Source organism: Diadema antillarum, unplaced genomic scaffold (assembly GCF_040938485.1).
Source record: "Diadema antillarum isolate AM-2024a unplaced genomic scaffold, OU_Dant_1.0 seq00000491_RagTag, whole genome shotgun sequence".
Lineage (NCBI taxonomy): Eukaryota > Metazoa > Echinodermata > Echinoidea > Diadematoida > Diadematidae > Diadema > Diadema antillarum.
Genome location: NW_027271452.1, coordinates 120,722 through 192,810, shown reverse-complemented (window position 1 = coordinate 192,810; position 72,089 = coordinate 120,722). Strand labels below are relative to the sequence as shown.

Genomic DNA, 72,089 nt, shown 5'->3' with positions numbered 1-72,089 from the left:
TCATCAATGAAATACAGAACTATATGAGGACATTAAACCAGCAAATTCATCGAAGAAATTGTTTATATATATGAATGAGGACATTACATTGCTTCCTATGCTAATTTCTCTTCTTTTCTCTTCTTTTTCTTCCTCTCTACTGCATTTTTGGTGCAGTGTGCTGGCAATGGTATAGACATCCCCCTACCCCTGATGCACTACAGAACACACAACTTGTTTGCAAAAATGTGTGAGAATATTACACTGCAAATACAACAATGAACTTGTTTCAATAAATGTATGAGGACATAACACTGCAAATTTGACACAGAAATTGTTATCATATTCAAACGAGGACATCATAGCTGAGCTATCAGCATATTTATTGAGGATCCCTATAGAAACCCTTTGCAGGTATTACTTACCACAGATTCTTCCATATCTTCATGAGCATCTTTTCCGCTGTTTCCTCCATTTACTGGGGTTTCCTTAGCCAGAGTGGACTGCAATTCATAAGAAAAAGACATAAAACATTTCATCATTGAAATATAGAACTATATGAGGACATCACAACAGCAAATTCATCCAAGAAATTGTTTATATATAAGAATGAGGACATTACATTGCTTCCTGTGCTATTTCTCTTCTTTTCTCTTCTTTTTCTTTCTCTCTACTGCATTTTGGTGCAGTGTGCTGGAAAATATGTAGACATACCCCCCTACCCCTCACATATACAATAAAGGACACAGCGCTTGTTTGCATAAATGTGTGAAGATATTACACTGCAAATGCAACATTGACCTTGTTTCAATAAATGTATGAGGACATTACACTGCAAATTTACCACAGAAATTGTTTACATATATGAACGAGGACACAACATTGCTCCCTATGCTAATTTCTCTTCTTTTCTCTTCTTATTCTTTCTCTCTATTGCATTTTTGGTGCAGTGTGCTGGCAAGGGTGTAGACATACACCTCCCCCTCCCCCTCCCCCATCCTTATAGACTAAAGAACAAAGTAGTTTCGGAGAGAAATAAATGAGTGAGAATATTACACTGCAAATGCAACATTGAACTTGTTTCAATAAATGTATGAGGACATTACACTGCAAATTTGACACAGAAATTGTTTACATGAATGAGGACATTACATTGCTTCCTATGCTAATTTCTCTTCTTTGTCTTTCTCTCTATTGCATTTTTGGTCCAGTGTGCTGGCAATGGTGTAGACATGCCCCTCCCCCTGATACATTAAAGAACACACAACTTGTTTGCAAAAATGTGTGAGAATATTACACTGCAAATACAACAATGAACTTGTTTCAATAAATGTATGAGGACATAACACTGCAAATTTGACACAGAAATTGTTATCATATTCAAACGAGGACATACCATAGCTGAGCTATCAGCATATTTATTGAGGATCCCTAAAGAAACCCTTTGCAGGTATTACTTACCACAGATTCTTCCATATCTTCATGAGCATCTTTTCCACTGTTTCCTCCATTTACTGGGGTTTCCTTAGCCAGAGTGGACTGCAATTCATAAGAAAAAGACATAAAACATTTCATCATTGAAATATAGAACTATATGAGGACATCACAACAGCAAATTCATCCAAGAAATTGTTTATATATAAGAATGAGGACATTACATTGCTTCCTGTGCTATTTCTCTTCTTTTTCTCTTCTTTTGCTTTCTCTCTACTGCATTATTGGTGCAGTGTGCTGGCAAGGGTGTAGACATACACCTCCCCCCTCCCTTATACACTAAAGAACAAAGTAGTTTAGGAGAGAAATAAATGTGTGAGAATATTACACTGCAAATGCAACATTGAACTTGTTTCAATAAATGTATGAGGACATTACACTGCACAGAAATTGTTTATATATATGAATGAGGACATTACATTGCTTCCTATGCTAATTTCTCTTCTTTTTCTTTCTCTCTATTGCACTTTTAGTGCAGTGTGCTGGCAATGGTGTAGACATGCCCCTCCCCCTGATACATTAAAGAACACACAACTTGTTTGCAAAAATGTGTGAGAATATTACACTGCAAATACAACAATGAACTTGTTTCAATAAATGTATGAGGACATAACACTGCAAATTTGACACAGAAATTGTTATCATATTCAAACGAGGACATACCATAGCTGAGCTATCAGCATATTTATTGAGGATCCCTATAGAAACCCTTTACAGGTATTACTTACCACAGATTCTTCCATATCTTCATGAGCATCTTTTCCGCTGTTTCCTCCATTTACTGGGGTTTCCTTAGCCAGAGTGGACTGCAATTCATAAGAAAAAGACATAAAACATTTCATCATTGAAATATAGAACTATATGAGGACATTACAACAGCAAATTCATCGAAGAAATTGTTTATATATAAGAATGAGGACATTACATTGCTTCCTGTGCTATTTCTCTTCTTTTTCTCTTCTTTTTCTTTCTCTCTACTGCATTTTTGGTGCAGTGTGCTGGCAAGGGTGTAGACATACCCCTCCCCCCCTCCTATACACTAAAGAACAAAGTAGTTTATGAAAGAAATAAATGTGTGAGAATATTACACTGCAAATACAACAATGAACTTGTTTCAATAAATGTATGAGGACATTACACTGCACAGAAATTGTTTATATGAATGAGGACACAACATTGCTTCCTAGGCTAATTTCTCTTCTTTTCTCTCCTTTTTCTTTCTCTCTACTGCATTTTTGGTGCAGTGTGCTGGAAAATATGTAGACATACCCCCCTACCCCTCACATATACAATAAAGGACACAGCGCTTGTTTGCATAAATGTGTGAAGATATTACACTGCAAATGCAACATTGACCTTGTTTCAATAAATGTATGAGGACATTACACTGCAAATTTACCACAGAAATTGTTTACATATATGAACGAGGACACAACATTGCTCCCTATGCTAATTTCTCTTCTTTTCTCTTCTTATTCTTTCTCTCTATTGCATTTTTGGTGCAGTGTGCTGGCAAGGGTGTAGACATACACCTCCCCCTCCCCCTCCCCCATCCTTATAGACTAAAGAACAAAGTAGTTTCGGAGAGAAATAAATGAGTGAGAATATTACACTGCAAATGCAACATTGAACTTGTTTCAATAAATGTATGAGGACATTACACTGCAAATTTGACACAGAAATTGTTTACATGAATGAGGACATTACATTGCTTCCTATGCTAATTTCTCTTCTTTGTCTTTTTCTCTATTTCATTTTTGGTCCAGTGTGCTGGCAATGGTGTAGACATGCCCCTCCCCCTGATACACTAAAGAACACACAACTTGTTTGCAAAAATGTGTGAGAATATTACACTGCAAATACAACAATGAACTTGTTTCAATAAATGTATGAGGACATGACACTGCAAATTTTACACAGAAATTGTTATCATATTCAAACGAGGACATACCATAGCTGAGCTATCAGCATATTTATTGAGGATCCCTATAGAAACCCTTTACAGGTATTACTTACCACAGATTCTTCCATATCTTCATGAGCATCTTTTCCGCTGTTTCCTCCATTTACTGGGGTTTCCTTAGCCAGAGTGGACTGCAATTCATAAGAAAAAGACATAAAACATTTCATCATTGAAATATAGAACTATATGAGGACATCACAACAGCAAATTCATCCAAGAAATTGTTTATATATAAGAATGAGGACATTACATTGCTTCCTGTGCTATTTCTCTTCTTTTTCTCTTCTTTTTCTTTCTCTCTACTGCATTTTTGGTGCAGTGTGCTGGCAAGGGTGTAGACATACACCTCCCCCCTCCCTTATACACTAAAGAACAAAGTAGTTTAGGAGAGAAATAAATGTGTGAGAATATTACACTGCAAATACAACAATGAACTTGTTTCAATAAATGTATGAGGACATTACACTGCACAGAAATTGTTTATATATATGAATGAGGACACAACATTGCTTCCTAGGCTAATTTCTCTTCTTTTTCTTTCTCTCTACTGCATTTTTGGTGCAGTGTGCTGGAAAATATGTAGACATACCCCCCTACCCCTCACATATACAATAAAGGACACAGCGCTTGTTTGCATAAATGTGTGAAGATATTACACTGCAAATGCAACATTGACCTTGTTTCAATAAATGTATGAGGACATTACACTGCAAATTTACCACAGAAATTGTTTACATATATGAACGAGGACACAACATTGCTCCCTATGCTAATTTCTCTTCTTTTTAATTCTCTTATTCTTTCTCTCTATTGCATTTTTGGTGCAGTGTGCTGGCAAGGGTGTAGACATACACCTCCCCCTCCCCCTCCCCCATCCTTATAGACTAAAGAACAAAGTAGTTTCGGAGAGAAATAAATGAGTGAGAATATTACACTGCAAATGCAACATTGAACTTGTTTCAATAAATGTATGAGGACATTACACTGCAAATTTGACACAGAAATTGTTTACATGAATGAGGACATTACATTGCTTCCTATGCTAATTTCTCTTCTTTGTCTTTCTCTCTATTTCATTTTTGGTCCAGTGTGCTGGCAATGGTGTAGACATGCCCCTCCCCCTGATACATTAAAGAACACACAACTTGTTTGCAAAAATGTGTGAGAATATTACACTGCAAATACAACAATGAACTTGTTTCAATAAATGTATGAGGACATACAATAAATGTATGAGGACATGACACTGCAAATTTTACACAGAAATTGTTATCATATTCAAACGAGGACATACCATAGCTGAGCTATCAGCATATTTATTGAGGATCCCTATAGAAACCCTTTACAGGTATTACTTACCACAGATTCTTCCATATCTTCATGAGCATCTTTTCCGCTGTTTCCTCCATTTACTGGGGTTTCCTTAGCCAGAGTGGACTGCAATTCATAAGAAAAAGACATAAAACATTTCATCATTGAAATATAGAACTATATGAGGACATTACAACAGCAAATTCATCCAAGAAATTGTTTATATATAAGAATGAGGACATTACATTGCTTCCTGTGCTATTTCTCTTCTTTTTCTCTTCTTTTTCTTTCTCTCTACTGCATTTTTGGTGCAGTGTGCTGGCAAGGGTGTAGACATACCCCTCCCCCCTCCTATACACTAAAGAACAAAGTAGTTTATGAGAGAAATAAATGTGTGAGAATATTACACTGCAAATACAACAATGAACTTGTTTCAATAAATGTATGAGGACATTACACTGCACAGAAATTGTTTATATATATGAATGAGGACACAACATTGCTTCCTAGGCTAATTTCTCTTCTTTTCTCTCCTTTTTCTTTCTCTCTACTGCATTTTTGGTGCAGTGTGCTGGAAAATATGTAGACATACCCCCCTACCCCTCACATATACAATAAAGGACACAGCGCTTGTTTGCATAAATGTGTGAAGATATTACACTGCAAATGCAACATTGACCTTGTTTCAATAAATGTATGAGGACATTACACTGCAAATTTACCACAGAAATTGTTTACATATATGAACGAGGACACAACATTGCTCCCTATGCTAATTTCTCTTCTTTTCTCTTCTTATTCTTTCTCTCTATTGCATTTTTGGTGCAGTGTGCTGGCAAGGGTGTAGACATACACCTCCCCCTCCCCCTCCCCCATCCTTATAGACTAAAGAACAAAGTAGTTTCGGAGAGAAATAAATGAGTGAGAATATTACACTGCAAATGCAACATTGAACTTGTTTCAATAAATGTATGAGGACATTACACTGCAAATTTGACACAGAAATTGTTTACATGAATGAGGACATTACATTGCTTCCTATGCTAATTTCTCTTCTTTGTCTTTTTCTCTATTTCATTTTTGGTCCAGTGTGCTGGCAATGGTGTAGACATGCCCCTCCCCCTGATACACTAAAGAACACACAACTTGTTTGCAAAAATGTGTGAGAATATTACACTGCAAATACAACAATGAACTTGTTTCAATAAATGTACGAGGACATGACACTGCAAATTTTACACAGAAATTGTTATCATATTCAAACGAGGACATACCATAGCTGAGCTATCAGCATATTTATTGAGGATCCCTATAGAAACCCTTTGCAGGTATTACTTACCACAGATTCTTCCATATCTTCATGAGCATCTTTTCCACTGTTTCCTCCATTTACTGGGGTTTCCTTAGCCAGAGTGGACTGCAATTCATAAGAAAAAGACATAAAACATTTCATCATTGAAATATAGAACTATATGAGGACATCACAACAGCAAATTCATCCAAGAAATTGTTTATATATAAGAATGAGGACATTACATTGCTTCCTGTGCTATTTCTCTTCTTTTTCTCTTCTTTTGCTTTCTCTCTACTGCATTATTGGTGCAGTGTGCTGGCAAGGGTGTAGACATACACCTCCCCCCTCCCTTATACACTAAAGAACAAAGTAGTTTAGGAGAGAAATAAATGTGTGAGAATATTACACTGCAAATGCAACATTGAACTTGTTTCAATAAATGTATGAGGACATTACACTGCACAGAAATTGTTTATATATATGAATGAGGACATTACATTGCTTCCTATGCTAATTTCTCTTCTTTTCTCTTCTTTTTCTTTCTCTCTACTGCATTTTTGGTGCAGTGTGCTGGAAAATGTGTAGACATACCCCCCTACCCCTCACATATACAATAAAGGACACAGCGCTTGTTTGCATAAATGTGTGAAGATATTACACTGCAAATGCAATATTGACCTTGTTTCAATAAATGTATGAGGACATTACACTGCAAATTCAACACAGAAATTGTTTACATATATGAACGAGGACACAACATTGCTCCCTATGCTAATTTCTCTTCTTTTCTCTTCTTATTCTTTCTCTCTATTGCATTTTTGGTGCAGTGTGCTGGCAAGGGTGTAGACATACACCTCCCCCTCCCCCTCCCCCATCCCTATACACTAAAGAACAAAGTAGTTTCGGAGAGAAATAAATGAGTGAGAATATTACACTGCAAATGCAACATTGAACTTGTTTCAATAAATGTATGAGGACATTACACTGCAAATTTGACACAGAAATTGTTTACATGAATGAGGACATTACATTGCTTCCTATGCTAATTTCTCTTCTTTGTCTTTCTCTCTATTGCACTTTTGGTGCAGTGTGCTGACAATGGTGTAGACATGCCCCTCCCCCTGATACATTAAAGAACACACAACTTGTTTGCAAAAATGTGTGAGAATATTACACTGCAAATACAACAATGAACTTGTTTCAATAAATGTATAAGGACATAACACTGCAAATTTGACACAGAAATTGTTATCATATTCAAACGAGGACATACCATAGCTGAGCTATCAGCATATTTATTGAGGATCCCTATAGAAACCCTTTACAGGTATTACTTACCACAGATTCTTCCATATCTTCATGAGCATCTTTTCCGCTGTTTCCTCCATTTACTGGGGTTTCCTTAGCCAGAGTGGACTGCAATTCATAAGAAAAAGACATAAAACATTTCATCATTGAAATATAGAACTATATGAGGACATCACAACAGCAAATTCATCCAAGAAATTGTTTATATATAAGAATGAGGACATTACATTGCTTCCTGTGCTATTTCTCTTCTTTTTCTCTTCTTTTTCTTTCTCTCTACTGCATTTTTGGTGCAGTGTGCTGGCAAGGGTGGAGACATACCCCTCCCCCCCCCCTCCTATACACTAAAGAACAAAGTAGTTTATGAGAGAAATAAATGTGTGAGAATATTACACTGCAAATGCAACATTGAACTTGTTTCAATAAATGTATGAGGACATTACACTGCGCAGAAATTGTATATATGAATGAGGACATTACATTGCTTCTTATGCTAATTTCTCTTCTTTTCTCTTCTTTTTCTTTCTCTCTACTGCATTTTTGGTGCAGTGTGCTGGAAAATGTGTAGACATACCCCCCTACCCGTCACATATACAATAAAGGACACAGCGCTTGTTTGCATAAATGTGTGAAGATATTACACTGCAAATGCAACATTGACCTTGTTTCAATAAATGTATGAGGACATTACACTGCAAATTTAACACAGATATTGTTTACATATATGAACGAGGACACAACATTGCTCCCTATGCTAATTTCTCTTCTTTTCTCTTCTTATTCTTTCTCTCTATTGCATTTTTGGTGCAGTGTGCTGGCAAGGGTGTAGACATACACCTCCCCCTCCCCCTCCCCCATCCCTATACACTAAAGAACAAAGTAGTTTAGGAGAGAAATAAATGAGTGAGAATATTACACTGCAAATGCAGCATTGAACTTGTTTCAATAAATGTATGATGACATAAAACTGCAAATTTGACACAGAAATTGTTTACATATATGAATGAGGACATTATATTGCTTCCTATGCTAATATCTCTTCTTTTTCTTTCTCTCTATTGCATTTTTGGTGCAGTGTGCTGGCAATGGTGTAGACAAGCCCCTCCCCCTCCCCCCCCCCCCCCCCCACCGCGATACACTTCAGAACACAGCACTTGTTTGCTATACACTAAAGAACACAGCACTTGTTTGCATAAATGAGTGAGAATATTACACTGCAAATGCAACATTGAACTTATTTCAATAAATGTATGAGGACATTACACAGGTCTGCAAATTTGACACAGAAATTGTTTACATATATGAACGAGGACACAACATTGCTCCCTATGCTAATTTCTCTTCTTTTCTCTTCTTTTTCTTTCTCTCTACTGCATTATTGGTGCAGTGTGCTGGCAAGGGTGTAGACATACCCCTTCTCCCTCCCCCTCCCCCCTCCCCCTCCCCCCTCCCTTTACACTAAAGAACAATGTAGTTTCGGAGAGAAATAAATGAGTGAGAATATTACACTGCAAATGCAACATTGAACTTGTTTCAATAAATGTATGAGGACATTACACTGCAAATTTTACACAGAAATTGTTTACATTTATGAATGAGGACATTACGTTGCTCCCTATGCTAATTTCTCTTCTTTTTCTTTCTCTCCATTGCACTTTTGGTGCAGTGTGCTGGCAATGGTATAGACATGCCCCTTCCCCTGATACACTAAAGAACACACAACTTGTTTGCAAAAATGTGTGAGAATATTACACTGCAAATACAACAATGAACTTGTTCCAATAAATGTAAGAGGACATAACACTGCAAATTTGACACAGAAATAGATATCATATTCAAACGAGGACATACCATAGCTGAGCTATCAGCATATTTATTGAGGATCCCTATAGAAACCCTTTGCAGGTATTACTTACCACAGATTCTTCCATATCTTCATGATCATCTTTTTTGCTGTTTCCTCCATTTACTGGGGTGTCCTTGGCCAGAGTGGACTGCAATTCATAAGAAAAAGACATAAAACATTTCATCAATGAAATACAGAACTATATGAGGACATTACAACAGCAAATTCATCGAAGAAATTGTTTATATATAAGAATGAGGACACTACATTGCTTCCTATGCTAATTTCTCTTCTTTTCTCTTCTTTTTCTTTCTCTCTACTGCATTTTTGGTGCAGTGTGCTGGCAATGGTATAGACATCCCCCTCCCCCTGATACACTACAGAACACACAACTTGTTTGCAAAAATGTGTGAGAATATTACACTGCAAATACAACAATGAACTTGTTTCAATAAATGTATGAGGACATAACACTGCAAATTTGACACAGAAATTATTATCATATTCAAACGAGGATATATCATAGCTGAGCTATCAGCATATTTATTGAGGATCCCTAAAGAAACCCTTTGCAGGTATTACTTACCACAGATTCTTCATGAGCATCTTTTCTGCTGTTTCCTCTATTTACTGGGGTGTCCTTGGCCAGAGTGGACTGCAATTCATGGGAAAAGGCATAAAACATTTCATTATTGTCTTGATAGTTTCATAGTTGCACAAATAAGACGGTCATATTCTTAAATATCAACTGGTCAAATTTATTATTTCTCTCCTAAAATACTTGTACGATTGAGGGCATTATATTGCTGAGTTGCTTATTTCTCTTCCTCTCGCTTTTTTAATTCTCCACTGTTTTATTTATGCAGAAAATTGTCGCCATTTTGTGTTTTTTTTTTTTTTTTGGGGGGGGGGGGACAATTGGGGAGGAAGACTTGAGAATCAAGTTTGGCAAACAATTTTTTTTTCATTAAGCACTCTGGAATTTTTTGAAACAATTGATAAATTACCACTTAACAGAATATTCCTAAAGGACGTTTTCTGAGGGTTTATTCTGAAATGTGGACCTGTCTATCAAAGTGAGATCCTTTTTTTATAGCTAAGTTTAGTCATTTACACACTGTAAGGACCACCTGTATTACGTAAGTTCAGCAGGGTTTTTTTTTTTTTACAATGGAATTACCTTGAATGTCAAAGGTCTACTAATGTTAGGTTACTTTATAAGCAAGTTTTTCACATTTAAGGTCCACCTTTTAACAAGTGCATACACTAGAATAAGCAACAAAAACATATATATTCACTTACCTGTCGCCACGGTAAATTCTCTACTCCATAGTCGTATGTCAGTTCAACACCTTCTTTAAGGTCCACCAAAGCAAACAGGCACAGATGGGGGAAGCTATCATCAAATGTGACCTTTTTCATGATGCTATTTGGACGGATGTGTTCATCGTTGACCCACCTTGCCAGGCAAGAATTGCTATCTGATGCATCAATCCTGGAGAGAGTGAACATACCCAGAACAGGAACTTTATATACAGTACTGGAAGTTTTCAACTCCCCTATCTGTCCCAAATGGTAAATCACTGCACTAAAATGAAAAATTAACTAGAAAAGCTGTGCTGTGTCCATAGGACACGGATGCCCAAGTTAATGTGATTAGTAAGCATTTCTTAGTTCTTTGGTGTGAAAAAGTTCATCAAAAATGTTGATCAATTTGCATATATAGGACTGTGACCTCTGGCCTCAGACCTCTGACCTGCAAACTCTGAATTTAGAAATTGACCTGTTTTAGTGTGCTCTACCTATACTCCAAATTACTTAAATCTGCCCAATATTTTTCAAGTTATTGCATGGAAACAAATTTGCATATATTATGACCTGTGACCTTTGACCTGCCAACTTTGAATTCGAACTTGACCTGTATTTCAGTGTGATATTTTACAAACCAAAAATTACTTAAATCTGTCCAAGATTTGTCAATTTATTGTGTGGAAACCAATGCGCATAAAGAATGAGTTGCGACCTGCCGACTCCAAATTCAAACGACCTGTATTTTAGTGTGATGTACCTACACAACAAAAATTATTCAAATCTGTCCAATATTTTTCAAGTTATCGGGTGGAAACCAATTTGGGGGATGGACGGACTAACAGGTGCAAAAGTTAATTCACTCTCCAGACTTCGTGGGGGGGGGGGGGTCATTATAAAACAACAAGTGATATACATGTACCAAAAAATACTAATATCCATCAATCATTTAATCAGTTTTGTGGATGGAAAACCACATTTGACCAATTTGTAAATATAATGAAGTGTGACCTTTGTATGTTAGTTTCGTCTCCCCCAAACCAACAATTATTGAAATCAGACCGATATCCCATGGAAACCCAATTTGGAGACGGAAGGACAGATGGACAGAAGGATAAAAAGGTGCAATGTTTTAATGCTCCCTCAAGACTTCATCTACAGAGGCCTAAAAAACAACAACATTTAAACAAACAGGACATTCGTTAGCTTTGTACCATATGACAGACAATACACATCAAAATAAAGGGAATAAAGAATAATTCTTCATATCCATATTTCGAGTAATCATAGCACTTTAGGAAACACAGTCTGTATGTCTGAATCAGGAACCTTATCAAAAGTCTCGTCTTGCGTCTTTAATCGTCTTCTTCTTTTACTTACATCGGCTTTCCCGATCCCCTATTGTCTGTCCATAGAGCTTTGGGAGCTTGAGCAAGACGCTGTGCAGGAGAGACACTAACAAAACATGTTCCAAATGGGCTCTGACTTTTGATAAGGTGCTTAACATTTATCCATGAACTAGTGAAAATCTGTTTACAGTGCAATTAAATTAGTAAAATAAATTAGTAAACTATTTCATGGCATCAAATCTTCCCTTTCAGATTGGTGATGGGGGGGGGGGGGATTTTGCTCTTCTTGTTTTGGGTAGGTAGCTAACGGATTGCATTTATTTGCTCTGTTGAGAATTGACCTATCCAAAACACTAAAATAATAAATTTTACAGCATGCAAATATCAACCAGCATACACTGAACATATAAGAGTCAATATACTATTTCAAATTACTGACCGATACTCCGTATTTCTGTGAGAAAAATGGAAAATGTAATCCACATTCTCTTCATCTTCGTCATTAGCAATGGACAGAGCTCCACGATATTCAAGCAGGAAATCTCCCTTAAGAAATGGTCTTGTGGTCACAAGTCCATGTCCTAGAAATGGAGAAGGAAAACTACATTTAAAACACATTTATATTTTTATAAAACTTATGGCAAACAAAGTTTTCAACAATACTGTTTCAAGCAATCATGGCCATACACAGAAATGAGGTGGGGGGTGGGTGTTGCCCCCAGAAATTTTGAAAACTGACATTTGTTTCTACTGAAAATTTTCAGACAATCCATCAAAAGTGTGCACCAAATTTCACTGTTAAAAATGCAAAAGCACCCTTGTGACCAGCTCAGTCACTTCGCTCCCTCGTTTTCAGGTTTTCAAAGTTTGTATGTGTTTTGCTCCCCCCCCCCCCCCCAAAAAAAAAAAAAAAAAATCTGTGTATGGCCTTGCATGTATTAAATCGTTATGTGGTCATTATCATTTGCCTCGCTTGTACAGCCCGCTGCCCTTGGCAAGGAGAAATTTCTGCCTCCCTGGACAGTCCTTAGTGATTCATCCTTTACAAATTTATTTATACCATTCCGGTTTCTAACAAGTAGCATATAAAGTGTTTCACATAATATGGTACTGGTTGCCAGGGAAACAGTAAAATTTGAAACCTCTCTTGAGACCATTCATACTGTGATAACATAAGAACTTTACCATATCTAAAGACTTAGCCAACTCCAGTGGATAATGTTGTCATTGACTCCACTGAGATTTCTAAATAAATACAGGGACTTACATGTATGATGCTTTCTTGCAAGATAAGCCTTTTGATACACGTAAATATATACTATCTTATCTGTCAATTTCTAGCTCTTTTTGTAACCTTTTTATTAGGGGAAGACAAGAGGCCTTATACAATACCATCCTAAAGTAAAAGTGCTTTTTTAGTACAGTAATCTTTTTTGTTGTTGTTAATTCATCCCAGAGGAGTTAGGAATGCAAAGTCCCACAAACCCAATGTACATCCCCCCCCCCCCCCCCCCCCCCCCCGAACAATGTCGGTGAATGAGTGCAATTGCACTTTGTTTAGATAGCAAAAAGTACGTCACCTGGACAGTCTAATACATGCACCTCAGGCATAAACGTGCAGATTGCTTGACATTCAACATCCCCCCCCCCCCCCACAAAGGATGATCCCCTGTGGGTCTACACAGAGAAAGATTACCCTCCTTAAGTAGCCCTTGACACAAGTAGCACATAAAGTGTTTCATATATGGTACAGGTTGGCAGGGAAACAGTAAAATTTGAAACCTCTTCATTGACCAGTTCAATACTACCACTCCTTAAACTACAAAGAGATAATCTACGTGTACCTATGTCGTCGTTGAGAAAAACCTTCCTGAAACCTTCTTGATCTTTTCCCAGCTTACACCAATGCTCCGCCATAAGACTGGGTGAGATGCGGACACGCCGCTTTTTTCGTCCTGGAATACTCTGTCAATAGGGGATTATGAAATGCTGTACATGAACATCCAGCTGCATACTTATATGTAAAGTAATATATCATTTCATTTCTTTTCTTTTCTTTTCTTTTCACTTTTTCTCTAGAATCTAAAACATAAACATATCTTTGATAAATATCTAGGCGTGCCTATTCATATCTAATCCAGGGGAAAAAAACCCTCTTTTTTCTGTACGAGGGGCTATTTTTTCCTACCTCTGTTCATTCCAAATTAAATTCTCTATTGAATCTAATAGCAATTTATGGGGGCTCTTTTGCAACTTACAAGGGCTATTTTTCACATTTTGGGGCAAATCGCCTTTACCCTCCTGTATTTTTCCCCTGATCTAGCCTATGGTCTTTATATCATAAGTGTAAAAACAGACTGTACTGTAGGCCTAGTCTAACTCCAGTCTACAGAGCTGTGCCACAAGCACTGTAGCACACTAACACTCATGCCAGGTTATCATCAGATAACCTAGCACTCAGGTCTAGCATAGTGCAAATTGCTCACAATAGAAAAGTAGCGTTCTCTAGATCTAGACGTTCTATATGAATTCCAATATAGAGGAACAAGAGCAGTGATCAGAAAAATATTGTTAAAAATTCACTTGATCATGGTAATTTAGATCCAATTGAAGGTATGGACTGAAAATAGGATATAGGATATTTTATCATTACAGGTGTACATGCCAAAAAATTATATATATGTTCCAAGAATTTGCTGATTATCTTGGTGATTTCTATCTCCAAATATAGAGGGCCGCATGTCACTTAAATTTGCACAGCTCAGCATACCAATGCCAATGACTCCCTGAGTTACCCGTAAATTACGTGATTATCATCACCCCTTTTCCATTGACTAATACCCACAATTTTAAATTAATTATTTTCGAAGCAGTGGATCGAGTCTCCTTTGTGAACTGCTGGTAACGTCGTTCGTCGTCCATTACATTTTAGACTAGCAGCAGGCGTTCACAGCTTCAGCCTCAGCCTCAGGCTTCATTCATGTTGTACACAGGTGCGTGAGTGCAAAGGAACAAGTGGACACCAACATTATCGTGGTTTCTGTCACCATGACTATGATCTTAAACTTGACATTAAAACATAAAAGAATGAATAGATCTGCGGACGGTACCGCTAGTTTTCTTACCATTGACATCGTTGACATAAGCTTGTAGCGGTCCTCGAAGGCGAGCTCAATAACCTCTTTTCACACATTACGATCCGGATCCATACGGTGCATGCTGCTCATACTTCACCTACAGTATACCGTACTACCGCGCGCTACACGCTAGCGCTATCGCTGATCGCTAGCGAAGCGCGCGCTAGCGCCCTAGCGCTAGCTAGCTGCAGCACTGCTTAATCGCGTGCGCGATCGCCAGGATCTGTGTGTTCACAGGGGGCGCTCTTAACTTTTTCTTTCACACACGTTGCTGCATCGACGGGAGTGTTATGTGTGTCAACTTCATACTTTTCGAACGTCCGAGGACAAGCCGAATATCGGGTCAGATGCGTCCTCGGACGTAGAATATCATTTTGCACGTCTATTCCTTCCGAGGACAGCATGTTACGTCCTCGGACGTAGATTTTGTCCTCGGACAAAAGGTGTGTTTTCATACCATTGGTCTCGGACGATCAGTGATGTATACGCACACACACACACACACACACACACGCAAACACACATGCATCCTCATACTCATAACAGCAAATACAATGTACACACATAATGTGAACCCTAACCATTTTCACAGCATAACAGCGCAGGTGTTTTGTGACTTTTTGATAACTTTTTCTTTGGTCATTAATGTGATTACAAATTATGATTGGATGAATGATGCAAAAGGTTAATAACATGAGGTGTAGCCATAAAAGGGTCCACCTGTGTTCAAAACCCCAATGACATTCTCTAAAAGGTTTCTAGTCTGGGCACACATCTCAGCCCACTAAGGTGAAAGTTCAGACAAGCCCAATGGGGATCAAATTTGTTGGGGCAGAAGAGGGGGTAGAGAGTAAAAGTACAGTCCGACCTCTATTATCCGGCCATCTCTAATACAAGTAAGGACTTCTCTATCATATGGATGTGCTCATGCAGTGAAGACGAAAGAAAAAAGTGATTTCAAACTCGATTAAAATTCCTACAAAATTTCTGCAATTTACCTACAATATTCCCAACAGAAACATGTTATAAATTTTCAATAAAATATCGTGAATTCCATAAAAAACAGACTATACTTTTAAGTAGGCTAGCATAGATTACACCACTGTGACAGTGTACGCTACCTACAATGTCCATGTACTTTATGCTACCACTGGGTCGGCAACCACATGTACATGTACAGTACATTAATGAACATTGTTTCTCCCACATCCGGCCAAGTCTCTTATCCGGACGGGCATTGGTCTCAACATGGCCAGATACCAAGAGGTCGGTCTGTGTACTGTACCTCGTTCTCAGGCGTGACGAGCTCTTCCTTGCATGACGCCAGCCGCGAGATGAGAGCCTTGAAGATGCAACCCACGATGGTCCCCTCCACGCCCCGGATACCGGTCCCCGCCACGCCGCTCCCAAAGTTGGTGGCGAACCCTCCTCTAGTCATCCCCTCTGGATTACTGGAAGAAGAGCCTCCTGCTCCACAAAATACATAACGTTTCAGCTTCAGTTTCAGCATGTTCCATTTTTTCACTTGCAAAAATCAAAGCGTTTTGACCAATACCCCCTGGAAATCAAATTTATATACATCTAGAATACACAAAAAATGGCCTTAATTCTCCTGTGACAGCCCACAAAAGTATACACATTTTGATTAATCAGATCATATCTGTATAACAATTTGGTACTTGTGCTTCGTGCATTTAAGTTCTGCTCTGTAAGCACCGGCACAGATGTGTGCACGTTCTGGCTATATGCGTAAGTTTTTACGCGATATAATGAGAGTCCATGTCGATCGTTCAAGACATATTTGGGGAAAAATACCGATAGCATGATTGTTCCATTGAAAGAATCGGGTGATCGACTAGTTTATTTCAAGTCACTTTTGTTTTAGTATACTCTTTAAAATTTGTACATGTAAACCCCAATAAATAACAGTTCGAGTAACACAAATTTCTAATATTTTGCAGAGGGCATGTCTCTCGTACTGTATATCATCCTACAAATATAGCAAACATAATACTCATGGTATTGGTACTCTTTAAATCACTGTATGACAAATCAACAACATCCTATAAAGGATTAGAACCAGCACTGGCTGTCAGGCAAAAGCTCTGTTGTCTAGTGCCCTGCTTCTCAAGCAGGTGGGCCGCGATGTCGGCCAAAAAATAGGATAAATCAGATTCATATTTGATCTATATATAGGCCAAATAAATCAATGAAAGCAGCATTATTCCATTGCCTGAGAGTCCTGATCACTTCTACTAGCAGCATGAAGATTCCTTCATTGGTAAAAACTGTAACCCCAGAACATATGTATAAAAAAAATATGGACTCATTCACAATCACAATGTAATATTTTACAAGGACAATTAAAGGGTGTGTACAGTTCTGGTCGAGGTGAAGATTTAGCTTTTAACGTTTTGCGAGATATTCAGAAACCACTCGATGAGATGTCAAAGAGCATGCAGTTCTAAGGGGTATCAACAGTTTATTTGATGAAAATCGGTTTTCAAATGGCTGAGATATCCAAAAACAAGGTGAAACAAAGCAGAGACTCCAACTCTCCCGTTTTCGACGGGAGATCTCCCGCCGAAAACCCATTTTTGCAAAATCTCCCGTTCTCCCGCTTATGAATTAATTTCTCCCGCCCTGGCTCTGTCTCTCCCGTTGGAAAGGATTTCTTACTTATTGCTATCGTATGTTGAAAAAATAAGCCTTAGATAGCACCAGAGAGCATCTAGAACCTTGGGAATTTCGCCCTTTGCACACATCAACTTGGAATCTCCCGTTTGCTGGGGGTTTCAGGTGGGAGAATCTCCAGATCAGAAGGTGCTTTGGGTTGGAGTCTCTGACAAAGAGATACTAATAAAGTTGGGGCACGTCGCCTTTTATTATTAGCACTTTTTGGGATATCTCAGCCATTTGAAAACCAATTTTCATCAAATTAATGTAGAATCCTTCTTAAAATTACATGCTCTTTCATATTTCATAAGAGGCTTTTCATTATCTCACTTAGGAATGTCCAAAACATGAATCCCTACCTCAACCAGTACTGTACAGGCCCTTTAAGGCTGCATTAACTGCCACCACGATGTACATATAAGTTGGTATACATTTTGCAGTCAACCACATTGAATTGCGTGCTTAGGAATCGGTACACACACACATAAGTTATCTATTTCCGCTGTCCGACCACTGACGCACACACAAAGTTGATCAATCAGGACTACCAATGGCAAACACATGATTGTTCCATCAATTGTCATTCAAAAAGACAGTACTTGCGTAAACACAGACAATGCATCATAGCTTGCCATACCATGTGATATTTACACAAGAAATTAAAGCTCCCTCCATTATCGTTAAGCTGCTACAATTGTAGGCCTATGTCTGAGCTCAAACAAGATGAGAGCAAACATTGCCACTGTGTCCAAATATGAGGTGTAGATTTTGAGACAGCCTGGACTACTTGTAATATTTGATGGGGATTACCAAGGAGGTTTAAGAGAATGAAGTCACAAATCATTTTATTTCATTTGCTAGATGTTCAATGCCGCCACTCGAAAATATTTGAAGTATGTACCAAACTGGGTCTGCCGCGCAGACAGGAAGACCAACTTTCCCTCCCTATGATGTGCTATGACGTCATTCTTTGCTTCATCTTAAAGGGATCGTATGGTTTTGGTTGAGACCTAATTTCAGGTTTCTAATATTTTTTGGTGAGATTATGAGAAACCTCATATGAAATATGAAAGAGCATGTAATTCCACGAGGAATTCAACGCTTGTTTGATGAAAATTGGTTTTGAAATGACTGAGATATCCAAAACAGGGCGATTCTAGTAAAGTGTGGGACCAACACTTTATTACGATCGCTTTGTCTTACTTTGTTTTTGGATGTTTCAGTCATTCCAAACCTGATTTTCATCGAATAAACTTTGAATTCCTCTTAAAATGATATGATCTGTACTATTTCGTAAGTGCTTTTTTGGTATCTCACAAAAAAGTTAAAAGCCCAATTCTCATCTCCACCAATACTGTACCCTCCCTTTAAGATATGTCTACTCAATCTGACTGTTATGTGAACCATGTTTCCATCTCTGCACACATGCTACACCCTCTCTATACATGGATAGACACACATGCTTTACACGCTATACATTGGATTGATTCAGACTATACCAGGATTTCCATGTTGGCTCGATTCTTGGAAAGGTCTCAAGGGAATGACATTAGATGTATAGATGGCCCGAATTCATGAAGGTGGTACAAATGAAACCACGGTTTAAACCATGGACAAAAACCATGGAGCGCCAAGTGTCGCACGGAATATTTCGTTACCAAATTGGTCATTTCATCGACAAAATGACCGCTTCGTTAACGAAATTATCATTTCGTGGACGAAATGTTCATGTAGTTACAAAATGTTGTCATTTCGTTACAAAATAATCATTTCATCGATGAAATGACTGATTTCGTAACGAAACATTCCATGCGACACTTGGCGCTCCATGGTTTTTGTCCATGGTTTAAACCATGGTTTCATTTGTACCACCTTCGTGAATTCGGGCCTAGATGTACAGTGCATTTGTACATGTTCTCCTGCTCCAAAAGTATGCTCTTTAGCTGCATTGGAGTAGGCCTAGAGGAAGGGATTTGGACGATATTCGGAATGCCAAATCCAAGATACGACAGAGTTTGATGCATGGTGACATACCGACAGCTGGAACTTTGGACATCAACAAGTCACTTCAAGTTGATTCATGTGACACATGCACTACAAAGAAATGCATCTGAATAAACTTAAAGGAGAACTCCTCGTGATTTTCAGACTTTTACATTCGAACGACTATAAACTAGTTATACTTGGTACATGTTTTCAGAATTTATAGTGGTTGAGATGAGGAATAAGAATGTTTTCAAAATTTAAAGCAAATCATCATAAACAAGGATAATGACATGGCAGCTTCACCATAAGAATGGGCTCAAGGAAGCAGAACAAAAGAAGAAAGCATGCATGAAATTCCACACAGGTAAACTTGTCAAGCAAGCTGTATTGTAATGGAATTACACTGCTACATTTCTGAAATATGTGACCTTCCTTTGTCATCATCCCTGTTCAGTGTAACTTATTTGTTTTGGGTTTTTCAGAGTATTGGTTTCTCTGCTCAATGACCACAATAAATTCTGCAAATCTATACATGGAGCTGTGAATGTATGTACTACTACTAGTACATGATGTGAAATTATGAAAATCATCTGGACTTCCCCTTTAAACAAATACAATTTAAATACGACACACGTGCTTGGGGGAAAAATAAGGAAAAAGGAAAGGGCCAAGAAATATTTGGAGGAGGAGAGAAGAGGATGGATGCGAAATCGGGGAAAATTGACTCACGCTCCCCAAGTCTGATGCTCGTTGGCCGCGAGGGGTCCTCGCAGAACCCGAGAAGGGCGTGCAGAAAGTCCAGAATGCCCTCTAGTGGGTGGGCGGAGATGACGTACCGCAGGTAGCGGCGGAACTGGGACGAGTCGATCTTGTACATGCGGTTGAGGCAGTGCTGGCCCAAGTTGCGGAGTCGGTCCCCTGGAGTCAGGGCAACAAGATCCATACATTTGGGTGAAAAAAAGTAGGAAAGTCTAATTGAAATACTGTCAGGAAATAGAGCCTAAATTCATGAAATTCACTAAATTCATCTTATATATCAGATAAAATAAGAGCTGTAAGGGTACACTACCTGCACACTAAGAATATGAGGTGATAGAAAAGAACCTGGTGGTCGTGTTAAAGTGTATCTGTATACATAAATTTAGTTTTCTGACATTGTAGGTTATTGTACTGGTAATATCCCTATGACATATAAGAGTGCAACGTTACTCACATACAGAGATATAGCAATATATAAAGAGACATAGAGCAATCTCTAAAATGCCAAAAATTACATGCGCCTTGATCTAAGAGTAGCCGTCTGGCATTATCAACTGCATTCGGTGGCATAGTTCGATAATTTTCTGTACGATCAGTGTACTACGATATACATGTACTCTCAGAACATGCTAATGCACGCAAATGTCCACATACGCGACGCATCTAGGTTGGTGCTGCCACGCCGCGCCGGGCCACTGACCAGGCAGCCGCGGCAGCATCTACTCGTGCAGATGCATAATATGGCTCGATGAGGCGATACCGATAGACAGTATTCGATATAGCTGTGTGCAGACGGAGGCAAACGAAGGACACGTGCACACACCAGTGGTCTACGCGCAGCTACTATTTTCAGATCCGGCTACTATTGCAGCGCGCACTAGTGCGCGCTGATTTATCAAAATTTATATTTCACAGTTTGGGGGATTTTTTGTGATGGGATAGAATTTTCTCTAGAGTTCTTTAGACATGCTCTCACACCTCTCAAATTTAAATTTTAGGGGAGAGATTCCCTTTAAGGGTTTTGTTTTTTCATCATAAAAGAAGCAGGTTATACACAGTGCACACATATACTGATAAAACAGAAATAAATGTCTTCATATGTATATATATGAATCATTATATCCCTCATTAATGATAGCCTGTACAGTGCTTGGTCTACACAGCATCACAGGACAAAACATAATATTGTTATGATATCGATGTTGAAAACCAAATGCCCATATAGAAAAATGCTGTATTCCATGACATACAAATACCTTTTATGAGGATATAAATGAATATGGTCCACAATGTGATACCAGTATTGCAATTGGCTGGTTCACAAATTACAATGACAATAAACTGCGGGCAATTGACATGATTAGTTGAGAGCTACATGTACAAACGCAGTCAACATTTCCCCAAAGAAAACATTTTTTATTCCTATAATTAGTCAGAAGAAAAAAACAAACAAGCAAAAACATTACCAGGGGAAAAAAGGACTTTGGGTCTGCAGATCAAATAACTGGCATCTTCACCAATGCTGTTGTAAGCTACACAATGCTCCGGCTACTCTAGTGTTGTAATCAACCTAATAATGAGTTCATATCTACTCCTGATACACTGTATGCCCTCTGATCCCACAGCAAGGGGTGTCATATAAAATTAGATGACCAAAGCCAGTTTGCACCTGTCACTGGTATGACTTAACTCCCAACATGCCAGACAAACTTCTGGGGAATGCATTGTAGTGCTGCGACAACTACATAATGTGCACCTTTGATGAGCAAAGGCTTAATACCCACGCACTGATGTGTGCAGGGATGGAAATGCGTTCATATCTACCACTGATGAGTGTCTGTACAAACATTTGGTACATGTACAAAGTGGGTGGCTGCTCAGTAGTAAGCATGTTCACACTGCTCTAGAGACATACCAGGGTAACTCACCCTTGGTACACAGGAGCCTTTGTACATTTCAGGGGAAGGTACATGTATATGTATGTCTGAGTATGCTTCATCATTCTGGTGGCAACAATCTATCAAAATTGTACACTTTTTACCTATGGTTTTATCTTTATATACAAAATAGCATAATAGTCAATGTCACCTTCAATTTCAGTCCTTATTGGCCATCTTGAAATTCCTTTTGTTTCAAGTCTTACACATAAACACATAAAACAGTATGAACAAAAATAAAATAACATATTACACAATATTTATCATACATACAATTTTGATGTAACAAACAACATACTTGTAAGAATCCAGCATCTGACCAATAATCTGACACTTCATTGAAATATCGATTTGAATATTGTACTTTAATAACAAAATATCATAGCAGAATATTATTTCCTTTGACAAGTCAACTTTTGAACTTTCTCAGTACAAATATGATTCCACGGGATTCGTTGGTTCCTTTGTCTTAGTAAGACAGCATCATGGAAGTTTGTTTTAGGGGTTTGTTTCACTTTAATACACTGAACTATAATATGCACACTAATGATGAACACAATAGAAACAAATCCTCTCTCACACACAGACGGACATTGTGTCTACGTGGTAAAATATCACTTGGCATCCTACAAATGTACATGTGTAACTGCAAAAAAAAATATGCTATATGTGTCACATATGATGACTTATGACCGTTTCCGATTCCCTTGCCATACATGTGTATTTCGCAGGAGATTCATTCTCCAAAATTTCTTAAATCAGTATACATGTATCAACTCTGATCCTAGTATGAATGCTACATGCACATGTACATGTAATGGTAAGCAGTACACAGGACATGAGCAAGGTGCATGATAATACAGTGTAGTAGGCCAAAATTTCTGTGCACCTACTGTGTAAATGGATGCATGCACTTTCCCCGTCTATGTCTACAGACATGGGCAAGCATTCTTGTGTTACCTATTTTTCATGGACATGCATTCATTCTCATTAAATGACAGTTACATTTTCAAAATTGGTCCCTACAAATTTGTATGTTCATTGCTGTACAGCGCAATAAGAAATTCAACCACTCTTAAAATCTTCGGGAAGTCACGATTTGCAAAGAAAAATAAGACTTGCTGAATGCATCACGTAGATCAGACCCTATACAGTACTTTTACCATTTATCAAGAGCACAGGGCTTTCCTTCACTGTAGCGACATGTGCTCGACACGCAATGGTCATTATCAACATCACCATTAAGGCTGCTAGCTGTGCATACCATTGTCTTGAGTGGTGTGATCGGTCAAACCAATGAGAGACCACATCTCCGTCCACAGTAGACTCACTCCAGGACATGCCTAAAATCTGGCTCGTTAATGACCCAGCAGGGACGCATACATTGCTGACTTCATGAGCCTCGTCTGGACACACAATGAACAACTGCCTCTACCGCAGGAAAAACAGTCCGACACCAGAGAAGTAGTATTATCGGGGGTGGGGGATACAAAGAATTCAGTTTTATTCAATGTCTTCAGAATCCACTTCTAATTGTTATAAAAACTGACAGAAAAAATTCCTTTGTCCCTTACTTCAAATTCAATATGAGATAGATACAGGACTACATTTGGGGGGTTTTTATATCCAAAATGTATTTACATTCATCAATCTATTTTTTACACAAAAATCAAATAAAATTGAAATTTATCAAAATGATTGACATACATTAAAGCTCTGCCAAAGTGATGTAGAGCTAGGAAAGGCAATCAAAAAAGGGGCTACTGACACTGAAAAAAAGTCTTTTTATATGTAATTAGAACTATCATTGCACTTTAGCATGCTTATGTATCATTCCTTATGCCAGTAGACACAATACATCTGTGACGAATTTGGAAAAGGTCTTAGTTGAAATTATGCACATCTGAACTTGGTTATCTCCGTCTGATTTCATTTGAATCCGTTTGGACAACCAGGACGAGATAATCTCTTTAGCACATCACAATGAGGTCTCTTTCGAGCGGTACGTGACTCGGCACCCTAGAGCCGAGTCAAATACAGAATTTTCCATAATGCATAACACGCGGACGCACAAAAAATTACTTAAAAGAGACGATTTCTTGCAAGCAACTCTGGTTTCTTTCGCGTTATGGTGTGGTGATAGGTAACATCAGAGCGCCTCCTGTTAATACCATATTCCGCCCTTGCACTCCTGTGAGCGGAGGCGTGTTGATTTAGAAATGGAAGCTGTGGGCAAACACGAGTTTAGGTATGTTTGCACATATGCGCTTATACCCACCACCCAGGTGATAAGATTTTATGCCTTTCTAACTTAATAGCCATACAAGGAGACTGCTACTTGTGTCAATTTCTTCTTCCTCTTCTTTTTTTATTGGGGGGGGGGGGATGGTTAATTCTTTTTAAACTTGAAATCAATGAGGAATGTGCTGAAATATTATTTGCTTGTCAATCCAAAGAGTTATAATTAGCTATAATTAACTAAAGCAGACAGTTCTTTGCTGTAAAACATGAAAACAACTCATCATAAAAAAACACAGATAATGGTAATCATACATATGTACAAATAAATACCTTTATCATGTACTCTATTTTGATTCAAACTGCAGCCTTACTCAAGAATATCCATCAGCAATAAAATCCTGGAATTGACACCAGTCATATAAAACTAATCACTGACACAGTTGCATTCTATGTTGCTTGCCAATTCTAAATGCACTACCGCAGCTAGAAATTTCCAATGTGCTTTTCACCATTTGCTTCACTGGGAGTGTGTACGGATACATTTATCAAATATTAATCTGCATGTTTCTGAAAACATACATTATGACATGCAGTCTACTGTTTAGTGCACAGAGCGTGCGATTTCACTATGGTTACACTGTCAGGGTTTATGGGGGCATAAAAGCTACAGGGATGCCATCTAAACACAGAGCTCCTAGTGACAGTCTCCCTAGCAGTGGCAGGATGTACGATATGTAAGCCATGCCCTGGGAGTTCCCTCGAGTGCCCAGACTATCGTTTTATTGACTTGGTGTGGAAGTCCTCCCCCACCCCCCCCCCCCCCCCCACAGTCCAAGCTGGCCCAAGTTTTTATCTTCTGTTGACACTCATCACAATCAGTCAAACTGTTGTTACAATCAACAAATATCTCAGGTCCTCCCTCCCTACCCCTCCCCCACTGCCACAAGAGATTCAGACATAAAACAAATAACCCTTCCACCCCACTCTCACCTCAAGCAATACTCACATTGAGCATCCTTTTACACATTAAAGGTCCTGTTTACCTTTGGGAGCAGTGATTTAAAAATGTTCAAGATATCACATTTGATGCATATGTGTAGATCTGTTGTATCACAAAACATCCTTCCATATAAAATTTTTGCAATAAAACCTAAAATATTTAAGGAGATATCTGTATTTTTCTCAATGAACCATAACTGTAGACGGTTTAGTCTGAAAACATTCTTATTATAACTATTGTACACATTTTGTGTATTTAACAATACTTAACACTGATTATACAGATTCAAATTTTTACAGTACTGTAAAAGTGGAAATTTTCGCGGTGTTCAAATTTTCGCACATTTCGCGCAACCAGGAACTAGCGCGAAAATAAAAGCACGCAAATATTTTTGCTTGCCATATGTGCCTGTGCGTGATGTCTTGATTCCGCGGAATTAAAAACACGCGAAACTCTTCCGACCCGGCCAAGCGCGAAAAATTAGTCACGCGAAAATATCCACTTTTACAGTAGTTGTTTCTATCCCTAACTCACACTTTAGAACTATTTAAAAGCACTAATGCTGGGTTTTTTGTTTCATCTGCAAATGGTAAATTATGCCTTCAATGTTCCTTGGGATAACCAGTGGCCATGGAGCCTTGGTTAGTAAATGTAATTTGTTATATAGTGCGATAACTCTTCTCTGATGCCATATCAAAATTAAAACCGCGCTCTGTTTTCATTGTCTCTGAGAAGATGAACAGCATTAGGATCATTATAAATATTTGGATTGGTTAGCAAGATAAACTTATCTCTGATGTCCTCAGTGCAGAAGCGATGTAATGTATACACTAGAGATTATGTAAGCAAACATGCACATCATCGGTATGCAAACTTTGTCAATGTGCCAGACTGCTCACTCTATTGATCTACTTCAATATTTGCAAAGGTCAAAAGAATAATACGTTGACTATCGATGTGATTTCATTTTTGAGGTTGATGAAAATGTGTCTGCTGCATTGGCTTAGTTAATCCTAATCTAAAGGAATTCTACTGCAGAAACTTAAGTTAATCTTCCATTTCAGACATTAGGTTTCACATAAAATTCATGAACAGCCCTCTGTGTTTAAAAAGGATTTTCTTCTTTTTTTTGTCAGAGATGGTTTCAAAATGCACTCAATTACAAGTGCTTGTGAAATTCAGGGCTAAAATTCCGAGGGTGAACTCAAATTTCCACAGACTTGCCAAAGTTCACATTAAGTCTTATATGGCAGTTTTTTTTTTCTGTTTGTTTTTCATTTCTTTTTTAGTTAACCCGAGTTGTTAAAAAAAAACCAATGTATTGTCATTCAGCATCGTTATCACATAAGAACACTTTAATAATATTACATCTATAATACTGGCAAGTTGGCTATTGGGGAAAGAACACCACAAGATGGCAAATACCATTACCGGGTATGTGTTTGCTACAAATACATGTACGCATACTACACAGAGCCATCTATGGCACATTCAACACACAGCCATCTACAGTGTGCATTTCTGAATGGCAATGACACGCTCTGTATGTGAAGTGCAAAGGAGTTGTACTGTACACGTGCCAGGCCCCCTAATCAGTAGGGGATTTCAATAAATGAGAAAAAATAATCAAGCTATTATCTAATGCGCATCATCATTAACCTCCCGGCGGCCATTTCGCCACCGGCAGACTCAAGGTCGCCACCTTACATTTGGAGCTGATCAACGATGTTCTCCCGGGATAGACGCCAGCCCGAATGCGCCGCACTACCAATTAAGGCTTGAGGCATTTAGGCAGAGACTCCAACTCTCCCGTTTTCGACGGGAGATCTCCCGCCGAAAACCCATTTTTGCAAAATCTCCCGTTCTCCCGCTTGAGATTTGATTTCTCCCGCCCTGGCTCTGTGTCTCCCGTTGGAAAGGATTTCTTACTTATTGCTATCGTATGTTGAAAAAATAAGCCTTAGATAGCACCAGCGAACATCTAGAACCCTAGGTACTTCGCACTTTGCACACATCATCTTGGAGTCTCCCGTTTGCTAGGGGTTTCGGGCGGGAGAATTTCCAGATCAGAAGGTGCTTGGGGTTGGAGTCTCTGTTTAGGGCGTCTGTTCTTTGCCGTCAGTATCACTATTCACACCTTTTTGTGCATTTTCACTGAAAAAACCCCCCAAGTTTTAATGCACATATGACTACATCAACCAGATTTAGCAGTTACACCATAATGTTCCCTTGTCTTATCTATTTGAACAAAAACAGCAACAACAACAACAAACAAACCCAAATCAAGCTGCTATCCAACGCATCTGAAAGGAGCTTACAAATCTGTAAATATCTGTAAAATGTATAGTTCTTAGAATTTGGAAAAGTGGCTCAATTAGCAATCAGGGCTCATTGTCTTTGACTCTTTGTCTGCTCTTGGGCAAGTACAATTGTACATTTGTTAAACATGCCCAAGTTGCCAATTTGTACCAGTGAGCTGTGATATTTCACTGGTATATACATCAATAACATCTGGAGCTGACAAAGTAAAACACACACACACACACACACACACACACCAAAAAAACAACTATTTATAATGAATGCAATCTTCCACCTGATCCAAACTTGACGTAACTGACCTGTGAATTTCACATGTTCCAAAGATTTATTGATATTTGTAAACAATTTGATTTAATTGCAGACATTCGTGAAAGGCACAAAAACTGCCAAGAACAAAATGATATTGACAATGTTCTCTACAATGTGTCAAATGATATTATGCAGAGTAATGGCCGAAGTTACATGTATAATAAATCTACAAATTTTACTTTGAGAAAAGTAATGATGTTCACTATTATGAAAGATTACTTATTGTAGATAGTATTGCTTCACTAAAATTGGAAGTAAATTCATGAATAACAGAGCAATTTGTGAATACTGTAATTGCTCCTATCCTATCCTATCCAATCCTATCATAACAGGAAGATGAGATAGTCTGAATCCACTTTCCTGGTCATTAGACAGTTTTTGATTCTTAGACTACAGGTACTGAGGTACATATTTTCATAGGAATACACACACACACACACACACACACACACACACACACACACACACACACACACACATGCACACAAGGAAATGATTAACCCACCCACACAGAAGCATGCTGAGACGTCACTCGCACACATGCACACACATGCACAAACCCACAGACAAACACACATACACAAACATGCATAAAAATCATACATTTTCATGTTGGACCAACATACAAACACACACTGCATATAAGAATTATTATACATGTTACACCAATAGACACTATAAACATGTACTGCATTTGCATTCGCACTCCCAGTCACTTTCTATTCTACTCATGTTTTCTCTACTATTGTTACATGGAACAGTGCGTCTGGATATGGAATAAATCTTGTTCAATGTCATGCACATTAGAAGTAATTACATGTACACAGTGTACTACTTTCTGCACTGCACGCATCGAAAGGCATGTACACATGCTAATGGATATCTTTCTCCACTTAACAATTGATCCAAAAAATAGCACAGACGCCTTGGTGTAACAAATCCACGTCACAAAGTAAACACATCTCCATTACTGAGTAAAAATACTTTGCTTTGCTCTCATTTACTTCTGTCTTTTCTATCTAATTGCATAAATGTCATGCTGAATGTGATGTATCTTATTAAAAGAGTAGTCTATACAATGCAGTATGTCTCTCAGCAAAGCAGCCCAGTTTCATGATTGTCAAGTTACTGTCTTCATAGATGATCATTATATGTGACCGTGCACCACAAAACGAACAAAAAGTCGCACACACTGATTTTGTGTTAGGACTGAAAATAGGTGAAATGGGTCAACCTAACCGATCTTGACTTTTTCATATATTCTGAAAGAGGAAATCTTCTTCTACATTATGCTAAAATTTGGGATCATAAAACGGGCAGGAAAGTGTGTTTTTTAGCAGTTTATCTTGAACATTTTTTGGTAGAATAGTGTCAGTAGGTGTGTTTTTAGAGTCCCTTTTTCATTTCTTAAAAACCTTGTACACACTCTTCACTTTCAACTCTAATAACTTTTGAAAGGATGATGCTACTGCTTTGAAAGTTGGCATCAATTATGAACAACATGTGTTAATTAGGCACACTCAATTTCAGGTTAATCTGATAATCCCTTCATTGTTGTTACTCTGGTGTTTTTTGTTCCATTCGTTGCACAGCGCGGCTTGGTAAAGATTTAGCGCTTGAATAGACACTGCACTTCAGAGTCTCTTTTCTCAGTTCACACTTTTCCTGAGTGTGTGTTTTCTTTCCAATATTTAGATAGGTTAGGAGAGTCCATTTGATTTGAGTTATACATCATTTTAAAGCTTAAAGTCTACTCTTGTAGATTATTCTCTTAACTAAAATTTCATGTCTGGCGACTTTCTGTGCGTTTTGTGATGCAGGGTCGCATATATGCAGTATACTTTTGAAGCATTTTTCACATTTGAGCATCTTCAAAAACGGCCCCACAACTGTCATCATTTCTGGTCTTGGTTTGATAAATGTGACCTCACATGAAATTCACCAATACAGCAAGGTATTTATAAAGTCAGAGTACAAATATACTGCATATATCTATGCGTAAATCGAATCACGAATAATCAAGTGCAGTATTCAGTCTCTCTCTCAACCACTGGCTTGCAGTGGACTATTATCACAGGTATTGAAAAGAAGTACATCAGTTAAAGATGTAGAGCTCTGTGTAAAAGCTGATTTCAAACTTTATGTAGCGTTCTCACATATCCAGAGAAAATAGAATTCTTTTCATCCCAAAACAAAATGTAAACTACAAATAAAGCAATTCTCTGAAAGACAAAATAAAAAAAAAGTCTGTTCCAAAAAATGAATCATTTTAGAAATCAAGTTTTCATTTAAAAAAAGAAATGCTTTCTAAAAAGACTTGTGTCAAACTTCAAATACCAGAGAGTATAATCCAGTTCAAAATGTAAATACGTTGCAGTAAATGTTACACTTGAATATAGATGGTCATCTAAATACTATCTAAACTGCAGTATAGATGAAAATGAAATACAGCAATAACAGATTCACTTGTGTAATGCAGCTGTGCAGTTAATAATGCACCTGCCCATATTCCGGTGGACATCTTTTGTGGACGGGACCTGCTACTGCAATAGTATACCCTTCATCTTCGCCCCCTTTTTTTATCCCTCTTATTTTTTTTCCTGTCAAAAACCATCTTGGCTCTCTCTGCCGATGAATATGAATCGTCTTCACAATACACCCTGCCTCACCACATCCTGTTGCCATGGAAACATACTCGGGATATTCTCCTGTCTTTACCGGGCAAACCTATAGCTGTGACACAAGCCGCAGATGCAATGCCGCGGGCTTGCCATGAAGGAGGCGATAGATTAATTGCTATGTTACTTGCATCATTGAGAAGGGGAAATATGAAGATGGGTGGGGGGGAGGGGAGGGGGTAGGAACACAGTCTACACTGAAAGGCAGAGCCATTTTATGTTATTGAGTCTGGTTTAACCTGAGCTGTGTTTGTATGGCTTGTAATGTAGATACTGCACGGCGACAGTTGTCGGCGCTGACAAGCGTTGATGAAACCCCCCCCCCCCCCCCCCTGAACACAGCTCTTCTCTTGAAATTATTGATCCACAACTGAAATATTGAAAACCTGGATAGGGCTTCATGAAAACTGTGTTATAAATATTCCTTTATAAACCAGGTGCAGATTGGAATGCTCGGGTGAATGTGCATTCTTTTCAGCAACATCAACAATAGCCATTCGTGCAGCACTGACATGTAACCTACCACCTTCTGCATGGCTGTTTTCAATTGTTCTTCTTGAATAATTGAAGACTGTTCCACGTTTGCTCATTTGCTTGCTTGCATCTTTTGATAAAATGGGTGGGTGTAATGAGCCCAAGAAAACAACCCACACAAAACCACAAGGAATTGAATAATAATGACCACAATGGCTAGCCCTTATTAGTCATATGACTTTTGATATTTCATAAATGTCAACAGCAATTCCCTTTTCCTGCATGATTTTCATTGTGATCCTCACAGGCCAGAATTCTCTAAGGCAGTCTACATCTAGTTCATGGTTTTACAAATTTTACTGCGTAAATGTATGACAACTACGTAATGGCCATCCAATATTATGCATCGATGTTGACACATGCACGTGCAATGCATACATTGTACACTCGTGTACCTGTTTCGCACTTGTCTAGAATAGTCCATGGACAAAATCTAAACCATGGATTTGATTCAGATTTCCTATGTGAATTTGGGACACAGCAAGAAATAACCACACAGAGACATCCTCTGTCTTGTACCCCATAATTTTCCATACCATGCCAGATTAAAAAGCTTCCAATTTTTATATCTTGGAAACGTTCCAAGATTTTGAAATTCAGCCAGTAGGTGTTTGATACATTCAACTTTTGACTTTTTTTAGAACAGATACAAAATATGGGGCTTTTTTCCAACCTAAGCACCTAATTTTGCTCTTTTTTTTTGGAGGGGGGGAACATTTACTTAATTTGTTGCTGAGGTGACAAGACTTTGTATGTCAAATTTCAGTGAAATTGATTTTTTGGATAAATTGTCAGAAAATCAGTTCAGTGACATCCTGTCCAAATCCTAGCTGTGTTACCCCAAAGATGAAGCCACCACAGCATGTCAAACGAAAGGCTATCCCATTTGTTATAATGCTTTGGCTGGCATGTTTATTTGCTCTCCTGAACACTTGACATATCTGAGATATGAGGTTTTGTCATCCCAACAGCAATATGTATTAAAGGTACTGTTTACCATTGGGGCAGAGATTTAGAAAATGTTCCAAGTTATCACGTTTGATGCATATGCTTAGGCTAGTTGTATCACAAAACATCCTACCATATGAAAATTTTTGCAATAATGCCTAAGAAATAAGGAAATATCACTATTTTTCTCAATAAACCACAACTGTAGACAGTTTATTCTAGAAACAATTTTATTACAACTATTGTTAACATTGTTAACACATAACCCTGTATTTTTATCGTCCCTTTACACGGCCACACCTGAGCTGCGATTTGATTTTGATCCCAATGATCGGTTAGCTTACAACATCACCACTAATTATTATTCCGTGAATGAAATGATTGAACAAATGCAAAAGACTCCTGTGAGTGAACTTCTTCTTTTGCATTATAATATCAGAAGTCTTAATAAAAAGATTGATCAGCTGGAAACATTTTTAAATCAAGTGAGATCTGATTGTTCTGTTATTGGTGTATCAGAGACTTGGATAAACAATTTGCCGTCTTCATTTTATTCTATTCCAGGGTATACTTTTCATTCGAATAGTAGGCTTGATAGGAGAGGGGGTGGTGTAGGTTTTTTCGTTACAAACAATTTGGAAGTTAAAATATTGAAGGATTTAAATATAATGTGTGATAGTTTGGAATGTATTTTTATTGAAATTGAAATATCAAAACAAAAGAATATTGTAGTTGGTGAAGTTTATAAGCCACCTTCTTCCAATTTCCGGGACTTTTTTGAAACGTTTTCTGATTTGTTGCTAACGCCTTCCCTACACCAAAAGAATATTTTTATCATGGGGGACTTTAATTTGAATTTGCTTCATTACAATGAAAATGTCCACTGCCAAGAATTTTTAGACCTGATGTTATCCAAATATCTTATACCGTTAATTAGAAAACCTACCCGTGTGACTGATACATCATCCACCTTGATAGACAATATTTTTTCTAACGATATTTCGTTTGTATCATCTGGTGTTATAGTATCTGATATATCTGATCATTTCCCGATATACGCCAAGGTTCCTCTTGTGAAAAGCTGCTGTCTTAAGACTCAAAGATTTACTTTTCGTGATTTTTCTGAGAGCAACATCGATAGACTCAGGGAGAGATTGTTGACTGCTAACTGGGAAGAAGTTTTTGGTATTGATAATGATGCAGAAACTGCATTTCACATTTTTTTGGATAAATTTTCTAGGCTTTATGATGAAATTATTCCTTTACGACAGTCCACCCGTTCTACCTATAAAAAAACACCAAGAATGCCTTGGATCACCAAATCCCTCCTTAAGTCTATCAATCATAAGAATAATTTATTTTGTAAATACAAGAGGAATTCGAATGAAAATACGAAAGGTAAATATGCACGTTATCGTAATATTCTTACAACAACTTTGAGATTTGCTAAGAGGAGGTATTTCACGAGGCAGTTTGACCTTTACAAAAATGACACCAAGAGTACGTGGAAGGTGATTAATGAAGTTCTCAGAGTTAAAGATAAATCGGAACAAGTGAAGGAAATATCTCAGCACGGTATCTTGATTCAAAATCCGGTGCATGTTGCTAATGCGTTCAATGATTTTTTTGTTGATTTAGGCCCCAGTCTTGCTAGTAATATCCCAGTAACAGATAAAGCATTTCATTATTTTCTAACTGATCCAAATCCTCAATCTGTGTTTTTTACTCCCATCCAAGAATACGAGGTCAGGGATGTAGTTCTCAAGTTGAAAGCAAAAAAGAGTGCTGGACATGATGGTATTACAAATTTTTTACTGAAAAATATTATATCGGCAATATTGTCTCCTTTAACACATATATTCAATCTGTCCCTTGTTACTGGCATAGTGCCTAGTCAAATGAAAATTGCTAAAGTTGTTCCGATTTACAAAAAAGGTAAAAAGCAAGATGTAAGTAATTATCGTCCAATTTCTCTTTTGACGGCGATGTCTAAGATTCTTGAACAGTTGATATATTCTCGTGTAATTAAGTTCCTAAACGAATGCAATATTTTTTGTGAGTCTCAATTTGGATTTAGGAAAAAACACTCTACTACTCATGCTGTGCTTGCTTTTATCGATAAAGTAGCCCACGCTATTGACGACTCGTCACATACTGTTGGTATATTCCTGGACCTGTCCAAGGCCTTTGACACTATCGATCACGGTATTTTGTTATACAAACTCTCGCACTATGGGATACGTGGAAAGGCCTTGGACTGGTTCAGGAGCTACCTAACTAGCAGGAAACAGTTTGTAAATATCAACGGCTTCAGTTCCAACTTAAAAACACTATCTTGTGGGGTCCCTCAAGGATCCCTTTTAGGCCCACTTTTGTTTATTCTTTATATAAATGATTTCAAAAATTCATCTAATGTTTTATCTTTTCTTCTTTTTGCCGATGATTCTAATATCTTTTTTTCCCATCGAAACCCAACAACCCTTTTAGATGTAGTGAACAGAGAATTAAAGTCGGTTCAAATGTGGATCCAAGCAAACAAGTTGTCTCTTAATATAAACAAAACTGTTTATATGTTATTTAGTAATTCTGTGATCCATTTGCCTGGCGATATAAAAATGAATAATGATTGTTTGATTCAAGTTGAATCGTTTAAATTTTTAGGTCTTCATATTGACCATGAATTAACATGGAAATATCATATAAATTATTTATCTAAAATGCTTTCGAGAAATACTGGGATTTTAGATAAGCTAAAACATTTTTTTCCAAAGTATATTTTGAAAAATTTATATTCAACGCTCATTTTACCCTACCTCTGTTACGGAATACTTGCCTGGGGAAACTGTGCCAAATTATACATTGATAAAATTTTCAAACTACAAAAACGGGCTATTCGTTCAGTAAATCTAGCCGATTATTATTGTCACACGAATGATTTCTTCTTTGAAAACAGACTCCTTAAGGTTGCTGACTTGTTTTTATACAACTTAGGCACATTTATGTTTCAGTTATCAGCCAACGGCTTGCCTGACGTATTTACTCATATGTTTCAGAAAAACTATGCCGTCCATGCTTACCCCACAAGACAAAGAGAATCATTTCACCTTCCACGTACCCGCACACTCCTTGCTCAAAAAACAATTGTTTTTACCGGACCTAAATTCTGGAATGATCTTCCCGCCGATTTAATCAATTGTTCTAGTATGTTTACATTTAAACAAAAATTGAAATTAATGTTAATAAATGAATATAATCAGTCTGATTAGAATATTTCAATATGTTATATGCGCAGTATCCTCGTTCAATGTATATTTCTGGTTTATGCTCCCGTTATATAATCACTGCATCCGTATTTGTATCAACATTTAGAACTCACTATGAAGTTGATTATAGATAATGTGCACGTATATACTTGTGTACCTATATGCCATATTTTCACTCAGTTCTTATTCTTTGGGTTCTTGTTTTTTTGTTTTTTTTTTGTTTTTCACCTTTTCTCTTTATTCTCTTATTTCTTTTTCCCTTTGTACTTTAATATTTTAGCTTTCATATCGTTTCGTCATTATTACTTTGTGTCCTATCTCCATTGATTGCATAGCAAATTTACACCGGTATTTTTTCATGGAACCTGCGCTTACAAGCTTTGCTTTTGCGGTTCCATCATATTTCACAAGTTATAGAAAATTAGTCTTATGTACATTATGAATGCTGACGCACTTTCTGTTCATGTCCCGACGTATGACATGTTTTGTATCTTGCTTGGTTTGTATTCTTTTTTGGATGTATTTTGATGTCAAGTGAAATATGAAAATAAACGTGCTGGAACTGTTCACTGTGTCTCGAGTGCAAGACCAGTGCAGTTTCAGTTATTCAATTCAATTCAATTCAATTCAATTCAATTCATTTTGTATATTTAACAATACTTAATATTGATTATACTGATTGACATTTTTACATTGGTTGTTTCTATCCTTAACTCACATTTTAGAACTATTTTGAAGCACTAAAGCTGGGTTTTTGTTTTATCTACAAATGGTAAAAAATGCCTTTAACTTTGCCAGAGCAAAATGGTTACAGGTTACTTTTGTTATGTATCTCACAAACCACTGGTAAAAAATCAGCCTATATGATTTGCAGGGCAGTCAAAGCATGTGGATATGCCATGTCATAGAATTTGTGGCAAAATTAACAGAGACAAATATGGGGCATTGTACTCACTGTATAATTGGCTAAATGCTCCCTAGAATTGGGATTTTTTTAATTTCATTTTTATTTTTTCAACTGAAGCAGGATGGGGGAAAATTGCAGTAGATAAGGAAGCAATTAACGAGAAATTAGAGATTACTTAGTAATCCTCATGAGCACATGTGATAATGCAAATAGGACCCTTCTGCAATATCATTCTATATTAGAACACGTTATTGAAGGGACAATTAGTACTTTATCTTCTACCAGTATTTGATTTTGTTACCTATTTACAACACATAATGAACAGTAAACTAAGTTACATGAATTACTCTTTTTTGTTGTTATTTGAAGCATTTTTTTTTAAACTGCCCAAGACACACAGCCTTTGCAAACTCACTGTTGGCAGACTGATATGGTTTAACCCTTTGCGTACTTCAAGTGTCAATTTACACAGAAAACCCCATCATAGCATTGTACACACTGTCAAAAGTCCCTGGCACAGAGAGGGTTAAGGTCGGACACCGTACCAAGGCGGAGCAAACAAATGAAAACAAAAATGTTAGGAATTTAATACCAACAGGAGAGGAGAGAGAGAAGCTAGGGAGAAGGGTAAACATATTCAACTTTCAAATGACCTCTATTACATCACTCAAACTTGAGCGCTGTAAATCTGAACACTGGTGCATAAAGCCAATTGGAAAACAGCTCTTTGTGACACACTGCCAGCAAACAAACCCCTTACCCCACCCCCACCCCCACCCCACCCCCAATATTCTGCTTCTTGAGCAACGCTTGGCTTCTTTGCAGTCTGCTGATTTTCTTCCTGCCTTCTAACAGCCCCGCAACCAATTTGTATGTTAATTTATCCAGAGAATGCCAGTGCAATATGGGATGCCCCACGCTGCTATTTGCTGAAGCCAGGCAATATGCAATACCGGTATCTCCCCCATCCATCCATCCATCCATCCATCCATTTGCAATGCTTTGGTTCTCTTTCTTTCCTTCCCTGGCCCTGCCCTTCCCCCCCCCCCCCCCCAATATCTCAGAAGAAAGCCAGACAGCGAAGATTCAGCACTCTGTGAGCACACACACACACACACACACACACACACACACATACACACACACTAGGCGTGTAGTCTGTCTGCAAGGAATGACAGTTTCACACATGCACAGACACACACAAGTACAGACACACACACACACTCGCACACAGGATCACTAGGCATGCAGTCTCTGTGTGTACGGAGGGACTGGTGTTTCACACATGTACAGACACACACACACACATACATATCCACATATATTAACACACACACACACACACACACACACACACATACACACACACACACTTTCTTCCTCATCTCCATTTTTCCTGTCTCCACTCCATGCCCCGGCCTCCAGACTCGAGGTTTTGCCTGAATTTACATGTCATGAGATGCGGAGGATGTGTTCTTAAAGTCAGCTGCCATGAGATGAAACTCCCATAAAATGGTGCCCGTATAACCCTCTTGCCTCTAGAGCCCGTTTCAGGCATTTACGATCCGAATAAATCTATCGGTGCCTCATTATTATGCCCGTACATCTTTGGGAATGAAAATTGTTGACTTACATGATGTTTTCACAGTAAGCCATTCCTACGATCCACATGCTGAAAACTTGGAATGTGTGAATGTTTAATTCCGACTGCAGATTACAAGTGTATGCCTGGAATGTTTGATGGTTTGATTTGTTTTGTTTTGTTTTGTTTTGCTTTTTTGTCTACCATCGAGATGACAGCATACCTACTTTTTATCAAGGGTGAAGTTGACAGTTCAGTTTTAATTAATAACCATTAAATTTTCCTTCAACAGCTTGGACGTAGGTCAATGAAAGATAAAGTTGTTACCACAATGGAATTTTAATAAGTGTGATTTGACATTCCTATAGATGAAGTGCATATCAAGTGAAAACACTCCAACCACTTTGTTCAAAATTGCTCCTACCCCTCACCCCACAGGCAGAGTACATTAATCATACACATGTTTAAACGTTGACCACTTAAATCTAATGGAATAGATTGAAAGATATCATCATGAACAGTCAAGGTTCATGTCATGATACAATTAAGGGTTACAGTTCTATTTATGAAAATATCACAATTAGAAATGATATGGAGGAAATCTTAACAGCATACAATAGATACACTGTGTGCTTAAAAACTATTAAACACTCATCATCAACATATTCATTCGATGGTACTGATATAATGAACAAGTTGCATCTCTACTAAATTGCTCTACATAATTGCAGAAACACAGAAGGATATGTCAGGCATTTTAGTACAGGTCATTATTACACACGAACATGAGGGATGTCTTGGATTAGAAAAGGAACCACTACAGTAATTGAAAATTAGCCTCATACTTATAGTATGTGTTGCGCATGAGACAACTAGATAGATATTTTGAACATTAAATTTGTTAAAAAATGAGATTGCAAGAATTTTCCTCTGATGTAAAGACAAGTCAGTTTCCATACTCTGTTACATCTAAAGGAGATATGAAATGACATGACAAAATTAAGTACTTTGCACAGGCCATTATCAAATGTGAGCATGAGGAGACCTCTTTGATGGTTGTAAAGTGGGAAAGAAAATTACTGAAATATCACTTCATAAACCTCGTGTCTACACTGGTGTGTGCTGTACAATGAAACTAGATTAACATTCTGGGTGTGAAGAATGGGTATGAATTGTACACAAACTCAAACTTTTCCCCCAGTGTGCTGATGATTCCACTTCTGTAATTCTATGCTGACTCCAAAGAAGCTATGAAGTGACTTGAGATAAAATTGAGCAAGAATTTGCCATGTCGGAGTTCAAGAACTTCCATAGATTACTGCTTTATGATAACATTGCCTTTAAATCAGTGCACATTTGGGCATAGCAGATAATATTCCAAATAAATTTGTGAAATATCTAACGACAATCTGCTCTGCTGTGATGCCCAACATTAAATCCAGACCTACAAGTAGATCTACTAAAAACCATCCTAAAGGGTAATGCGTGCCTGATGGGAAAACCGCAGAATTTGCAAGCCGCGTATTCTGCTCGACTAACTCGACGGTCAACATGTGTGGATCCAAATCATCACCGGCTGAAACCAGTAATTGAGGCTGAAGGAAATCTGTGAGCGTGTGAGTCTCTGTGAGTGTGTATGTGTGTGCATATGATGTCATCCATGCATGCAATAAATAATGACTCGCTGTGCACTGTGCCGCCTAATGGACACAGCATCGTGTGTAACGCCGTGTGCGGAGACAACAATGGGATCTGATTTTGTCGCCCTGCCAGACCGGAAACTCATCGGCGCAAATCGCAAAACTGATTAGGGGTGTTTAAGTAATCCCCCTTTTATCATCATCATAGGGTTTATGGCACAAAATTTGTTTTTTACTCGCAGATAGATGTTTTCTCCTGTTCTGCTATTCAGTTGCTCCCCCCCCTTGTTTGCGTGTGAAGGGTAACATATTCACTAATCTTTCACTGAAATATATGTTGCTTCTGCGTGATAACATGCACCTCAGAACAAAATATCAAAATGTTTACAAATATATCAAACACCTGTTCATAAATAGATTTGAACAAGGAAACACACAAGAAACTTCCATTTCTAACAACAACAACAACAAAACTATGCATGTCTGATGCATCTCTTCACGGGGGAGAGTTTGCAGTGAAACTATAATTTACTGGGTATTGCCTTTTAATTCAGATACTGCTTTTAAATGGCTTCCACATGCACCTGCAAATGCACGTACAAGTGTATTAATGACCGTACACAAAGCTTAAATGAGTAAGCTTTCCTGATTTTGTTAATTAGATCACATCATTAAGTCTCGCTTTGAAACAGCACCTAACAAATGAGGTACTCAACAAGAGATAGAAAATTTAGACAATTGATCTACTGTTATTGGAACAAAATCTGAACTCATTTCCTTTTCTTTGGACGGAATTGCCCCGTTGCAAATTGATTGATGCCATGCAGTCAAACGCCCAGAAAATTTCCCGCTATGCTGATTCAGTTCTTCTTTCTTTTTACCCCTACTGATTGATGTACAAGTATGAGTATCATGCAGAGAACTATTCATCTGCCCGCATTTAATGTTCTCTCGAGACAAGGATATATCATTCAACACTCCTACCACTGCTTGGAGTGACAGATTGAATTGATAGAAATCATTATAAATAACAGTAGTAATAACATTTTGATTATTCTTAAAAGCAATGATGAGGATACTTAATACACTCCTCTTAATCACGACAGAATTGACATTGCCAGAACTGAATCAAAATTTGATAAATAAGACTTAAAACAGACTACTATAAAACATATCAGCAAGACAATCAAAGCTAAGATGCAAACCAAATTGATAAATTTCTTTCTTAATGAAACAAAAATATTTCTTGCGTCTTCTTCTTCTGTTCTGTTTAGGTAGTGTGAAGATTACTGACAATATTTATGTACAAGTATATGAAGAGTTCGACTGCAAAATGAGTTAACTCCATTCTTGCTAATTTGAGCTTTTTGTGATTTAAGTTGCTAACATACAAATAAAATAGTAAGAAAATGTGTGATTTTTTAATCATAACTTCAAGACTATTCCTCGTTAAAAGGTGAGGCATTACGAGAAAAGCTTTACTTTTTCACTCTATGATGGATTAACTTTAAAATGTTTGAAAATTGCGCCAAATCCATCATGCAATCAAATTCTTCATGTGTGTGTGTGTGTGTATATATATACATGTTTTTATATAATAATATATATATAGGTATATATATATATACATACATACATACATACATACATAAGTTCAAGTGTGTGTGTGTGTGTGAGTGTGTGTGTGTGTGTGTCTTCAAGATGTGCTAAATACATTATTTCATATATCATATCAGATTATCCCTCATAGAGACAGAAGAAAAACAACCCTGATTGTATTAGCCAGGACTTGAACCAGGGACCTCACAATCAGGACTGAGGAGTCTGTAGACTTTAAACCAGTGAGCCTCCACAAACAATGAAATGAAATAAAAATCAAGTCACATAGTACTTCTCTCTCACCTTGCTGACCCCTGACCCCTTCTCCACAGCCGTGCTGGCAGCCGAAGGCCCTGAAGACTTGGATCAGCGTCTGCATGACCAGGTTGTGGACCGTCATGTCCTCCATGCTCTTCGTGGCCGTGTCCGTGTCCGCGTCCTTCTGACCTGTCTTAACCTACGAGAGTCGACATGGCAGAACAAGCATTTTTTTTTTTCTGTCTCTTTCTTTATCTCTATCTATTCAAAATCCATCATAACTGGAGATTTTTTTGTTTCATTTTTGCAGGTTCAATTTATTTTCTGGGTTACTAAGGGCAAATAGGCCCCTCACCCTTGCCGCACTACATTCTACATGGTACACTACCAAGATGGATGTGCGGCACTTCAGTAAGTTCAATAAGTTCAGTAAGTTCAATGATCGTTAAAAAAAAGCTCCATTTAAAGTACCTGTATGTTCATTGTATCAGAAAAAAAAAAATGTGATATTGGAAGCAGAATACGAATTGAATTGAATTGAATTGAATTGAATTGAATCTAATCTAATTTAATCTAATTTAAATATACATAAAGTTGCATGTGATGAATCCTTCTCAGAAATGACGTACAGCATGTAATCCTCAAGATGCAGTAAATACCAGAAGTCAGAGAATCATAAGAAAGAAGATATGCAGCAGAGATATATAAAAAAAAACCAAAATGCAGCTACCGTAAACACAGAAATATGAGCACCATTATTCTTTTCACTTTGCTTAACAAAAAAAAAATGAAATTCATCTTGTCTTGAATTCTCTGACAATTTGCTTTTGACTAGACAAGCAAAATTAAAGGCCAGCCATTTGCATTTCCTCATTTTACCTTCCTTCACCGTTCTACACTGACAACTCCATTCCTTTATTGATAAATTCTAGTACAGTACTACTTTCAGTGTATATATTCTATTAAGTGATATATAGGGATAGTTTGAAGGCTAGTTGCAAGGATTGTTGAGTTAGTTCCTTGTAATGCAAAACCATTTATTTACAACACAGCAAAAGTTTCAAACAGCAGTTGGTATTCTATATCAAAGCAAGAACAAGCTGACTTTCATCAAATTTAGTCCAGTTGATCTATCTAAAACTTATTAGAATTGATTAATATCAAATTGCGTTCAGTTAATCTCCATTAAGCTTAAATGCCAACTGCTTAAATTGTGTTACTCACATCTAATCAAATGTTAGCACCTTGAGCAAGGCACGGGAATGATTAGCTAGAGCAGCATAGTGGCTTCGTTCATTACTTTTCTTTCGACTGTGTCTTAGAATTGCCACCTCGTTAGATACAGACGTTATCATCTTATTATAGCAGTTTAAGGAAGTGTGCACGGGGATTATCATAGGTGCAACTTGTATGGCTTGAGTCATACAAAGATTGTTAGTGATTCCTTGATGTCCTGTTGCTTGGCAGGAACTAACTTCAGCTTTCTTTAAATCCCTTTTTTTTTTGTCCATTACAGAGTAATTTTCCATCAACATTATTTCTGGATTTTTCTCCATGCTACCATAGATGATGCAACTGGAGAACTGCAGTAATATTTGAGAAACAAGGGGAAAAAAAGTTTGAAACACTTGAATCCCTATTAGATACTGGATGAATACGGTTACATATTATTGAGTCCTCATTACATGTGTTTGAAAATAAGATGAATGTGAGTGCTCACAGAACAAATTATATTGAGTATTTTGCATTTCATAACAGTCAACTCATTTGCAGTGTACAGAGTTTGCCATTAACTAAATTTCATTTGATTTTTGAAAGGGAACCAATGCATTCTTGTTATGCCTACATTTCCAAAGTTTCTTCAAAATACTGAAGAGTATGATACATGAGCATTTCAAGCCGTCCCCACTACATTTTGCCCTGCATGCATGTGAGTATATCCCTTGTATACAAACACAGACAGTCTCCCTGTAAGGGTTGAGGTACACACACACACACACACACACTACACACATTTTGCTCGAACAGCTACTGCACGAACCCTCTCCCCATCTGCACGGCTGCATTCGTTTGTGACGCCATACCTTACCCCTTGTTGCATCTCTGATCCAAACGAATAGTGGAGACATTTTGCTCTCTCTTTTTTTTTTTCAAAGGGCCCCCAGCAAAGAGACGCCGGTGCCATACAGTAATAACACTCTAGTGGTGAAACAGGAAGATCTATACAGAAGGTGAAGCAGTTTTGGTGTGCGAACACCTACATACTACAGAGACGGAGGAGGAAAAACAAAAAATTCTACTCTTTAGCACAAGTAGAGGTTGTCGGTGCATAAAAACAGAAGCCATACATCGGTATATGCCTATGAGTAGGAGACTACTGAAGGAACTTTTTAAAACGAGGGATAGAAAAGACATTCGGGAAACAATTTACATAAAGGTCTTCAACAGTATTTGACAGGTTGTGGTTGGGCGTTTAATCTCACTATATAGCCATTCCAAAAAACCTACAGGCAGAAATCTCTTTTCAACCACTGTCAAACATGGGCCACAAAAAGTATCTGAACACTTAATGCCTATGAATTCAAGCACAAAGCTAATTTCATTTCGAAATTTTGGCAACATCGTCTGAAAACAACGACAAAGAAACGGGTCTATCAACAATTACAGCAATATATTGAGAGAGGAAGTTCATTGGTTGTCTTTGCACTAATGAGCAGTATTCGGTTTGGCTTGGCATGAGTGGGATTAAACACTTCACCGATATTGAAAGGACGGAACAATCCGCACGCATTTTGTAGTTACGCTTGCACCAAGCTGAGGAGACGCATGACAGGCATGCAGAATAAAAGAGCATGTGATTTGTCTTTATCAGTGGCAAGAAACTTTATTAGATGGGGCCTCACATGTGCTGCAAAATGCACTGATCAGAAAAGCATAGCACTGTCATCAAGGAAATTCAAAATTTAGAGTATATCTATATACTGTATAGTATACATTATGCAGTTTCACAGAAGATATTAGTCAAGGAAATAAAAAACAGAAACGAAGAGAAATATACTTTTGTTTAAAAATTATAAATGCACAGATTTAGAATCATGATGCCAAACACAAGCCATTCCTGCACATCAAACCCTTCTCATAGTTACGACATGGCTTTGAAAAAATATATATATATATAAATTTGGACATATGACGGGAATATCCAAGTGTGATCAATTGATAAGATTTTTGTGGGGATAATGTGAACACTTTAAGGGACATATTCACATCATTGTCAAGACATCATTACATTCTACATGTGTGTAATATAAATTTTGTGCCTAATTGACATAACAGTGGACATCAGGTGCAATCCCCCCCCCCCCCAAACAAAACCAAAAACATGATAAGGAGCAGGGAACGGATATTGGTACAATGTCTCACAAAATCAATGTTTCAAACACTTTGGGAGGGATATCTGGTACAAAAAAAAACAAAAAAAAAATCTGTTCATACATTTTGGATACTCAACAGGGGAACTTATCCAAGGGGGAAAAAAATATGAAAAAAAGAAATAAAAATGAGAACTTTTCAAGGGGCTTCATCTGTCCAAAAGGTCACCAGGGGGCCACATAGGAATAGCATTGGGGACATCTTTTGACAATATATAATCTAGAAAAAAAAAATAAACATATATATAAACAAGAAAAAAGTGCAGGACTATCTGGCATGAAAGCAAGACAAGAGTGACAGGTGACAAAGCACAAAAATAGGTATAAATATAATAAAAATCTAAAATTGCAGTTAATACAGGTTTCCTTGGTGAGATTGTGTCTTTGAAAGAAGGTCATTTGTTCTCTGTGTGTGTGTATATATGTATATATATATAAATATATGTATGAAATACATATACACACATATATATATGTACATTTATACATATAAAGTCACACATTTCTTCTTTTTTCAAAGGGGAAAGGGGTGGTGATTTCTGGCTCCACTTGGGTCATGCATGATACAGAATGCGTGTGAATCCTCCGACGTAATACCTTCTCTCCTTCTACCTTGATCACGGGAATCTTGGACTGCGGGCTCGACCTTTCACCTTTCTTGATGACGCTGAACTCGAGGAGGGTGTCGATGATGTTGAGGGCCACGTCGCACACCCGGGCACTGGTCTCCTTGGTGACGATCGTGTGGAGGGCCTTGACGATAACCGAGAAGTTGAGGTGTCCGTTCTCCTGTATGGTGCATTGAGAGAATGCACAGACATATAATCCATTCAAGACATTTTCTATCTATTGTTGCCAATCTCCAGTAGAGAGCACATACTTTTCACACAAAGGTAATGTCACCTACGACTAGTATCTGTCTGCAAGCAAATGAAAAGGTGCATTGCGGCAAAGGGAAAGTTCCAAATTCGCACAAAACTGCACCTCTCATCCGATTTCGTTAAGTCTCCAACAAGTGAAACAGTGCCAAAGCAAACATCGGATATGGAGAACGGCTAACTGCTTTCGCAATTTTGCCTTTTGTGAGATGGTATCAAAAGGAACATCACGTGGCTACACCTACTTGGGCACTTTCTATCCTCAATAACAAACATTTCTTGGTACCATGCAGCTTTATAAATGGGATTTGATGGTCCAAACATCATATCCCCTGTCATCAAGTTTGTTTGCAAGATAAGCTACGGCTATACAGGAAATGCTTAATAGAGACAGTTCTGATTGAAATGGGGAACATGACTGATCAAAGCTTTGCATGTGATGTCAATCATGTGAGAACTTTTCAATATGTGTATATCGATTTTATATCATACACTGTTGAATTAACAGAAACCCATGTTAGCTTACATAAAACAGTTTTATATTGTCCTTGAAATTACATTTCAACTTGCACACATACCTGAATGTAGTATGTTGAACCAGGTGCTTCTGCCACTTCTTGCTCTTCCTGTGTTGTGTAATTGACAAATGTATCTGACGCACTTCTCGGCAGCAGGGAAGCAGGAATATTCAAGGTAGTCCTCTGACCCACGCAATCGTTTCCCGGTGTCGGACAGTTCTCAGCTGGATTGAAAGGGTTCTTGGTGGTGTCCCTCGGTGGTGGAACGAGGAGAGCGCAAGTTTCAGTAGGCTCCTCTATCTCATGATCATCCTCGTAGGTAGGCAGATGGTCACTGTTTGTGGGATGATTTTCCTGTGGAGACATCATCTGCCAATCATGGACCTCCTCCTCCTGAATCACTGTCGCCTTGACAAGCCTGGGCTGCTCCCTTTTCGGTGGCGAGAGCTTTGGTGGAGAGGTGACTGGAGGAGGGGTGATGGGAGGCGGGCCTGTCAGCGGCAGGGGTGGTGGCTTGGCGCTGGGGGACAGTGGAAGTGGAGGAATTGTCAGCTTTGGCAGGGTCTTGACCTCCACCTCCGACTGGACCATAGTACCGTTTGAAAGTCTCTTGGGTGGCTCTATGATGGTCGCCATTGGTGCTTCCAGGTCACTGTTATTCCATTCTGGCACCTGCAAGACTTGGGCTTTGGCCCGGTGGATGGGAATGGTCTTCCTCTCCTGGATGCTCTTCGAATGAACTGCAGGAGCAGCACCGTGTCCGGCAGGAGTGGGTGGCACAGGTGACGAGGATGGAGATCCTGGAGTGACTGTGGTTACAAATCTCGGAGGTGGTGAACACGGCAGCTTTGTTGCGATGGACCTTGGCGTAGACAAGTGCACGGATGACTTGAGGGCTGGCTTTGGCAACGATTTATACACTGGCGTGGAAGATACAGAGGCTGCGGATGAAATCGAATTGTTCACAATCTTTGAGACAGTGACACACTCTGCTGCAGAAAACACCTGTGGAGCGGGATGGAGGAACTTGTTTGCAGTAGCCAGTTGAGGGAGAGGAGTGGGATACTGCTTTTCACTACCAGCTGTCAATCTGGTGGGTGAGATGGTCAGCGTCTGCCTTGCTGGAAGCTCTAAGGGCCTGGTGATGTCGAGTGAGGCAGCAGAGGCTGTCAGTGCAATGTTTGACTGGTGAGGTTCAATAAGGGAGTGCGTCAGCTCATGTTCATTCACATCACAATGAGGAGAATTATCCTGGTTCTGCTCACCAGCTTTGATCAAGGAGGGTAGGGTTTTCAACTGAATCACATCAATCTTAAACTTGAATGGCTCTAGTTTAGGAATGGCGAAGCCTGGGTTCTTCGCTTCCTCTTGGGACGGAATGAGTGGATTTGTGTCTGCTGTGTGCTCATCAAGCTTGCAGTCTATGCTGGAATTCACTCCTTTGGTTTCCTCAATTTCCTCCTGTATGAGCTTTGGTACCAGGGAGCTTCCCACCTTTGCTCTGCCAGAAACTCGCCCTGTCTTCCTAGGAAACTTGGCAGAGCGCACAGCATCTGATCCGCCTTTGCGCTCAATGCTGTTCCTCCTTTCAATTGAGCCCTTTCTCTCCACCAGATGGACCTTCTTGGGTGGAGCAAAACTGGATGGAGATTGATCCAGTTTAATCTTTTTAGGTGAGCCCGTGAATGCCTGTGCCTCTCTCTGCCGAACCTCGGCCATGCGAAAGGCACTGTCCAGCGATGTTCCCATGTATGAAGTCGGAACTGAAAATTTCTTTGGTGGCGGGCCAGGAGCCGGATTGAAGAGTGATACAGTGATTTGTGGGATGGGCGAGGAGTTGCTTCTCTGCCTCACCCGCTCTGCCGCGATGGTCTCATCTGATATCTGTCTGAGACGAGTTAAGATGTATGTCAGAGCCCAGTAGACACCATCCTCAGCCCAGTGTGGGCTAAACAGGCAACGCAAGACGGAAACATCAAACAGTGTTGCAGAGCAGACATCATTCAGTCGCTGAGGTAATCGCCTGACCGGTATCTCAGGAGGAGGAGAAGATGGCGGAGTAAACGCCGTATTTGAATGGTCATCATGATTTCTGACATCATCTTTGCTGTTGCTGCCCTCTCCCGACAATTCCAGTGTTTGAGGACGCACTTTCCGAATGGGAGGAGGGGAAAAGTCCACAGGTGCTGATCTAGGGGCCATCTTGGACGCATTAGGGTCGGAATCTTTCCGCTTCTGGACTGCCTTCAGGCCATCCTGGAGTTGGGCATAGTTGAATCCTGAAGACACCTTCAGGTTCCCACAGCTGCAGGCTTGGTTGCCTGTGACAGGAGTGTTGCACATCTCACAAATGATTTCCAAGCTCACTGAAGGAACATCTGCAGGAGTGCTCAACCTACTGACCTCTGATATGTCCGCCAGGGGTACAATAGGTCGGTGCTCCTCCTTTTCATCTTCCTCTTTCTCGGGCTCCTTCTCCTGGTCTTTCTTCTCTTCCTTCGGCTCGGGCTCCTCTTCTTTCTTCTCCTCCACCTCATCTATCTTGTTTTCTATCTTTGGCGCCACCTTGTTCATGACTGGACTCGTTTTCATCTGGTGATGCCGCCTCCCAACACGAATGATACGTCTTGGTTTGACCAAACCTGACATACTCGGTATGTCCGGCTGTTTGTGATCCCACAAGGCACGCCATAACTTTAGGCCACTCTCCAACCTAAACGTCAGATCAGACTCCTTGACACTGTAGACCAGAGGAGCAAACAGGTAGACAAAGAGTTGGAGCGTGGTCAGCGGATGTTCCAGGACCATGTGGCTAGAAGTGTCACTCTGGGAATCATCTGAGCTGTTCTCCTGGGCACATTCATCAGGGGCATCAAGGAGTACCCAATGGAGGGTGTACAGCAGCTTGGTCTCTGCCACGCCCAATTTGTCGGCATGACCCAGCTTGGCCCTGTTGTTGAGAAGAGCCGCGCAGCAGTGCATGAGGTGGGGCAGGGCCGCTTGGATCAGTTGCCATCGTGGGATGCTCCCAATAGCATCTGACAGGCTAGGTGACAGGCCATGGAGCTTGTTTTCCACCAAGACACGCTCAAATGACTGTGGGAAACAAAAGAATCAAGAGAAGTGTACATGTCACAAATTGCTATGCTGAATGGTTTTCACTCCTGCATGGAGAGGGGACACTGTAATGGAGGGTAAAATTTTAACTCAAATTCATGTCAACATAAAACATACTCATGCATGTCTTCTTTGCTGATGATTTTGATAGGAAATTTGTGTTATCCCTCAGGAGAACAAAGGGCTTGTTCTTTTTTTTTCATCATAGAATAATCTGTGCCCAATAAGCCATTATTCTTTCTTGTCCCAATGATTTACAGTTAACCCAGAGCAACATGTCAGACTGCATGTGGCAGAACCATCTCCGAACTATTCCGCTGAATCTAACAGCACTGTAAAATTTTACAGTATGACGTCACATCATGGCAGTTTGGGGATATGACATCTCAGCTAGATCCCCATCAAGTCTGGCAAATATCACATTCCCGAGATGTCTACCTTCTCTGGTATTAAAATATACACAGTGACACACTGTGGCATGAAACATTGACCCTGCACATGAAAATATTGCCCAATCCCTCACTGAACACAAATACTACTAAATTTCACTTTGTTACTCTCTTCCAAATCCATATTTGCAATATATACTACATGTATATTTGTGAAATATACAACATACACTGTATGCCATGTATACGGGAAAGTATAAAGGGATATTGTGTTCTTATACAATGTAGAACAATGACTACAAACTTGCGTGTGATAAACTGGATAGTGACTTTTGCTGTAGGGAAGAATATACAAAATATTCTAACATAAAGGTTTTAAAATGATATATCGAGTGAAAATACACTGCCCAGCTTTCAATAGCACTTCAAGCCATCCAGATGGAACATTTGACATGTACATGCAGGTTCACTCTCCTACCTGTCATCATCTACATATTGCTGATGAATAAGTACATGTATACTGTTTTGAGTGAAATACTGTAGAACGAGGAATGTTCACGTGCATTTTAATTTCGCGAATTTTGCGAGAGCCAAGATTCGCGAAATTAAAATGCACATGAAAGTTCTTGTCTACACTATATATGCATTAAATGTTAGAGGCAACTCGCAAAAATTTCATGCCGCGAAAAAGGCCATCGGCTCAATTCACGAAAATGTCATGCCGTGAAAATATTGTGTTTTACAGTAATGAATGTACCACTTTTTCTATAATTTAAAGACTCTCTAACAAACCACAAATGGCTAGACACCATTTCAATATGTACTTCAGATATCATGTAAGGCAATATAATCTATCAAAGTACCTATAATTTTCACTCTCCGATATTCCTTCTCATCCTTCAATTCCTTTTGCTGATTTGTAAGTTCCCTTTTAGCAAAAATTGCTCATTATGAAATGAATTACAGTCAATCATTGTCATGACAAAAAAAAAAGGGAAAAAATGGTAGCATCCAGTCAGTGCTGTTTCAGCAATCAAGCCAAAAAGGAATCAAAGAAGCACGGCTTGCAGCATTCTCGCTTATTAATTAGGTTGTCAAAATTACATGTGTCATCCATGACTGCTCAGACAGAGTGAATTAGATAGTTAGAGAATGAAAGCAAGAAAGGGGGGGGGGGGTGGAGATCCAACAGGAAAGGGAGGTGCAAACAACTTCATTATTCATAACTGTCAAACAAAGATTCGTGCCAGCTAGCGAGGAGAGAGAGAGAGAGAAGGAGAGATGCTAATGGATAGACAGATACAGAGGGAAGTGAGATATACATCACTTTTCATTATTACCACAACCAGAGCAATATGAAGAAACAGAGGGAGGATGGCATGATGTAAAGAGATAACAAAAGACAGGGGAAGCATATATACAGTCGCATCTTTGAAAGATTTATTGATACTCGTGTTCATACAGGACAAGATAGAATGACAGAGAAAGAGCATAGAGAAAGCAGGGAAGGTAAAGAGACAAAATCAAGTCCATCACCAAAATGTGTCATGCAAAATTTCTTTTTACCCTGAATGAATTTAAACAGGATGTTGCATTATGATTGAAACATTTATTTCCAGCATATTCTCATTACAAACTGCTTGAGAATTAGAGAGAACATCTGAAATGGTACAGTCACAGATAATGACATTATTATGGGTTGAGATGAAATCCTGTCACACAATTAAGGTCAATCATATGATGTCGTCTTTTTGAAATGTACGTGTACATGGCATGATTTTTATCAAGTGCAAAATGCACATCAGAAGATAAGCGATTGACAAGCAATTTCCATACAATGTATACTATCTGAAAAATATTCTGCACTAATGATTGTTACAAAATGTGATAGAGCCTGTATCATGACAGAAATTAGACTTTATAATTTCAGGAAACAAGGCATCCTCTTATGTATGCCTAGTGAATATTAAAGGTTAAAGTAATATGCTGCTATTTCAAGCAAGATCAAGATCAACTTCACATCACACCACACCACATTACACTATTCAATAAAACTAAAAGATAGAATTGATTTCCACACAATATTCAAGCACACATTGCCTGCAAAACCATTTGCTGGATATCTCACAAAGATCAATACTGAAATCATACAAGGCCGATTGCATCCCCTGAAACAAGACCTCATTAAGTATGCAAGGCAGTCAGGGAGATATCGAGCTAGACGTTATTTGCGCACCGCTGGAGACCTGATTGAAATGCCACGAACAAGGAATTCTCGGCATAATGTGCATTTCACCTCCACACACTTCTGCCCTCAGACCCCAGTGCTCCGTACACATTTATCCTTGTAGAAAGCCTGCCTACATGTTACCCCTTAAAGGGAGATATCAGCTTTACATCAATTTGCCTATACTCTTTCAAGGTCCACAAATCTAGAATTGTATTCCTCATGATGTAAAATGTAATAAGACAGTGGATGCTTTAAAAATCAAAAAGAAACCTCTTCAAGAGGTTGTAACTTGAAAAATAATCTGAAACTGGTATATTATGATGATTCTGTACAATAGTGCACTGATATGATTTTAGCAAGGTGGGGGTGTGTTTCTGGATCTAGGTGTCTTGCATTGAAAGTGTGCTGTGTGTGTTGGTATGGATGTGTGTGTGTTTGTGTGTGTCTGCTTAAATGTGTGGATTGTATTTCACAGAAAGAAAGAAAAAAAACCCACTGGGTTTATTTTTTTCATGGCTAACTTGACCAGGCTACATTGCCTGGTGTCAACGCCTTCGCTAAAAGATCTAAGTTTTGCCTTTTGCATTGTTGTATCAATGGTATCATACTGTTGTATACACTGTATTGTTGCCATATCTTTTTGTATGCATGTTTTACAAAGTGAAAATGAATGAATGAATGAACTATGGGACTCAAGTGGAGGGCAACAATCTTATTGATAAAATAATTTGCATCAGGGAAAGGCACATTTTCAGCTCTCTATCATTGCAAAAGATTTCTTTTTTATCATTTTTAAAAAGACGTTGAATTGGTATCTTTGGTAGACACATTCAATCACTTTATAATTTGCAGGCACAAAATTCATGCATGTCAGATTCATTGGCATATCTGCACTATCTCAATTAAAATCAACTAAAATGCTCATGAAAACTAATTTATGTCTTTTGAGTATCCCCTCCCAGTGTACAAGGGACAAGAACTAATTATTCTTTACCCTGTCATCTTAAAGGGATATGTCAGGCCACTCCCAAAGTAGAAAATGAACATCTACATGTATGTACTCATATATTACTAAATGATTCATTATATCTATTAAACTAATGTGACTGATTATGTAGAGAGAGAGGGGGAGGGATAGAGCATTGTGGGGAATACTGTACGAGCTGAAATTTTCTTGGTGGTTTTATTTTCGCGAATTTCGCAAATCGCCTTTGAACCGCAAAAATAACAATGCGCGAATAAGTAAGTTCACTTAGACCTTTGCAACCGCGAAATTAACAACATGCGAAAATGTCCTTCAAGTAGCAATTCGCGAAAATATCTGTACGCGAAAATTTCAGCTTGTACAGTAGCTATTTATGATTAGGAGCATGCAGTACATGTAGGTATCTTTCAATCTCATAGACATCCTAAGACAATAAAATACATTTTAACATTGACAAACTTTAATGTAATTTCAAGCAAGGGAAAAAAAACCCAACTAAACACTGAAGTATTAAAAGGAAATAGAAATACTAAGTAGAGATGCACCCAAAAGAAAATACTGGTCAATTTTGTTGTTAGTGATTTAGATTTCTGTTTCATTTAACAGTACCCCCCACCCACACACACACAAATACACACACTAACAGATAAATACATACTTGTATCTTCTGTAAATCACACCTGTACACATGCACACACACACACTCACACACACACACACACTCACACACACACACACACTCACACACACACACACACACACACACACACACATGAGCAATGATTTTAAAAATGATGATCAGTACAAATTTACTAATTATATTTCACACTCCTTACATGCTGTACACCCTATTGCTACATAGGCACAACTGCATGGATGGTGCAATTAACTCTTAAACTTCCAGCATGCAAAGATTTCAATCAAATCATAAAACGGAAATCTTCATCGGCACAGAGGGAGCAATACTGATACTACCGAGTATGTAGGCCTATTTCTGATGGGGAGGGCTACTGATTTAACCCAATCTGTTCTGCACACACTGTTGCTCCATTGGATGTTATTAGCATGTAATGTAAAAATTGCATCATTGGGATGCAAGGACTTAAACAAACGTATACATGCACAGACGCAAAGGAATCTTCCTCGTTGCTCTGGGGAGCAATACTTATTTGCATTGTGCTGCGGGCAGGAATTCTCGTCGCCACCAGCTTGTCACAGATCTCATAAACAGGACACTTGCTGTCTAATTGCTTTCCCGAAGCGAGCCAACACCCTGTGATGCCTGACAAATCAATTCAACGTCTAATGCGGTGAAATGACAGGGGAGTTTACGAAAGCCAAAGACACTCGATCGTGAGGGCATCTCACAGTGAATTCATGGGCCATGTAACCATGGGGGCCTGGGGGAGGAAAGGGGGTACAGCCTCCCCCCCCCCCCCCCAACACACACACACACACTTCTGCCCTACTGAAAAATTAACAATTCAACATATATGTGAAAAAATTAGAAAATTACAAATGCACTACATACATGTACACCAAACATTTTATGGGATTGATCCCAAGATTCCTTTCCCGTTAAGACCAGAAAGATACTAGATAGTAATCATCACCCCTCCCCTTTCCTTCCATTTAAAATGTTCCACTGGCCCTGCAAATGCTGTTGCCTTGATTCTCTTTACACTCAAGACATACATTGTATCAGAACATATGACATCTCATACCATACACATACGTACAATGATCGCCAGAATCCTTTTTAACCAGTAGATTGGCACGACTGAAATCTTCTTGGGTTATTATGCACTGTGATGTAAAAACAGACTTTCAATACAACATATAATATCCCCTGTCCCTGGGTTTGAACATTGTTTGTCATTATTTTACAGAAATATGTAGAAACAGGATTAATCATGATTCCATTTTTATAAGTCAAGCAGAATGCCCTTGAAAATTCACTAAATGAAATCTACACATTATCGATTCAGTCTGTCTATACAGATCACATCAGGCATACAATGTAAATGTACAGGTACATGTACATGTACAGTAGATCCCTTTGTATGTTTTTCTTTTCTTTGTTGGGGGATGGTTTCGAAATATCTTAGACTGAACTACATGTATTATTTCCACAAATAATCGGTCATTTCTCTTAAAACCTCACATAAGGAAAATTGAATTTATTTGCATTAACTGGTATTAATGGTAATCCCCTTATATACAACATATCAGCAAAAGCTGTTTCTCAGACTAAACACCTGCAATATTTCTTAGTTTTATTTTTGTTTTTCCTGTGAGTATCTGCTCAGAGTTCAGCCTCACTGCACTGTTTTGATTCTTATTATCAAAATGTATGCCCACTGGCTCTGCAATCTATTCAGTTTTCATTTTTACATGGCATATAAAAAGCAGACACACACTAACAAAACTTGTAATGCAAGAAGAAAGAGCCCACAGTCAGTTAAATATTAAATTGTCTACAGATGTGCACTTGAAGCTTTTGCATTCAAAATGTACCTCTCATAGCAGAATTGTGGAATAAACAGTAGATGATCATTCTACAAAATTTCAATTGAAATCTAAAGCTGATTTTATTTCAATAATGATATCATGCACCTGTAAATGCATAATGTGCAATTTCTGGTCATAGGACTGCATGCATTGAGCACAATACGTCATGAATTTAAACACTAATGATCAGTCTAACACCTCTCTCAACAAAATAATCACTCACTGAATAATGTGATCAAGTGCACAATAGAAATCGTCAAATCACCGCACATTGTTTGGAGCTCCGATCTGAATGATGGAAAAAGAGATGGGGGGGGGGGGGAGGTTGCTGAATCGATCAGCACGCAAATGCACTCATTTAGTCGAACGAGGGCTGAGTCGACATTGACGTCAGGGATGTATTATTTGGCCACAACGAGAGGTGGGCAATTTCTAAAAATACGTCCACCAGGTGAATTTGAACATCCAATGACATTTGCCATATCGGAGGAGCAAACAATGTCGTTTTTTTTTTGTTGAGTTCTTTTTTTCCACAAACACAGCATTCCAATGACTTACCCAGTGAATTCAATCACTGCAACAATATTCATACAGAATGAGATTAAAGGGACAGACTATGAACTTCTGAATATCCTTATCATTCAAAAGTCTCCTGTTGCATCACATACATGTAGCTTTCATTAGTGGTGCCAAATTTGAACTTGCTACACGAGGTCAATGTGGACATTAGTATTCAATTATAAATTAGTTTGCATACATGAAGCACAGTGTCAAAAATACTCTGTGCTGCTAATACATAAAAATCACAGAACTAGCGAGTCCATAAACTGAGCAAATGGGAAATTGTATCACTGCATGGAGCACGTTTATGTCCGTATATGACTTACAAAGTAAACTTACAATAAGTACATAAATTGCAAGGAATTATTCATGTCTCTTGATGGCACTGTGTTCCAAATAGACTTTCTACGTCAGATTTATGAAAAAAAAAGATGGCCTTAGAAAGTGCTTTGCAATCAATGAAACACAACTTAAAAATGATACCAATTTAGCATACCATAAACCAGGCTGTCATGTCCAGGAGCCCGCTTGTCTAAAGTATATAATGGCCATCTTAACTACAACTCACTGTCACACATCAGATATTAAGTTTTTCTCTGCCATTAAAATACAATGCAAGAGAACAAATGTCCTCTGTCCCATTTCAAAAACAAATTAATTTCAACAGATGTTTTTGAAATCTAACATATTACAGGGCAAGTCCAAGATAATGCGCGTGTTACGTATGGGACATTCAGAGACTTTTATGACATGAAAAATAGTGTTAATGGCCTTTGATCATATTGAACTTCATCATGGTGATTGATATCTAGGAGAAGTATAAACATGTAAAAAACTGAGAAAAAATACCTTGACAATTATATTCTAGAAGAGAAAATATGTGCCGTTACGTATGGGACCAGAAAACTTTTGTTTTTTTGAACATTTTTTTCAACCTAAAAACTCTCTGAAAGTATTTCATTCTACAACTTGTAACTCACTGTGATGAAAGTCACAACACTCAAGATTATCACAGGTAAGTTTCATGTCATTAGGCAAAAAGCTCTAATTACAGGTTCTAATTAAAGACAGACATGACGTGTTACGTATGGGACAGTTACGTGTGGGACACTTTGTCCCCCATTCATTTAGTGTGTGAAGAACCATGTTTATGGGTATTTTGCATAATTATTGTAGTAAAATCAGTTGAAACTACTCAAATACTGATCCAGATTGTCAAGGAAACATTATTCCCTGAATATTCACCATTATAATCATATAATCATATTTTTATATTCTTCTGACCAACCTGAGTATGCATGCCCTTTGTCCCCATTCGTTTAGTGTGTGGAGAACCAAGTTTATATCAGGGATCTCGCCAGCGTATATCACCCTTGTCGGCCCCGACAAGCGTGCGGTTTGAAGAAGCAATTGCCGACAAGGGTAAAACTTGCCGACAAGGGTAACACCACGCGTGAACTTGCCGACAAGGGTAACTTGCTTGACGAGCTAAGTTCGGACCAATTTCTCGCCTTTTTCAGTCTTTATTATCTGGCTAGAAAAGAAGCTAGATGTTGAAAGCAGCAGCAGTTTACATACTTATACAAGCGCAAAAATTTACCCACGCAGTCACCGCACCGATCACAACAACGCGGCTCAACAGAGCGACGTACTACCTCCCTGCAGATACACACCACATCACACACTTGCTCACCACATGCGCTCTGATTTGGGATCCACACACACATGCACAAGCACCCAGCCGGCCACTTATCCAGCCGCGTGCGTGTACAACGCTACAGTGTATTGTGAGAGGGAGAGAGAGGACGGGAAGAGAGGGTCGGAGGCCGAGGGAGGCTGAGGAAGGCTGACACGTGCTCGCTTGTTGTCACGCTTGTTGTCGGGTTACGCAAAAACAAACGATATGAAATGCATGCCCCCCTCCGCCAAAGGTTGTATTTTTTTTTTTTTTTTGGCTGCTTTGGTTTCTTTGTTAGTTTGTCTGCCTGTCTGTCTCTCTATTCGCAAAATAAGTCAAAATTTGGGAACAGATTAGGATGAAATTTTCAGGAACAGTTGGTTGGTAAAATGGTGCAAGGAACAGATGATTAAATTTTGATAGTGAGCAGGATTTATAATACCACCGAAATTCACCGCCAGGATCCAGGATCTTTAGACTTTGTTTCGTATATTTGAAAGGATTCGTATCAATTCTTTAGGAAGCTGGCCATCGGCAATGACGCAAAATTAGATGCGTTCAAAGCATTGCCGCAGAGAGAAAATTAACTCCATTTTTCGTAAAAAAAAAAGAAAAGAAAAAAGAACGTGCGATGGAGTAAGCAAATGCAAATTGTTATTTAGGTTTTGGTAGTTTCAGTGGGTTATTTTTTTTTAAATCTAAAAAGCCATGCGTTCCATTTTAGCCTTTTCAATTTCTATGGATTTGTAAACGTCATTCGTGAATATTCCATTTTCCTTCTCCGGGCCGAAATTTATAGTAATTCTGTCATGATGGTCTTTCAAGTTCAACGTATACGTAATGCTCCACGTGCTTCTGGCTTGGTTTGTTAAAAGGTGGGTTAGGGGGCCTTCATGGGCAGAAAATAAATGATGATCATTCATCAATGTTCCCAGTTGGTTTACATGCTATGTACACGCTGTTTACGACCACTGAAGCAAGGTGGCAGTACGCGCGACATTCTTTATCTGACACATGGCTTTCGTGGAAATATCGTGGAAATTTCCACAAGCCATGATATCAAGTTTCCCCACTGCTTGAGGTCGTGCTTTTTTTTTTAATTCTTCATTACGAACATCAATTTGTTCAACTTGAAAAGTGTATATAGATAATTTGCTTTGAGGACGTGTTTCTTTCTTTCTTTTTTTTTCATTGCAGCATCGGTAACATTTTGTTTTGTTCATCGTCCCTGCATGGCAGGGGTTCATGGGAGGAGAACGATAGGAATGACTGGGGAGAAAATAAACTGAAAGAAGGAAGCATCTTTTGAGCGAGCTGTCTTTGTTTTTCTCTACACCAGCATCAGTTATCGCCACCAAGATTCATTTTTTTTTTCGTTACTCCGACAGATTAATGATAAAATGATGCTAGATTCTTTATTCTGAAGGTTCGTTAATCCAAAAATGATTAAGAAAAAATGTCCGTTCATTTCACGACGAAATCAGTTTTGTTATTTCGAACGTTCTGCCAGTGAAATTTCGGAATAAAACGACGGTACAAAACAGCGTGTTTTCGTACTCTAAGGGTCTCTTATTCCGACAGAAGTAGTAATGATGAAATAATAAATTGTAGATTCTTTATTCTGAAGGTTCGTTAACCGAAAATTGAATAAAGAAAAATGTCCGTAAATTTCAAAACGAAATCAGTGCGTCATTTCAAACGTTTTGCCAGTGAAATTTTGGAATAAAGCGACTGCCCCAAAATAGTTGCAGTTTTCTTACTCTGAGGGTTCGTTACTCCGACAGATTAATGATAAAATAATGCTAGATTCCCTATTCTGAAGGTTCGTTAATCCAAAAAAAAATGATTAAGAAAAAACGTCCGTTCATTTCACAACGAAATCAGTTTTGTTATTTCGAACGTTTCTGTCAGTGAAATTTCGGAATAAAACGACGGCACAAAACAGCGTGTTTTCGTACTCTATAAGGGTCTGTTATTCCGACAGAAGTAGTAATGATGTAATAACAATAGATTCTTTATTCTGAAGGTTCGTTAACCGAAAATTGAATAAAGAAAAATGTCCGTAAATTTCAAAACGAAATCAGTGCGTCATTTCGAACGTTTTGCCAGTGAAATTTGGAATAAAACTGCCCCAAGAACAGTTGCACTTTTCTTACTCTTAGGGTTCGTTACTCCGACAGATTAATGCAAAAATAATGCTCTATTCCTTATTCTGAAGGTTCGTTAATCCAAAAATGATTTTAAAAAAATGTCCGTTCATTTCACAACGAAATCAGTTTTGTTATTTCGAAATTTCAGAATAAAACGACGGCCCCAAACGGTTACAGTTTTCTTTTACTCTGAAGGTTCGTTACTGCGAAAGAATAACGATATAATATACTTTAGATTCTTAATTCTGAACGATCGTTAATCGGAAAACGATAAAGAAGAAATGAAAACGGTTACAGTTTTCTTACCCTCAGGGTTCGTTACTCCGAAAGAATAATGGCAAAATAATACTCTACATTCTTAATTCTGAATGATCGTTAATAGAAAAATTATAAAGGAGAAAATATTCGTTTATATCCAAACGAAATCAATTTTGTTATTTCGAATGTTCTGCCAGTATAATTTCGGAATACAACAACGGCCCCAAAAGGGTGTTTTCTTATTCAGAAGGTTTGTTTTTCTGAAGCAATAACGATGATAGATGATAGATTCCTTTCTGAAGGTTCGTTGATCGGAAAATAATAAAGAAAAAATGCTTGTTAATCTTCGAACGAAATCAGTTTTATTTTGAACATTCATCTGTAGTACCGACCTTTGGTGTTGTCGTTGTTTCCGATTACAAACCTTCGAAGTACTCAGTAATGAATCGTTTCATTTTATGATTAAACAAACCTTCGGAATAATGACCATCATTACATTTTTGTATGATATCTCTTTGATGTCACGGCCAAACTACCGCAGTATACCCAGAAAGGAAAGTGCAACGATGTCCCGAAAGTTCTCGATCGCTTCTCGCGCATCTGCATGCAATAGGCCTACCACGTGGTCGAGCAGACGGCGAGAAAGCAACACGGCGCGCGTTGTTGCGATGCATGCAGAGGCGGCTAATTATTGCAACAGTGAAACAGGAAAGGCCTAAAAGAAATCGGAACCTCCACCATCGGCACCTACTTCTCTTTCATTTATTATTTAGGAACTGCCGCTAACAAAAGGTATGGAGTTTCTGCATTGTTTCTGTGAGAATATGCCCCTCACAACGTTCATTACATCTCCGTGAAAATGTCGCATTTAGTGGCATTTTAGCGGCGATTTATCTGTGTTGTATTGAGCATTAGCGAAGGCTTCCGCGCTTCGCGCGGGAGGGGGAACCCCCCTCCCGTACCCACCCCCAGAACAGCGCGCATAAATGCCGACAAGCGTGAAGACATTCCTGGCGAGAACCCTGTATATGGGTATTTTGCAAAATAATTTTGCAAAATACCCATTAACACATTTTTTGCATAATCATTGAGGTAGAATCAGTTGAAATTACTCAAATGCTGTTCCAGATTGACAAGGGAACAATATTCCCCATATATTTACCATCATAATCATATTTAATCATATTCTATATTTTTTATGACCAACCTGAGTATGTATGCCCTATTTTTATCAGAATTGTTACTACTGAAAAATTGAATAGTTTAAAGTGTTTACTTCCATTGATGAAGGGCAGTTTGCCATTTAGTTTCAATAAAAAATAACTTGATACAAGAAATATTAATTTTGATAAATAAGCAATACCTGCAGCGTGGAACCCCAGTGATCGAGTGGGATGTCTGTCTAGCAGTCAGGTCATTGATTCGAGTCACACCTCAGTATGTATACCCATGAATTCTGGCATGGCTACTATTGAAACTGAATAAGGACAATTTGTGTATCACTTGCAATAAAAAGGAATCATTTTACTTTATATATTTTTTTTGTATATATCACAACCATTTCAAATTGGATCTCTGTCACATAAACTTTGAATTCCTCTGGTCTTAGGATTGTATGCTCTTTAGTAATTCATATAATTGGTTTCCAATCATCTCATTAAATGTTGAAAACTGAATCCCCATTTCTACAAAAACTATACCTCCCTTTAATGCTGACTTTTCAGTTTGTATTTTGCCATTTTCCCTTCCCCCTTTCTGAAAATTGTTCAGTCAAGTACATGCATTGTTTCAAGTGTCTAAAACTCAAAAAGTAGCTACAATGTTGGGATGCTTTCTTCAGGATGATTTACCATTTGCGTACTGAGAGACCTTCCCAGCTAGCTACATGCATTCACATGCAATATGTATGAGGATGTCCCATACGTAACGCATTTGTCCCATACGTAACATTATTTCAATGCCTAATAGAATATATTCTTTTTACTGTTTTTTCTTTTTTCTATGGTATTTAATTTCTCTAAACAATAAATTAGAACTTTCCAAAAGGGCATTAAAGTATCCTTAGCAATTTCAGAGAAAACCTAAAAAAATGACCTCAATTTGTTACGTATGGGACATCTCATGATAGGACACGAGCTAATTTGCATAATCATTTGCATAATCCCTGAATTTTTATACCAAGTTAAACTATTTGATGAACTTCTTATGTCCACATATTAATCAAATATCATTTGCTTTCCTTTGAATTAATATGAATTTCTATAAATGTCCCATACGTAACGCTGTGTTTCACATTTATGCAAATGAAGCCCTTGAAATTTGCATAAACTTACATAATATCATTTTTTCCTCCATGGAAATCAAAACTTCAACTCATAAGCTTCAAAATGATACCAAACATGTCAATATTGAGCAAAGATGAAATTTTGCCTTCTGAGGGGACCTTATCTTGGACTTGCCCTACAACAGTTTTTCATCTCTGGATTGTGTGCACCTATCTTTCATCATGTTTACAGATACTTCTTTACATGATTACAGTCAACCTATGATGTATTTATGCACAAACACAATGTACACTACACTGAAGCAAACTAACTGCTAAGTGAAGTAGATATGAAACAAGAGAACAATTAAAGTGTCATTCAAGCAACAGATCTCACTGTTACATGTACATGTCTGCCAAAATATACTACGATATCCTACATTGAAGGGAATTCCACACATTCATGTAAAAGGAAAGCACATGATATTCATTTCAAAAGATAGATTTAGGTTTGCATGATGGTAGACTCTAATCTTGGTATTATAGCTACCAAAATTCACAGAAATTGAGCATTAAAAGGAAGAAGCATAATGCAATATCCAGTGTGCCTGCAGCCAATTACAATCTGAAATATATCATACAACTGCATCCACATGTACAACATTGTAAGACACAACCAGTAGTTTGAGTCGCTTAATGTGTACCGGTCCCAGACAAACTGTGATTCGATTACATAGCTAGCACATCATGACAAGTTAAACGACAACAACAAAATCAAATCTGCTCTATGTTGGTTAACATTGGAAGTCATGGCTCATGTAGAACTAAATGTTTAAACTGAACAGTGCAAGCTGACCATCAACAACTTTGAAGCATTTCTAATTAGGATGAGATTGATACACTTTATTCAACAGCTCCTAACTTTGATAATGCACATTAAGTCAGAAAATACTATGTTTATTCTTCCCTATTATTGTAGTAAACATCGTCCTAGATACACGTAGCCCATTTATTACAAAGACTCTCCTGACAAGGCTTTTATAGATGAAGGCCTACTATAGCTGTATGTCTTCTCTCTCTCTCTCTCTACAGAATGCAGCAATGATCAGAGGCAAGATGAATCATGTAATCACGACAAACAATGCCAAAAATTTGTAACCCTAGTGCACAAATGCTGCCAAGCAAACAACCAGGGTACAGATATCATACAGCCTTCTGTAGAATGTGTAAACTGAACTTCACATACAACTAGATAAAACCATTACAAATACACATCTGGGGACAGGAATCTGTTATGTCAGAGCTGACATAGTTGTTGTTTTAAAGAAAGAAAGAAGAGAGAGAGAAAATGGGGCCCTATACAAATAATTTGCCCCAGACAGCACTTAACATAAAACAAACATTATATATCTTAGAACCTTTTCTCCCCTCAGGCATTAACATGTAGCTAGTGTAACTTGCCATGCTTTCTCGTCAGAATTTAAATACTTCCTCCGAACCTGAGCGGTTGAACAATTTGCCTCAGTCCAACAGGAGGGCCATGGTGACACAATAGAGATTAAAGGGATTACATGATGTCTATACACTGTAAATTAATTTTCAGCTGCCTGTGCCAATTAGTGAATAAAGCACTGTAAGGTTTAAGCAGAGATCTTGCCACACACACGTGTCTATGTGTGTGTCTGTCTGTTTCTATTCTACTTCTTTCCTTCCCTCTGTTTTTTTCTATTTACTGTTTAAAACTTTTCCAACCACATTCATGAAATAACTTAATGTACTCTGTAACAAAATCAGAAGGTAAAAGCATTCATTGTTACCAAAGTTACCTGTACATTTGAACATTTTGTATTTTTGTACATCATGGGGAACAAGGATATCTCTGCTTGTACATGTAAATGTTGACAGGCTTAACAGGCAAATAAGCCAGCCAACAATATACTCGTACACAAATTGTTGATAGCCCATCCCTTCCATCAATGCATAAAGACATGTAAATCATCCCAGAATAAATCATGAATGATCATTAAAAATTAATCTTACTTCATGTAGCAAAACAACACCAACAGATACAAAATGATAAGCATCGTACAAAAAAAAAATGATTTAAAAGAAAGACAACCCCCCCCCCCAAAAAAAAAGATCAAAATAAGTCAAAAGATGATTGATTTCTTACCACACAGCTCGCCTCGTATATCCTCGTCAGCTTCGGTCTGATGAATGGGCTGTAGATGTTCAAAGATCAAAGGCCCGATATCAGTAACTTCATCTAACAATACTGCTATCATGATGACCATAATCATGTGCGAGTGTGGAGAAGAAATATAAATCATTTATGTGTCAATTTTAACCCCTATGACAAAGTTAAAATGTGAACTCACTTTCCCTTTTTGTTTCTTGAACTGCCGTATAGCAACACAATCAGACCCTAGTCTACATCTGTTTCAGTTTTCGTTTTGATTTTACATTTTTACAAAATAATCAAATCATTGTGAAAATACAACGTTCCCATCAAAATACTGACAAAAGTAATTAGAGATGTAAATATGTGTATAATACACATAGACATTTTATGTTCACAAGATAACATACAGGTGGAGGAGACCGTGTTATCAATTATAGCAATTTGCTTGACCTGGATAACGGCCCATGGGCGATATGTTATCTTATATCCCGTATCTTTGACTGAAAGAACATATTAACACATAACAAGTCGACAACTTGAACTTCAAGTTTTTTCAATGTCTATTCATCTGCTGATATTACTTTAGAATAAGCTGGTAAACATGGCAAGGGAAGAAAGCCCCAAGCCATTTCTCACTGAATGCGGACATTTAACAACACAGTCTTGATTTACGCATAGTGTGGCTAATTTCCAACTTAGACCCTGCCAAGAAATTACATGGATTAGAAAAATATCTGGTTACTCTTTCTCCCATATTATTCAAAATGAAGGTCTATTTCGTTGATTAGTATCCCTGAAGTTATGTCAGAGAAACACTGGTTGGAAAGGCCCACTGGCCACATTGTGATTTTGATTGTTTTGGGGGTTTTTTCCAAGCCTGCATGACATCTTAGGGAAGAAAATCTGCAATGATCTGGGGAAAGCTTTACTTGTTGTACAGTTGTACTCTTGAATTGCACTTCTTGTGTTTGTTTGTTCGTTATCTCTTGTTAAACGTCGAATACCTGTTGCTGATATACCAGTATAAATAACAATTACCTAAATGTACAAGTACGCTAGTTTGGTTTGATATTCCCACAACTGTTACAGTTGACTGATATGAAGGCTAGCGCTAACAGGACTGTTTTAGCTTTTCTTCAGATGTAGGGTAGACTCCATACTAAAGTATTCATGCAATTCTCAGCTAGGCACCTATCCCTTAGAACTTCCCCTTGGGCACCGTTTCTGGCGTTTGTTCTAGAGTACCAACCTCAAACAACAATTCCAACAATTAGCTTTCCGGTTCCAAGTAAAATGTACGAATTACAGTAGACAACGATAGACCTATATTGTCGCACGAACGATCGCGATCACGACGTACCTGGTTTGTCGCCATAGAAATATCTGAATAGGAAGTGGAATCTGTCTTGCAAGATCCTTTGGATCATCTCCCGACTTCTTCCTTTTCACCATTTTCGCTTTCCTCTAATTACGTCTTCTTCAGCCTGCTATTCCAAGATTACAGTTTTCCGATCATGATTGTTCCAAAATTGGAAAAGATTTACGCTAGCTATTCGCACATCCACGTCATTTTAGCCGCTCTTCATCCGCGACCGAGAAGCCAGATCGGCGATGTTTACGGGATTCTGAAGGCCGAAAACTGTGGCGAAAATGTCGCTAGGCATTTGGCCTTCTTACTTCACATCGAATCCGTACCGGGCAAAGCTGCTGGTGTGACGTGAGCATACAGGCTGAAACTTTCTTGGCTGTGTATATGTGGCGAATAACGTGCCTGCTGCAGCTGCAGTCGTGTGTTTGCGTACGATGTGTCTGTGTCTGTGAGTCTGTGTGTGCCCGTGCGAACTGCACTGTCTCACAACGCTCCCATCCTCTTCATCCTCTGGATGTTCGCAACATCCAGCCGGCCACAGTCAAGCACGCGTGCAGTGCCGGGAGGCCATGCGAACGGGGGTTTGTTGGACCACTGCTCTAAAACTGAGTATTATGTACCTTGCATGGTTCATGTTCCATACCAGAGTATAATTGTACTGAACTAGTAGTATCTCCAGAATGCTACAAACGTGTCGATTTTCAGCGCAAAGTAAATATTTTCAAACCTTATAACACAAGCGAATGTAAATTATCAAAAGTGATCTCCAGCTACGAAACTTGCACGATTTCTCATTTTGCGAGATTATAGCAGACATCGACCTTGATGCACGCCGTCAAAAGTTACTACGGGTATGCAGTATATGCAATAGTCTATCAATAGATATGATATATTATAGATAGATAGATATATAAATAGATAGATAGATAGATTGAATTGAATTGAATAACTGAAACTGCACTGGTCTTGCACTCGCGACACAGTGAACAGTTCCAGCACGTTTATTTTCATATTTCACTTGACATCAAAATACATCCAAAAAAGAATACAAACCAAGCAAGATACAAAACATGTCATACGTCGGGACATGAACAGAAAGTGCGTCAGCATTCATAATGTACATAAGACTAATTTTCTATAACTTGTGAAATATGATGGAACCGCAAAAGCAAAGCTTGTAAGCGCAGGTTCCATGAAAAAATACCGGTGTAAATTTGCTATGCAATCAATGGAGATAGGACACAAAGTAATAATGACGAAACGATATGAAAGCTAAAATATTAAAGTACAAAGGGAAAAAGAAATAAGAGAATAAAGAGAAAAAGTGAAAAAAAAAACAAGAACCCAAAGAATAAGAACTGAGTGAAAATATGGCATATAGGTACACAAGTATATACGTGCACATTATCTATAATCAACTTCATAGTGAGTTCTAAATGTTGATACAAATACGGATGCAGTGATTATATAACGGGAGCATAAACCAGAAATATACATTGAACGAGGATACTGCGCATATAACATATTGAAATATTCTAATCAGACTGATTATATTCATTTATTAACATTAATTTCAATTTTTGTTTAAATGTAAACATACTAGAACAATTGATTAAATCGGCGGGAAGATCATTCCAGAATTTAGGTCCGGTAAAAACAATTGTTTTTTGAGCAAGGAGTGTGCGGGTACGTGGAAGGTGAAATGATTCTCTTTGTCTTGTGGGGTAAGCATGGACGGCATAGTTTTTCTGAAACATATGAGTAAATACGTCAGGCAAGCCGTTGGCTGATAACTGAAACATAAATGTGCCTAAGTTGTATAAAAACAAGTCAGCAACCTTAAGGAGTCTGTTTTCAAAGAAGAAATCATTCGTGTGACAATAATAATCGGCTAGATTTACTGAACGAATAGCCCGTTTTTGTAGTTTGAAAATTTTATCAATGTATAATTTGGCACAGTTTCCCCAGGCAAGTATTCCGTAACAGAGGTAGGGTAAAATGAGCGTTGAATATAAATTTTTCAAAATATACTTTGGAAAAAAATGTTTTAGCTTATCTAAAATCCCAGTATTTCTCGAAAGCATTTTAGATAAATAATTTATATGATATTTCCATGTTAATTCATGGTCAATATGAAGACCTAAAAATTTAAACGATTCAACTTGAATCAAACAATCATTATTCATTTTCATATCGCCAGGCAAATGGATCACAGAATTACTAAATAACATATAAACAGTTTTGTTTATATTAAGAGACAACTTGTTTGCTTGGATCCACATTTGAACCGACTTTAATTCTCTGTTCACTACATCTAAAAGGGTTGTTGGGTTTCGATGGGAAAAAAAGATATTAGAATCATCGGCAAAAAGAAGAAAAGATAAAACATTAGATGAATTTTTGAAATCATTTATATAAAGAGTAAACAAAAGTGGGCCTAAAAGGGATCCTTGAGGGACCCCACAAGATAGTGTTTTTAAGTTGGAACTGAAGCCGTTGATATTTACAAACTGTTTCCTGCTAGTTAGGTAGCTCCTGAACCAGTCCAAGGCCTTTCCACGTATCCCATAGTGCGAGAGTTTGTATAACAAAATACCGTGATCGATAGTGTCAAAGGCCTTGGACAGGTCCAGGAATATACCAACAGTATGTGACGAGTCGTCAATAGCGTGGGCTACTTTATCGATAAAAGCAAGCACAGCATGAGTAGTAGAGTGTTTTTTCCTAAATCCAAATTGAGACTCACAAAAAATATTGCATTCGTTTAGGAACTTAATTACACGAGAATATATCAACTGTTCAAGAATCTTAGACATCGCCGTCAAAAGAGAAATTGGACGATAATTACTTACATCTTGCTTTTTACCTTTTTTGTAAATCGGAACAACTTTAGCAATTTTCATTTGACTAGGCACTATGCCAGTAACAAGGGACAGATTGAATATATGTGTTAAAGGAGACAATATTGCCGATATAATATTTTTCAGTAAAAAATTTGTAATACCATCATGTCCAGCACTCTTTTTTGCTTTCAACTTGAGAACTACATCCCTGACCTCGTATTCTTGGATGGGAGTAAAAAACACAGATTGAGGATTTGGATCAGTTAGAAAATAATGAAATGCTTTATCTGTTACTGGGATATTACTAGCAAGACTGGGGCCTAAATCAACAAAAAAATCATTAAACGCATTAGCAACATGCACCGGATTTTGAATCAAGATACCGTGCTGAGATATTTCCTTCACTTGTTCCGATTTATCTTTAACTCTGAGAACTTCATTAATCACCTTCCACGTACTCTTGGTGTCATTTTTGTAAAGGTCAAACTGCCTCGTGAAATACCTCCTCTTAGCAAATCTCAAAGTTGTTGTAAGAATATTACGATAACGTGCATATTTACCTTTCGTATTTTCATTCGGATTCCTCTTGTATTTACAAAATAAATTATTCTTATGATTGATAGACTTAAGGAGGGATTTGGTGATCCAAGGCATTCTTGGTGTTTTTTTATAGGTAGAACGGGTGGACTGTCGTAAAGGAATAATTTCATCATAAAGCCTAGAAAATTTATCCAAAAAAATGTGAAATGCAGTTTCTGCATCATTATCAATACCAAAAACTTCTTCCCAGTTAGCAGTCAACAATCTCTCCCTGAGTCTATCGATGTTGCTCTCAGAAAAATCACGAAAAGTAAATCTTTGAGTCTTAAGACAGCAGCTTTTCACAAGAGGAACCTTGGCGTATATCGGGAAATGATCAGATATATCAGATACTACAACACCAGATGATACAAACGAAATATCGTTAGAAAAAATATTGTCTATCAAGGTGGATGATGTATCAGTCACACGGGTAGGTTTTCTAATTAACGGTATAAGATATTTGGATAACATCAGGTCTAAAAATTCTTGGCAGTGGACATTTTCATTGTAATGAAGCAAATTCAAATGAAAGTCCCCCATGATAAAAATATTCTTTTGGTGTAGGGAAGGCGTTAGCAACAAATCAGAAAACGTTTCAAAAAAGTCCCGGAAATTGGAAGAAGGTGGCTTATAAACTTCACCAACTACAATATTCTTTTGTTTTGATATTTCAATTTCAATAAAAATACATTCCAAACTATCACACATTATATTTAAATCCTTCAATATTTTAACTTCAAAATTGTTTGTAACGAAAAAACCTACACCACCCCCTCTCCTATCAAGCCTATTATTCGAATGAAAAGTATACCCTGGAATAGAATAAAATGAAGACGGCAAATTGTTTATCCAAGTCTCTGATACACCAATAACAGAACAATCAGATCTCACTTGATTTAAAAATGTTTCCAGCTGATCAATCTTTTTATTAAGACTTCTGATATTATAATGCAAAAGAAGAAGTTCACTCACAGGAGTCTTTTGCATTTGTTCAATCATTTCATTCACGGAATAATAATTAGTGGTGATGTTGTAAGCTAACCGATCATTGGGATCAAAATCAAATCGCAGCTCAGGTGTGGCCGTGTAAAGGGACGATAAAAATACAGGGTTGTCAGTACAATCTGAAGTCTCGGTCACAAATAGGGAGTTTGTATTAACCTCATTAGCCTCATTAGCCATTGTGAATTAGAATACAACTAGTGGGGGAGAAAAGGTTGACAATAAAAAAACTACCACTTTCTAGCCGGACGGGGACACAAACTAGACATGGTTCCCAAACGTGTGACATACAAAAATAACACCTGTTGGGAGGTTTCAATATACATCGCGTAACATATTGACTTTGGAAATACGAGAAAAGCATGACATTACTGTTCAACAAAGAGACAACTTGACATACTTTGCCAGAAACGGAAACACCGTGTAAATAACAATTGGGAGATTTCGTTACCAAGTAGCATATAAACATTTCAAAAGGAAGCAGAAAATACCTAACATTGTCATTATGGAAAGAGACATTTAAGACAAGCTGGTGTGAAACGCAAACAGCGAGGAATACCAGTTGGTAGATTTCGATGCCAAGCAACATACTGACGCCAAAGATGCAAATTGCCGTTACGAAAACGGGTGAGTCATGTGTGAAGTCACACAAATGCATGTATAAGAGGAATCTTTTCGAGAAGAAAAACAAGGAATGCTTCTGGACCGTGGTACACAATAATGTTTTTCCAGTAAACCAGGTGAGAGACAGATAGATAGATAGATAGATAGATAGATAGATAGATAGGTGGATAAGCAGGTAGATAGGTGGATAGTTAAGATAAGCAGGTAGATATAAAGATATAGATTAGATAGTAATAGATATGGGTATTTAATAGATAGATAGATAGATAGATAGAATAGATATATAAATAGGTATATAGATGGATAAAGACAGGTAGATATATAGATAGATAAATGAATAAAGAGATAGGTAGATAGGTAGGTATAGATAGGTAGAAAGATAGATATTAATATAGATAGATAGATAGATAGATAGATAGATAGATAGATAGATAGATAGATAGATATAGGTAGACAGATAGAGGTCGTTATCGCTCTTGATAGATAGAGATAACATAGAATAGATAATGGCGATAACATAGAAAGCCATCTTCCTTCAAGTCATCTGAAAGGCACGCCCTTGTAATAGTGTCAACATTTTCTGGAAGCCATAGTGCACTGAGCAATATATGCCATCACGCTTGCCAGTTTCCATGATATATTCTTCTACTTTTCCTCCTCGTGATCCTTTCAGTAAGTTTCTCTTCTGCTTCTATATATTCGTCACCTCCTCTTCCCTCTTTGATTTTCCATCACCCCATCGTTCATGTCCCTATTATTATTACTTTCCCTTATAATTTTTCTTGTGTAATTCGTTGTTTGAAATCTTTGAAGGCTTCTGTGGCGGTTAGAACGTTGGGTGGTATATATGATAGAAGGCTTAACGGTGCACCACGAATATCTTTCTAGAG

At 38.1% G+C, this 72,089-nt stretch overlaps 1 protein-coding gene across 1 annotated transcript; it reads right to left on the bottom strand.

Moving 5' to 3' along the window:
- Positions 1–16,232: 16,232 nt before the first annotated feature.
- On the bottom strand, positions 16,233–66,401 carry LOC139733788 (protein unc-80 homolog). The gene is made up of 7 exons (XM_071644593.1): positions 66,140–66,401; positions 64,771–64,819; positions 46,516–49,551; positions 45,657–45,848; positions 41,674–41,827; positions 20,381–20,569; positions 16,233–16,456 (listed from the first exon to the last, which is right to left on the bottom strand). The coding sequence occupies exons 1-7, from the start codon at positions 66,229–66,231 to the stop codon at positions 16,233–16,235; spliced, it is 3,936 nt and encodes a 1,311-aa protein (XP_071500694.1). The 5' UTR covers positions 66,232–66,401.
- Positions 66,402–72,089: the final 5,688 nt, after the last annotated feature.

Excerpts from the sequence above, each read along its gene's own strand:
- LOC139733788 (XM_071644593.1), bottom strand. The coding sequence starts at position 66,231 with ATGGTGAAAAGGAAGAAGTCGGGAGATGATCCAAAGGATCTTGCAAGA. Across the intron at positions 64,820-66,139 it reads TTTCTATGGCGACAAACCAG|CCCATTCATCAGACCGAAGC; the intron begins GTACGTCGTGAT and ends GAACATCTACAG. Across the intron at positions 45,849-46,515 it reads GTTCAACATACTACATTCAG|GAGAACGGACACCTCAACTT; the intron begins GTATGTGTGCAA and ends TGCACCATACAG.